The following is a 72089-nucleotide window of genomic DNA, read 5'->3' as shown; positions in this document are numbered from 1 at the left end:
TTACTGCTCGCTTTGTCACTCCTGATGCTGTCTTCAGAACGGCAACTCGAGCAACCCCATCTCCACCGAACAGAAGCTCGATCACTCTGGCGAGGGGCCACTTCATGGGAGGCAAGTTTTCGTCCTTGACCAGAACTAAGTCATCGACAACCAGGCCAGGTTTTGGGGTGCGCCACTTGAAGCGCTGCTGCAGTAATGTTAGGTATTCTTCCTTCCATCGGGACCAAAAGATCTGCTGCAAGTAAGCCACGCGTTGCCATCCATCCAAGCTATTGAAGTTAAGACTGGACACATCCGGCTCGACGAAAGAGGAAGGCGGACCACCATTCAAAAAATGTGCTGGGGTTAATACATCCAGATCAACTGGGTTTTCTGAAATCGAGACTAATGGTCGAGAATTAACAACCGCCGAAATGTGACACATCAGGGTCCGCAACTCCTCAAAGGCTAAAACAGCAGTGCCAACAGCGCGGTAGAAATGATGCTTAGCGGTCTTCACAGCCGCTTCCCAAAGACCGCCAAATTGTGGCGACCTAGGAGGAATGAAACACCAATCAATAGCCTCCGCTAGGCAAAAAGCCAACGTAGCTCTCTGGTGATCACTGCTGAAGAATAGGCGCCTAAGTTCGAGCAGCTCATTACGAGCGCCAACAAAGTTGGTTGCATTATCAGACCAAATCTGCCGCGGCCTTCTTCTAGTGCATATAAATCGTTTGAGGCCATGTAGAAACGATACCGTAGAGATCATTGATTAACTCCAAATGAATAGCCTTCGTGGCGAATCAAATGAAGACACAAACGTAGCATTTTACTGGAGGCTTGCTTCGCGCCTCTGACTTGTAGAAAAACGGCCCGCAAAAATCAATGCCAGTGACTTCGAACGCATGAGATCCATCAATTCGCTCCTTTGGAAGATCCGCCATGATATGCTCCACTACTCGAGGCTTCATTCGAAAACATCTAATACATTTGTTTACCGCCTTCATAACCGTCTTCCTCCCCCCCAATAGGCCAATATTGGGATCGAATTATGCCGAGGTAATGCCCGTGGCCCAGTGTGCAGATTGCGTTCATGAAAGTGAGTAATAATGGCTATAGTGACCGAATGACTCCGTGGTAATATAATTGGATGACGCCCATTAAAACCCAGAGAAGAATTCCCCAGCCGGCCATCCACTCTAAGAAGCCCAAATTAGTCAATGAATAGCGAAAGAGATGCGAGCGAGCTGGAGGAGTGCACTATTCCCTTTGTCTGCAATGATTTGATGTCATCCCATAAATGTGAGCGCTGGACAAGACGAAGCAACAGCAGCGTACCGCCTTGAAGGTCATACACCGTGAGCGTAGGGCGATGGATGCGATTACTAAACTTATAGACGTATCCGAAAATTCTTTGAAGGGCAGCAAAGGAATTGGCAAAATCCTCCGGCGAACCTCAAGCGTTGGCTTTTCAGCAGTGATTGGGGTCGGCCAGTTAGCTTTGGGGCCACAGAGGAATTTTGGTCCATGAGCCCAGAGAGGAAACTCGTTGAGCTCAGCAGGAAAAGCACCTCGGGAGAGAATGTCAGCTGGATTTAAAGAAGTTGGAACATATCGCCAGTCCAATGACTCAGTTAGCTCTTGAATGGCAGCTACTCGGTTCGCTACAAAAATATTAAATCTGGACGGCTCGTCCCGGATCCATGAAAGCGCAACAGCAGAGTCGGTCCAGCAGTAAACCTTTCCCTCAAATGCACTCGTCCCAGCCACTTCTGCGATGAGCCTAGAGAGGAGTTCCGCCCACACAGTTCCAACTTGGGCACAGTGAGTGTGTTCAAGGGGGCTACCCTTGACTTTGAGCAAAGTAATTGAGATCGGCCGTTGCAAACGATGTAGACACAGGCACCATATGCTTCTATGCTGGCATCACAAAATCCATGGATTTCACTCTCAGAGTTTGGAGAACGACTCAGCCGAGGAAATGACGCATGCTTAATCTGACCAAAACTCGTACATATAGCACTCCATTCCGTATTCTGTGACTCAGGAAGGCTTTCATCCCAGGATAACTTCTCCTTGCACAGTTGTTGAAGGAAAATTTTCGATTTTGTTATCACAGGTCCAACCAACCCGAGAGGATCGTAAAATCGCGCTATTGCAGACAGGATAGATCGCCTGCAGGGGCTTGATGTTGACTGTAAGACCGAATAGGAAAACAATAGTTGGTCAGAAAGTGGATCCCAAGCGAGACCTAAGGTTTTTGCAAAACCAGTGCCATCATCAAACTTCAAATAGGACTCCTTATCCTTGTCTGCAACTCCATCCAAAACAGCCGACACATTTGAGCACCACTTTCTAAGCTTAAATTTTCCCTTGGCTAGAAGTTTTGATGCCTGATCCAGAATGATGACGGCCTCTTCCTTGGACTTGGCTCCAGATATCAAATCATCCACATCAAAATCGCGACGAATGACCTCAGCCCCAAGCGGAGACGCTGTATGCTCGTCTGCTGCCAACTGATGATGCTCGCACAGCCAGAAATGATGCTGGCTTCGTGCCATAAGTAACGGTGTCTAGCTTAAACACCCGCAATTGGTCCTGGGGGGAATCCTTCCACAAAATGCATTGCAAATGGCTGTCCTCAGGCTGAACCCTAACACAACGGTACATTTTACAAATGTCTCCTGTGATTGCTACTGGGTGTGAACGAAACCGAAGAAGAATCTGGAACAGCTTAGGCTGAATAACAGGGCCTGCCATAAGAACATCGTTGAGAGAATAGCCTGAGGAACTGGCCGCCGATCCATCAAAAACTACGCGAAGCTTAGTAGTGGAGCTATCTTCCTTTATGACGCAATGATGAGGCAAGAAGTATCGGCACAATCCGATGTCAGCGGCAGAAACTGATGACATATGAATGCTGCATATTGAGCCTTCAAGGCTGACTGACGATTCAACTTTCTCTCTAGGGACAAGAATATTCGATAAGCTTGCTGGTAGGACTCTCCCAAAATATCTAGATTGAACTTGGCAGGCAGCCGAACAGAATAATCACCAGCTGGCAACGAAATGTGCTTCACAGTCTAATTCTTCCTTAGTAGCGCGTATAATTGGCTCGGTGCAGCTTTCCACTTCCCAAAATCGTCTAAGAAGTTCATCTAACCGATCGAAACTATCCTCTCTACTAGCGAGAAGTACATCTCGAGAGGACATTAAAGCCGAGACATTGGAACGGCCATAACCTCCAAAAACAACCCAACCCAGACGCGTCTTTTGAATTAGGGGTAATCCAGGTGGGAGCTTGATTTGGCCAACGCACAACATCTCGAAAAAGAGGCTGGCTCCGATTAAAAGATCCACCCGCTGGGGAGCATAAAACCTTGGGTCAGCTAACTGTATATTTTTGTGTGTTCCAGCTGCCAATGTCGACGTTGAAGCTAGGCTGTCGCTCTGTTATGTTCGGAGCAATCATCGCGGTAATGTTGGCTGAGAACTCGGAAGTTCGGGACTGAATCGTAATATTGACCGAGTGACCGTCCGTCACAAAACTGGAATCTCCTATTCTAGTTACAGATGCTGAGGATTTTATTTTCTTTACTTGAAGCGGATTTGCGAATCGGGACGTTATTAGATGCAGTTGGGAGCCCGAATCGAGTAGAGCTCGACAGGGAACGAAAACCCCAGAACGGTTTTTTACTAAAATGCTAGCCGTTGCTAAGAGCACAATATCATTACTAAACTCCTGTGCAATAAGAGCAGTCGAAGTGGAAGGCATTGCAGAGAGTGAGGCAGAGGGAAGTGCTTCTTGAAGCTGTTCTCCTTCTTGTGAAGGAAAGGAAGGTGAGTTTTCCAGGTGAAGCAGGGTGTGGTGCTTAGATCCGCATGCACGACAACTTCTGGAGTTGCATTGCCGAACTTGATGACCAACCTTAAGACAATTTATGCAAAGACCGAGTCGTTTCGCTTCTTGATGCCTATTTGCAGGAGACAGGATTTTAAAATTTTGACAATAAGAAATGGAATGCCCCGCATCATTGCAGAATATACAAATCCAAGGGTTGGCATTCGAGGCAACCAATGCTGATCTACGCGCATTGGGTATTCTGTTACTTCCCACCTGATTGCCCGGCGCATAGTTTGCCATGGCGAAATCCATAGTCTCCAACGTCCTGCATCGCTGCTCCAGAAATGATGCCATTGACACCCACGTAGGAATTAAATTGACGAGGGCAGGGTCCCCTAAACGCTCTTCCCACTTTGCCCGACTTGCCGGATCCAACTTTTGGAAGAGGACTTGGACGATGATGCATCCTGCGATTTGCTCCGTCGTGCCCAGTCCTTTGAGAGTACGAATATGAGGGTTGAATTTATCGGACAGCTCCCGAAGTATCCAGACGGAATCAGTCTGCACCGCCTTTAGTCCCAGGATCTCAGTAACGTGTGCCTGAAAAACCAAACGTCGATTATCAAATCTATTTTGCAGCAAATCTAAAGCAATTGCGTAGTTGCCATCCGAAATTTCCAATGAGCGAATAGTTTCCAACGCTGCGTCCCTCAGGCATGAGATGCTGCAGCTTTTCTACGTTGGTGAGGTCCGGATGACTGCCCTTTGTCGAGGTTGACGCTGCTGCCGAAAACTCCCGGAGTGATGCCGTGAGCAATGGTTGAGTGCGAAAGAAGCTGTGAGGCGCGCTTTGAAATTTCGGATCGAACCGATGACTTCAGAATTACGAGAATGTCATCAAATTTCTCACTTAAATCACTTTCAATCTCCTCTAAATCCAATTCTTCGAGCTCACTGACCACCTTTTTAAATGATTCTTGAAGCTCATCGATCAACTCCAACCTCACATGAAGACCGGATTCGTCGCATGAAGTTAACGCCGAACTTGATAGCGAATCCACTAAACGCTCCACTCTATTAAATAAAGCCGTTGCCTTGCCCTTTAAAAATATTTTCCTATTTGCATCAGCGGTAACATCTCCAAAAGTTCCCGTAGGCATGGCTACAACAACAGTAGACGAAATGCCCGAAATTCGGCTCTAGCGGGAAGATGAGCGCAAAGCAAACGAGGGAATAACAACCCGTTACTGGCTATGTACGCTTCTATGTAAAGCTGATTTTGCGCCTTATATGTAAATTTCCGCAATCACCAACTGCTATTTAATTATAGCGCTCACTGCATTTAAGGCCTTATGATTGTTGCTCCGCCAATGCACAGCAGCCGCAATAACGAAAAAGTCAATAAATAGACTTATATGATTTGCACTTAGTATTATTTATGCACAAATCACGTCGGGGTCACCAATGTTGAGCTAATAAGCTTTTTTATTAGTTATTGCTAAATTAAAATACGAAGTTCAGGTTGCTTTAGGCTTGTTATTAGCGAGAGAGAGTACAGCAGGCGAGACGAGAATGCATTTAAAGTCGAGATCAGAATTCGTACTACCTATACAAAGGGACAGCCAGCCGAATGATGGGCCCAAGAATACAAGTACACAAACAACGAGAGAGCTAGATAGATAGAGCTACCTTTCGCGATGCAATTAATATAAGAGATCGAACTAAGACGTTAGTTGGCTGCTGCGGCTGCGTGACCCGACATACAGTTTAAGGTTTTTAAAAGGCGGGAGTAGTAAATCTTAAATCCCAACCCTACACAAGCTTTCTCAAAAAGTTCTGCGAATTCCCGCAAGCAACGACTCATCGATAACGATAAAAGTAGCGCCATTGGGAACAATCCAAATAAAATTTCAGTACAAAACTAACATCAAAATAAGAAAATTTTAATTTCCAAACCTGCTACTTCAAAATTATGTTACAGTTTTTATTTATAGGTCACGTTGGGGACTGAATCCTATGAATCACACTGCCTTAGATGTTTCAATGATTGGGGTCGGCCAGTTAGCTTTGGGGCCACAGAGGAATTTTGGTCCATGAGCCCAGAGAGGAAACTCGTTGAGCTCAGCAGGAAAAGCACCTCGGGAGAGAATGTCAGCTGGATTTAAAGAAGTTGGAACATATCGCCAGTCCAATGACTCAGTTAGCTCTTGAATGGCAGCTACTCGGTTCGCTACAAAAATATTAAATCTGGACGGCTCGTCCCGGATCCATGAAAGCGCAACAGCAGAGTCGGTCCAGCAGTAAACCTTTCCCTCAAATGCACTCGTCCCAGCCACTTCTGCGATGAGCCTAGAGAGGAGTTCCGCCCACACAGTTCCAACTTGGGCACAGTGAGTGTGTTCAAGGGGGCTACCCTTGACTTTGAGCAAAGTAATTGAGATCGGCCGTTGCAAACGATGTAGACACAGGCACCATATGCTTCTATGCTGGCATCACAAAATCCATGGATTTCACTCTCAGAGTTTGGAGAACGACTCAGCCGAGGAAATGACGCATGCTTAATCTGACCAAAACTCGTACATATAGCACTCCATTCCGTATTCTGTGACTCAGGAAGGCTTTCATCCCAGGATAACTTCTCCTTGCACAGTTGTTGAAGGAAAATTTTCGATTTTGTTATCACAGGTCCAACCAACCCGAGAGGATCGTAAAATCGCGCTATTGCAGACAGGATAGATCGCCTGCAGGGGCTTGATGTTGACTGTAAGACCGAATAGGAAAACAATAGTTGGTCAGAAAGTGGATCCCAAGCGAGACCTAAGGTTTTTGCAAAACCAGTGCCATCATCAAACTTCAAATAGGACTCCTTATCCTTGTCTGCAACTCCATCCAAAACAGCCGACACATTTGAGCACCACTTTCTAAGCTTAAATTTTCCCTTGGCTAGAAGTTTTGATGCCTGATCCATAATGATGACGGCCTCTTCCTTGGACTTGGCTCCAGATATCAAATCATCCACATCAAAATCGCGACGAATGACCTCAGCCCCAAGCGGAGACGCTGTATGCTCGTCTGCTGCCAACTGATGATGCTCGCACAGCCAGAAATGATGCTGGCTTCGTGCCATAAGTAACGGTGTCTAGCTTAAACACCCGCAATTGGTCCTGGGGGGAATCCTTCCACAAAATGCATTGCAAATGGCTGTCCTCAGGCTGAACCCTAACACAACGGTACATTTTACAAATGTCTCCTGTGATTGCTACTGGGTGTGAACGAAACCGAAGAAGAATCTGGAACAGCTTAGGCTGAATAACAGGGCCTGCCATAAGAACATCGTTGAGAGAATAGCCTGAGGAACTGGCCGCCGATCCATCAAAAACTACGCGAAGCTTAGTAGTGGAGCTATCTTCCTTTATGACGCAATGATGAGGCAAGAAGTATCGGCACAATCCGATGTCAGCGGCAGAAACTGATGACATATGAATGCTGCATATTGAGCCTTCAAGGCTGACTGACGATTCAACTTTCTCTCTAGGGACAAGAATATTCGATAAGCTTGCTGGTAGGACTCTCCCAAAATATCTAGATTGAACTTGGCAGGCAGCCGAACAGAATAATCACCAGCTGGCAACGAAATGTGCTTCACAGTCTAATTCTTCCTTAGTAGCGCGTATAATTGGCTCGGTGCAGCTTTCCACTTCCCAAAATCGTCTAAGAAGTTCATCTAACCGATCGAAACTATCCTCTCTACTAGCGAGAAGTACATCTCGAGAGGACATTAAAGCCGAGACATTGGAACGGCCATAACCTCCAAAAACAACCCAACCCAGACGCGTCTTTTGAATTAGGGGTAATCCAGGTGGGAGCTTGATTTGGCCAACGCACAACATCTCGAAAAAGAGGCTGGCTCCGATTAAAAGATCCACCCGCTGGGGAGCATAAAACCTTGGGTCAGCTAACTGTATATTTTTGGGTGTGTTCCAGCTGCCAATGTCGACGTTGAAGCTAGGCTGTCGCTCTGTTATGTTCGGAGCAATCATCGCGGTAATGTTGGCTGAGAACTCGGAAGTTCGGGACTGAATCGTAATATTGACCGAGTGACCGTCCGTCACAAAACTGGAATCTCCTATTCTAGTTACAGATGCTGAGGATTTTATTTTCTTTACTTGAAGCGGATTTGCGAATCGGGACGTTATTAGATGCAGTTGGGAGCCCGAATCGAGTAGAGCTCGACAGGGAACGAAAACCCCAGAACGGTTTTTTACTAAAATGCTAGCCGTTGCTAAGAGCACAATATCATTACTAAACTCCTGTGCAATAAGAGCAGTCGAAGTGGAAGGCATTGCAGAGAGTGAGGCAGAGGGAAGTGCTTCTTGAAGCTGTTCTCCTTCTTGTGAAGGAAAGGAAGGTGAGTTTTCCAGGTGAAGCAGGGTGTGGTGCTTAGATCCGCATGCACGACAACTTCTGGAGTTGCATTGCCGAACTTGATGACCAACCTTAAGACAATTTATGCAAAGACCGAGTCGTTTCGCTTCTTGATGCCTATTTGCAGGAGACAGGATTTTAAAATTTTGACAATAAGAAATGGAATGCCCCGCATCATTGCAGAATATACAAATCCAAGGGTTGGCATTCGAGGCAACCAATGCTGATCTACGCGCATTGGGTATTCTGTTACTTCCCACCTGATTGCCCGGCGCATAGTTTGCCATGGCGAAATCCATAGTCTCCAACGTCCTGCATCGCTGCTCCAGAAATGATGCCATTGACACCCACGTAGGAATTAAATTGACGAGGGCAGGGTCCCCTAAACGCTCTTCCCACTTTGCCCGACTTGCCGGATCCAACTTTTGGAAGAGGACTTGGACGATGATGCATCCTGCGATTTGCTCCGTCGTGCCCAGTCCTTTGAGAGTACGAATATGAGGGTTGAATTTATCGGACAGCTCCCGAAGTATCCAGACGGAATCAGTCTGCACCGCCTTTAGTCCCAGGATCTCAGTAACGTGTGCCTGAAAAACCAAACGTCGATTATCAAATCTATTTTGCAGCAAATCTAAAGCAATTGCGTAGTTGCCATCCGAAATTTCCAATGAGCGAATAGTTTCCAACGCTGCGTCCCTCAGGCATGAGATGCTGCAGCTTTTCTACGTTGGTGAGGTCCGGATGACTGCCCTTTGGCGAGGTTGACGCTGCTGCCGAAAACTCCCGGAGTGATGCCGTGAGCAATGGTTGAGTGCGAAAGAAGCTGTGAGGCGCGCTTTGAAATTTCGGATCGAACCGATGACTTCAGAATTACGAGAATGTCATCAAATTTCTCACTTAAATCACTTTCAATCTCCTCTAAATCCAATTCTTCGAGCTCACTGAGCACCTTTTTAAATGATTCTTGAAGCTCATCGATCAACTCCAACCTCACATGAAGACCGGATTCGTCGCATGAAGTTAACGCCGAACTTGATAGCGAATCCACTAAACGCTCCACTCTATTAAATAAAGCCGTTGCCTTGCCCTTTAAAAATATTTTCCTATTTGCATCAGCGGTAACATCTCCAAAAGTTCCCGTAGGCATGGCTACAACAACAGTAGACGAAATGCCCGAAATTCGGCTCTAGCGGGAAGATGAGCGCAAAGCAAACGAGGGAATAACAACCCGTTACTGGCTATGTACGCTTCTATGTAAAGCTGATTTTGCGCCTTATATGTAAATTTCCGCAATCACCAACTGCTATTTAATTATAGCGCTCACTGCATTTAAGGCCTTATGATTGTTGCTCCGCCAATGCACAGCAGCCGCAATAACGAAAAAGTCAATAAATAGACTTATATGATTTGCACTTAGTATTATTTATGCACAAATCACGTCGGGGTCACCAATGTTGAGCTAATAAGCTTTTTTATTAGTTATTGCTAAATTAAAATACGAAGTTCAGGTTGCTTTAGGCTTGTTATTAGCGAGAGAGAGTACAGCAGGCGAGACGAGAATGCATTTAAAGTCGAGATCAGAATTCGTACTACCTATACAAAGGGACAGCCAGCCGAATGATGGGCCCAAGAATACAAGTACACAAACAACGAGAGAGCTAGATAGATAGAGCTACCTTTCGCGATGCAATTAATATAAGAGATCGAACTAAGACGTTAGTTGGCTGCTGCGGCTGCGTGACCCGACATACAGTTTAAGGTTTTTAAAAGGCGGGAGTAGTAAATCTTAAATCCCAACCCTACACAAGCTTTCTCAAAAAGTTCTGCGAATTCCCGCAAGCAACGACTCATCGATAACGATAAAAGTAGCGCCATTGGGAACAATCCAAATAAAATTTCAGTACAAAACTAACATCAAAATAAGAAAATTTTAATTTCCAAACCTGCTACTTCAAAATTATGTTACAGTTTTTATTTATAGGTCACGTTGGGGACTGAATCCTATGAATCACACTGCCTTAGATGTTTCAAATCATTTAAATCTTAATTTGAAAATGTTTCGAATCATTTGAATCTTACTTTGAAAATGTTTCTAAACATAAAATGTCTCGAAAACTGTTAGTTCATGCAGCGCTCTATTGCACTGAGCAAGTTACCGAAATTAGCTAAAAACCATTTAAGTTTCTCTCGCTTAGCTCGCTTATAACGGGTTTAAGATTTTAATACCAGTTTTATTTATAATAACTTTTAAGGCGATTGAATATTCAAACTCATGTCTTCAGCAATTATGTAGGCATAAACTTACCGAAATTAGCTAAAAACCATTTGCCCGTGGAACTAAAAATCGAAAACACCCTTTCAATGAAGTGCTCTTATAGCATTACAAATAGAAAAACAAGAAAGGAAGCTAACTTCGGCAAGCCGAAGCTTGTATACCCTTGCAGTTATATTTATTAAATTTAACAAGGAAGAACGCTATAGTCGAGTACCTCGACTATCAGATACCCATTACTCAGCTAAATAGATAAATAATACCACCTACCGGCGGTATACAGATTTAAGCGTTATGGGCGTTAGAGTGGGCGTGGAAAATTTTTTTTTGGACCAATGGATAGGTACTGACGAGACCAATACATTTCAGTTAAATTTGTTTATCTAGCATGAAAATTGTGGGCCTCACAGGCTTTTGCCGTTTGTGGGCGGTAAATTGGGCGTGGCAAACTTTTTTTTTGATCAATCGATAGGTATTGATGAGAACAATACAATCAGAAAACACCGAAGCTATAATTTGTTTCATATTATTTTCCCACCAATTTTCGGATCGTTCCAATGTAATATAGTCGTCCGATTTTGATAAAATTTAACTCGAAATTCAAAACTAATTAAAAAACGATATTTCCAAGCTTAGGAGGTTATATAAAAAACACCAAAGATATTGGGAAAGTTTCAGCCCGATAGCTTTAAAACTGAGAGACTAGTTTGCGTAGAAACGGACAGACAGACGGACATGGCTAGATCGACTCGTCTAGTGATGCTGATCAAGAATATATATACTTTATGGGGTCGGAAACGTCTCCTTCACTGTGTTGCAAACTTCTGGCTGAAATCAATATACCCTCTGCAAGGGTACCGAAATATTACGGTATTTTATATTTAGACGGCCGTACTTCGCGGAATACAGCAACATATACGAGGGTGGTCCGATAAGTACTGAACCTCCAAAAGAAAAACGAAAATTTTGGAAAAGTGTCGATGTATTTCTCAGCATAATCTGCTTTTAGCTCGATACACTTGACCCCGCGATGCTCGAACTTTTTAACCCGTCTGAAAAATACGTTTTCTCGAGGTTTGCAAAATAGGCCTCTGTAGCGGCGACGACCTCCTCATTCGACGCCAATTTCTGTCCAGCGAGTGACATTTTCGATGTAGTCGATGTAGATCACACCTTGTGAATCCCAAAAAACGGTGGCCATCACCTTTCCGGCCGATGGGACAGACTTCGCCTTCTTCGGAGCAGGTTCGCCGGGTGAAGTCCACTGTTTCGACTGTTCCTTGGTCTCTGGTGTGTACCAGTGGATCCATGTTTCGTCGACGGTCACGAAACGACGCAGAAACTCCTTCGGATTGCGCTTAAACAGCGACAAACACAGCTCTGAAGTGGTCTCACGGTTGCGTTTGTTGTCCGGAGTGAGCAAACGCGGCACCCATCGCGCAGACAGTTTTCTGATGCCCAAAATTTCATGTAGGACATGACCCACGCGGTCTTTTGACATGCTTACTGTCTCAGCTATCTCGCGTATCTTCAATCGGCGGTCTGCCAATACGAGATCGTGGATTTTTGTCACGTTATTCTCCGTGGTAGTCGTTTTCGGGGCACCTGGGCGTGGCTCATCAAAAACCGACGTGCGACCACGTTGAAACTCGTTAAACCAATTTTTGACGGCCGCCATCGAAGGAGAAGAGTCACCGTACACAACATCCAAGCGCTCTTTGATTTCGCTGCGCGATTTCCCTTCCAAAAACGAGAATCGAATCACAGACCGATATTGCTCTTTCTCCATTTTTCTAAAATCCACGGACACGTCCGATTCCACACGCAGTCAAAACAAAACTACGAGTCCGATTTCTGAAATTTCGACAGTAGCCGTCTACGAGACGATAGTGACGCCATCGGACGATGAGGCTAAGTACTTATCGGACTGCCCTCGTGCAAGCTAACCAACTATTTTTCTTTATTATTAAATTGCACGCGAGTTACAGTTTCTACATTGGTGTGGTATTTTTTCAAAAAGACAATTTGATTTTAGACAAAAGAAAACGCTGTAGTCGATGGCCTTGACTATTAGATATCCTTTACCCAGCTCAAGGCTGTGCGAGAGGGATGGAGACATGCTAGGAGCAAGTCTGTTTTTTCATTAACACACCTAGCCCATAGCGCCACCTAGCCTTTAGCTGATTTGCTGCATGTGGTGTGCGATCTTGATTGAATTTGCAAAATATTGATTATTATTTGATTATAGCTTTTTATTGACTGGTCCGAATTCAATCATATTTGGTATGCATTATTGATAATAGTATAGATAACAATGGGCGCCAGACGGGTTTTAGTGCTATGGTCGTTTGTGGGAGTTTCTCCCTGCTGCAAGAATCAAAGAATCTGCATGCCAAGTCCCAATGTTGTAGTTTTTATAGTTTCTGATATCTCAACGTTCATACTGACAGACGTTCAGAACGAGCAAAGGGTTTAAAGTGTCCGAACACTTTGTTTTCTTTCCTCGCTTATATGCTCGATCTGAGCTACTTAGAGTTCGAGTTCAAATTTAAAATTTTCACAGCATGTTTTCCAAATAATAAACTGTTTTTCAAAGAAAAAAAAATTGTTTTTAAAAAATGTCGATCTACATGTAATAACCACTTTAAAGACATGGCCATTATAAATATAAATGGTATTTAAAATTTTAGATCGCCCTAATAGGTAAACGCGAGCTAAGCCAGAGAAACCCAAATGGGTTCTAGCTAGTTTCGATGAGTACTTTCCGCACGTAAAGTTCAAAATGCGGTTGCATTTTTTTGTGTTGCACTGTGTTATATAAAACTACATGTTGTCAAATGTAAAAAAAAAGTCATGGCAAGCATTCTATGTGTAGCCATGTTTGGTTTTTAATGATACTATATAGAAGTAGTTTTAAAATTGTGTGATATCATTGCTATACAAATTTCAATGAAACAACCTCGTAATAACACTAAAAAAAAAACGAAATTACAGCGAACAAAGGGCAATAGGTTCCAAAAAAAATAAAAAGTGTTTCTTTTGTAGAAGCTGATCAGAAAAATCAGGGTTATTCAACTTTAACCTCAAATCCCAAAGACATGGAAGATGGTTTTGGTTGGGGACAAAATTAGTGTTAAAGTGTGCTTCAATTAAGGGAACGTTCTCTTTGTTTTGGATCAAAAAATCGATTTTTTTTTTGCAAAAATTGAAAGCCACATATCCGTAGAGTATGTGTGTGAAAGGATTTTTCGATACGATGAATAGTTTGTGAATGAGAGCGTCTCGAATACACCTGCGTCACGCGCGCTGCGTACTTTTAAAAAACTTTAAACGCGTTTTTCTCGAAACCATGTTTTCCAAAAAAATTCCGCGTCCACAGCTTCATCCTGTGAACCGATTGTCTTCATGTAAAATTTTTATGAAAGTATATGCTGTTTTATTGGGCACTAAGCTACTCCGGAAATAAACAATAATTTATTTATAATTTTTCAACGTGGTTTAACTGAAAAAAATGTACGAAAATTGAACTTTAAAATTCGAACATTCATTACGCGGTCAATTTATGGCCGCAATTTGATGCCATTAGGTTAGTGCCTTACAAAAGTATATTAACTTTAACTAATGATAACAATTTTCTATTTGAGTTGACTACAAGAGGCTGCAGGCTCGGAATTTTTGGACGATGTTTGCCGCGCGGAGGCAGACGAAAGCCGCCATTTTGCAGCCGCCATTTTGAATTTCACCATCAAATAAATTTTAAAAAAATCTTGAATAATAAACGAATTCAAAAAGCAAAACCCGAAGTTCGTACGCCTTTTCATTATCCCACAAAAAATTGACGAACTTTGCCTTCATTTCGACCAAAACAAAGAGAACGTTCCCTTAAGGAAAATTACAGAAAACTTCGATACCTGCATGTAACTAAAAAAAAGTACATAAATATTATGGGCGAGTGAAAATGGTTCGTGAAAATTCCAAAAGCTTATATTTTGGGTTCCTGTGTTATATAACTGTATATATATTTATTTCAATTTTGTAAGACTTGATGGGAGAATTCCACTGTAACTTTATAGTCCCACTAAATGGTATCGCACTTATCTTATGCATTGGAAAAAATGAATCTACTTAAAATATCTTGGACATCGAATTGCGTTGGCATCGAAATGCGGATAGTACCAGCAAATGTCCAGGTCGTTAACAAAATTACATGATCCTAGTATCTGGCACGCTTGGTTTCTTAAGAATACATACACTGCTAAAAATGATATATTACACATTTCGAAACAAAGATGGTCAGCGCTGTCGGGAGAATTCTACTGCAGCATAAGAGCATTTAAGTTACGTTGCAGTATTGTATCCTTTACAGAATTAAACACTACATTAGTATTGCGCGTATCTATGGCGGTGGTAAAATGATGGTATATCCTAGTTATGCTGCTACTGCGATGAACGCTCATAAACATTTGTAAAATGAAGTTTTGAACATCCAAAATTGAGTGTGGGTTCCCATTGAACTGTGGATAGTACCAGCGAATGTCAGTCTCAGGATCACAAACTTTCTGTTCCAGTAAGTCTGTTTTGTTCAAAAATAAAATAATTGATATTCCTTTGAATGTGTTGTTATTGACAATAGTATCGAATATATTCTTTGATTCTTCCAGACGATTTGTTTTTCTACAACGATATTTTTTAGCTTTATCCGATGTCTGTTATTTGTAAATAATTTACCTGTCTTCCGCAAGCACTTGATCGAACTCGGAACTAGATACGAGAAATATAATGGACGTTACGGAACTGTCAAAACATCTAGTCCATTTTTGACGCTGAGTCCGTTGTCCACCCACATCGACGAAGACAAATGGAATGTTCTAGTGGTATCGGAATTTTGAGTATGAATATTATTGTTTCATATAATTTCCTTACCTGTACTTTGACGCAAAACTCATAAACCCCTTTGGTAGCCTTCCGGCAATGTAATATGTCTTTATGCGTTGGTACATAATCCGGTGCAGCTAGCCGCTCTATTTCGTCCAGAAAATAGCTAACAGAATCGCTCTGAAAAACATAATGGTACAACTTTTGAACAACACATTACTTTCCACTTACAATTTGAAATTCACGCCTCCTCTCAAAAGCTCTTCTAATTCCGCGATCTTGCCACAGGCGTTGAATTTGCGGCGCATATTCTATAAACCTGGGTGACTCTAATGCATTACAATCCATCAATTTGGCATTGTTAGCATCCTGTTCTCGGCCGTCGCTTCCCCAGGCAATTTCCAGCTTTTCTCGAGCGTCCAGCAGTACTTGCATTCCTTAAATGTTTGTTTGTTAGGCCAAAATAATTTTTGGTCCTTAAAAATGACCACGTACCTCTTATAACATTTTGGTATATCACATTTTGGTATTCGCGTAGCAGTTGATAATCAAAATTAACTCCGTGAATTATACGCATTTGTTTGAGGAAAGTTGACTTGCCAGATTCCCCCGCGCCTAGGAGCAGCAGTTTTACCTAGAACCGAATTTAGTAGTATAAGGATTGTAATCTTTAACAGCTTGGCGTAATTTTAGTCTGATTAACTAAATTCAATCAGCAACATCATCAAGGCTTCGTAAAAAACTTTTGTACACATAAATTATATTATATTTATTTAAAAAATATATACCCTTGTATAATGAATTTTACAGTAGTTTGCAACGTAGTGAAAGTGACGTTTCCGAGTATATGAGTGATTCTTTGTAAAACGTATCGAGATTTTTTTATGGTCTCAAAAGGGTTTCATAGTTTTAACACGATATTATACCATTTATATAGGATTTATAAAAAAAAATCAAATAAATTTATTTGACAGAGCAAAGATATGGCGATGACTTTTTTGTTAAGTTTATGTATAGCTTCAAATTTCATGGAGTAAGAAAAAGTTTTGGCAACCTTTCAGATAAAAAAAAAATTGCATTACAGTTTTAAAGTAACTTATAGCCCAAACTTAAAAAAAAATTCAATTGCGCTTTTCTGCAAATCGGCAATTTTAATTTTTATAAAAAATTAGTATAATGTTTTATACATAACCTTGTTGAACAGTTTATATTAAATAAAAGTCAAAGCAGTCTTTTCTTGTTTTAATTTTTAAATTATGTTGTAACGAACTGTTTTCGACCGTTCTACGCACTACGCGTAGTTCTAGTTTTATTCGTAGCATCCGGCTATACCTTTTTGGAATGCTCTTTTCACGCGCTAGCACGTGTTTGATTGATTGTTGTTTCTTTTTAGTGAGTGAGTTAAAGCTGCGCAAATATGGAGCAATTATTTTGGAGAAAATACGGCATATTTTACAGAACAACAACGATAAAAGCAACAAGCCGACAATAAAATTTGTGCAGTTTATGGACTCGATACAGTTTCCATTTCACCGCACAACGATGGTTTCAACGTTTTTGTTCTGGTATATGGGTGGTCGAAGATGCGCCACGCTCCGCAAGGCCTGTCGGCGAAAACTGCGATAAAATCGCTGAATTGGTCGAAAGAGACCGGCATAGTAGCAGTCATACCATCGGTCAAGGGCTGGGCATAAGCCATCAAACCGTTATAAACCATTTGAAGAAGGTTGGAGTCACTAAGAAGCTCGAACACGAATTGACGCAAAAAAACGTCTTTGACCGTATCGACGCAAGCGAATCGCTTCTAAATCGCAACAAAATCGACCCGTTTTTGAAGCGTATGGTGACAGGCGATGAAAAGTGGGTCACTTACGACAACGTAAGGCGCAAACGGTCGTGATCGAAAGGCGGTGATGCGTCCCGGACGGCCAAGCCTGGATTGACGCCAGGAAAGTTATTCTGTGTGTTTGGTGGGATTGGCAGGAAATCATCCACTATGAGCTGCTCCCCTATGGCCAAACTCTCAATTCGGGCCTGTACTGCCAACCACTGGACCGCTTTAAGGCAGCAGAATGAATTGATCACAGATGGAACAGAGGCCGAATTGTCTTCCATCAGGACAACGCCAGGCCACACACATCTTTGGTGACGCGCCAGAAGCTCCGGGAGCTCGGATGGGAGATTCTTTTGCATCCACCGTATAGTTCGGATCTCGCACCAAGTGATTACCACCTGTTTCTGTCCATGGCGAACGAGCTTGGTAGTCTGAAGTTGGCCACAAGGGAGGCCTGTGAAAATTGGTTCTCCTCGTTGAGAACGCATCATTGAACAAAACGGCGCATATTTGACTTAAATCGCATTGTTGTAACCTATTTTATGAACAATTGAAAATTCAATAAAAATACCGCAGGACTTTATTGACAACCTAATATATTTTTAATCAGAATCACTAGCCAAATCCGTCTGACCGTCTGTCCGTTTCTAAGCAAACTAGTGTCTCAGTTTTAAAGCTACCAGTATGAAACCTTCACAAGTTTTATTTATATTGTAATAAAACCTTGAAACCCAAAAGTCTTTTTTAATTGCAGGTATTATATAAGTTGAAACCAAATTATTTTAATCCAAAAGGATGCACGTGTGTATGGTGTAACTTAAATTGATTTTTTCTTTTCAATTATTCTCACAGTTGGTATTAAAGTTATTAATTTTTCCTTAAAATACCCATTTTGTGTGGGTTGGGAAACTTTGAGCGTGTAAGTTGGCACAGCCGTTTTCCATACAAAACTGCATTAGCCTATAGAAGACGCTTTTGGCAAAGTAGATTTCTTTGAGTTGAGGGGAGTTGTGAGTCTTTAGTTATTAGTTAGTTATTTAAGTTATTATCGTAATTTGGTCAAAATACTTTCAAAAAGGACGGGATACAAGTTAAAACTAAGATATTGATTGAATTATCAAAAACCAATATTTTTAAAAGTATGAACTACTCTTGAGGTAAGAATTATTGTGTCCCAACTTATAACTTTCCATTTCCGGCACTCAAAATAATGTTCTGTTTCCCCAAAAGGAATTTTGTTTGGTTTATTTACTGTTAAGTTTCAGAAGCAAATGACAAAATGGATGGACAAAAAGAAAGTGTTCCAACTCAACGTTTATGATTCAATCGACTAAGACTGCTCAAAGGTGACCATACAGAATTAGTCCAAGCGAAAGGGAGTTAGTACGTGCTAAAATTAAAGAATTAACCGAGTATAAAGTTTTCAGACCTAGTTGATCACCATTTGCTAATCCTACAGCAAGACTTTGTGTTGATTATAGAGAAATAAATAAAAATACAGTAGCTGAGAAGTTTCCATTATCGTTGATATCAGATCAAATAGCCCAAAATTTCACTTCTCTTGACATGGTTAGCGGGTATTACCATATTTTAATGCACCCTGAATCAATGGAATATATTGCTTTTGTTAGTCCTGATGGGCGTTACGAATTTCTTTCGATGCCCTTTGGATTAAAGAACGCACCCTCAGTGTTTCAAAGAGCTGTATTGAAAGCACTTGGCAGTCTTGCTCATTCGTTTGTAATCGGTTATATAGACGGTACATTAAAAGTGTAGTCCTCTAGAACTTTTGATATATATAGTTGGTACATTAAAAGTGTAGTCCTCTAGAACTTTTGATTGGTAAAGATGCGCGTCCAATGGGATTGATGTCCAAATTCCAGAAGAGCTTGATGTAAATTATAAAGAACAAAGTCTGTTGAAACAGAAGAGTGTTTGTGAAGTCATGTGACTGCCGATGGACGAGGCTTTCTTTAGAAATGTGTGAAGCCAAGTGTTGGGCGATGGACGAGCAATAAGGTTGATGCATTCGTGGGCGATGGACAATTTAATTTGTTTGAAGATGTGTGAAGCCAATGTGTTTGGCGATGGATTTAAAAGTTGGCTAATAAAAGTCTAGTTATGTATCTTGAATTACGAATTGATGATTTGAACTCATTAATGTATAAGTTTAAAATGTTTAAATGATCTCTTGCTGGGAAATGTAAATGAAAGAAATGGTTTATAAGAGTTAAAATTACCTACACGTTAAAAATAGCAGTAAAGTTATGTTATGGAATATTACATGAATTTGAGATTATGTGGCTAAGTTTTTTTTTAAGTATTCAATAAAATTATAAAGTTGGAATGAAACTGAGATGTTGATTGTAGACACAAGGAAGTGTATATGTCAACATGGCCGTGTCGGAGAGGAAGTAATGCAGCATCTCGATAGGCATGAGACTTTAAGGTGTGACCATAAGTTGGGCTGGTAGATACTAGTTCTGGTAGAATGGGGACTCAGTTTGCGAACTGAGGCTGTGTGTGGCTTCGTACTCATTGTTAGATCTGGACTATCTCTTTTCCTTCTGGTTTTTACCGTGGCGTGAGATGGTCACGCGTGTGTATCTAAGAGACAATAATGTGCAACAAAGGCAACGAAGAATCGCTGCATCCGCCAGTACGGAACACCAGATACCAAACGATTAATCGACCAGCAATGACGACCTGCATGAAGATGACGTTAATTCTCCAACATATTTATTGATAAAACATTAAGTTTTAAAGTCAAACCAATCCGTTGACTTTCCTCTAGACGCCGAAGCAATCACTTTAAAGGTATTTGCGATTACATCCTATTTATTCGATAATTCAACTTCGTACCATTTAATAAAAATTGGTCTTATCGTTTTAAATTTCAAATTGAAAAATAATTGAAACTCAGGCAGCTTTAGTTGTTTTGACCTAATTATAATTGTCATTTTGAAATCTTTATGATTTTCAAACGTGACTGCTTAGGATAATATCTTATATGTCAGAAGTTGGGAAACCTTAAGGAAAAAGAATGGAAAACAAGAAAGTACAATATAGCATTATATTATATTCAATATTATATTCTCTTTACTGAGGAAGTCCGAGAGAGATGGAGATATGTATACAGAAAATCTGACTGTTCCCAAGAGTTTACACATTATTTGCTTATACCATTTTAATAAATGTTCAGATTTAAACCATTTTGCCTTATAGATTTGGCATTGATAATCAGAACAAAATCACATTTACAATTTTACATAACATAAAAACAAGAAAGGAGCTGAAGTTTGTTTTCCCTTGCAGCTATAATTATAAAATTTAAAAATACAAAAATAAATTCCCAATAGTATAAAATAATGTGTTAAAAAACACCGAAGCTATAATTTGTTCCATATTATTTTCCCACCAATTTTCTCATCGTTTCTATGGCAGTATATGATATAGTCGTCCGATTTTGATAAAATTTAATTCAAAATTCAAAACTAATTAAACAATGTTATTTCCAAGCTTAGAAGGTTATATGATAAAAAATTCCAAAGATATCATTAAAAACAATTTTTTTCCGATTATTTCTATGGGAGCTATAAGATATAGTTGTCCGATCCGGCTGGTTCCGGCTTATATACTACCTGCAAAAAATATAAGACTTTTGGAAAAGTTTCAGCCCGATAGCTTTAAAACTGAGAGACTAGTTTGCGTAGAAACGGACGGACAGACGGACATGGCTAGATCGACTCGTCTAGTCATGCTGATCAGGAATATATATACTTTATGGGGTCGAAAACGTCTCCTTCACTGCGTTGCAAACTTTTGACTGCAATCAGTATACCCTCTGCACGGGTATAAAAATGTTATCAAAAAGCTGATATTTGGTATGTAGCTGTATGTATGTCCTGAGCTTCTTGCGCAGCGCAAGTTGCAGGGTGCCACGTCCACTCTACAGTTTTGATGCTGGAATACAAATTTTAACTAAAATATATTGTTCTCATCAATACCTATCGATTGACCCAAAAAAAAAAGTTTGCAACTCCCACTTTAAAGCCCACAAACTTAAAAAAAATTGTAAATATGAACGTGGATATCTCGGAAACTATCAAAGAAAGAGAATTGGGATCTCAGATTTAGATTCCGTAGCCTTGTACGCAGCGCAAGTTTGTTACGCGAACATGACACATCAAGGACGTTTTATTTAAGCTGTCGCCCATTATTGTGGGACTTTACCCAATACAACAACAGGGCAAATCCGCAGAAGAGTGGAAGTGCTGGAGGAAATTCAAGAGAATCTCAGTAGGAACGGGCATGCCGAATGGGACTTCGCTCCCTACCAGCAGTAATACGATCTCTGACGAGCTCTCCATTGTGAAATCACTGGACTCCACCAAAACCAGCTACTTGGCAGGAGACGCCATTGCCAGCTATTGCCAGCGGAACATCCCCGTTCCCAACCACGCTACCACTTCATCAAGGTCCAATATTCGGTTGCAACGCCCACAGTTTTCATGCTAAACAAAAAATTTAACCGAAATGTATTTGATTCGTCATTGATTGATTTAAAAAAAGTTTGCCTCGCCTACAAACGCCCATAACGCTTTAATCTGTCTGCCGCCCTCATAACCATATGTTGAGATCGCGAGTAGGTTGCGCATTACAATTTCGCTTTGCTGCTTGTATTTCTCATCTCCCTTTTGTTCCCACTAGCTGAGTAACGGGTATCTGATAGTAGGGGCACTCGAATATAGCGATTTTATACCCTTGCAGAGGGCATATGCAGGTAGTATATAAGTCGGAACTAGCCGGATCGGACAACTACATTTAACTACAACTACAATTTAAAAAAAAAATTAACTTTAGTGTTTTTTGACATATTAACTTCTTCTCGTGGGAATATAATTCCTTTAATATTTCAGAATTTCTAATAACATTTTAAAAATATTCCATATGAATAATCAAAAAAATAAAATAGTTTTTTGTTTGAAAAATTATAACTTCGGTGTTTTGTCATATTTTTTTCTTCTCTTAGGGCTATCATTATTTAAGTATTTCAGAATTTTTAATTCAATTTTTTTTCAAATCGGATGTGTATATCATGTTTACCATTAATTAAATATTAGTATAATAATAATACCTTCGTTATTTTCGTTAAAGCATTTGTTTATTACTTCAGAATTAAGAAAAACAAGAAAGGAAGTTAGCTTCGGCAAGCCGAAGCTTGTATACCCTTGCAGCTATAATTATAATTCATATTATTTTCCCACCAATTTTCCGATCGTTCCTATGGCAGCTATATGACATAGTCGTCCGATTTTGATAAAATTAAATTCGAAATTCAGAACTAATTAAAAAATGTTATTTCCAAGCGTATGAGGTTATATGTTATAAAACACCAAACCTATAATTTGTTTCATATTATTTTCCCACCAATTTTACGATCGTTCCTTTGGCAGCTATATGATATAGTCGTCCGATTTTGATAAAATTTAATTCGAAATTCAGAACTAATTAAAAAATGTTATTTCCAAGCGTATGAGGTTATATGTTATAAAACACCAAAGCTATAATTTGTTTCATATTATTTTCCCACCAATTTTTCGAACGTACCTATGGCAGATATATGATATAGTCGTCCGATTTTGATAAACTTAAATTCAAAACTCAGAACTTATTAAAAAAATTTATTTTATGTTAAAAAACACCAAAGAAATAATATTTTAACATTTTTTTCCCGATTATTCCTATTGGAGCTATAAGATATAATGTTCGATCCGGCTGGATCCGACTTACAGGGGTGGTCAAAAGTATTTTCACAAAGCAAATGTTAAATATACTCATAATTTGAACTTACTTCTTGTTAATTTTGGCATTTTTAAACTTTTTTCCTCGACTTGAAAACTTAAAAAAATAATAGTGTTAGCAAAAATAATTTTTCAAAAATCTTTTTATTATTGGACGTTGATGCACTATGGTCAGTACAAACAAGTGGCCCTACGACACCAAGCAAAGCTTGTTACGCGCGGAGCCCATCACCGTTTTGGGCGAGTAAACATAATCGCGGACAAAGAAAAAGACAATGTAACAATAGACAATTAAAAATACAGGTCAATATACGAATAGACAAAATACATCAAGTAAAACTAATTAGTTACTAGGGAGGATAGTATTATTGATTTAAAGATAGGAAGTGAGTCAGTAGTAGATATTAGATGATATAGTCTATTATAATCATTGCAAAGTACTCTAAAAGGTTCATGCATTGCGTAATTAGAGATACAGTTATTTAATACTAAAGGAATATAGTTTCTAGTGAATCTATTTGGCACATTAAAATGCAGGCGACCCAGTAACTCGGGACTCTCTACATCACCATGAATAAGATTTCTAATAAACGTAACACCAAGCATAGTTCTACGGTTAGCTAACGATGGTAAGTTAATTAGAAGTAGTCTACTAGAGTAGGATGGTAGTATTAGGCTTGTATCCCAGTTAAGTCTCCGTAAGGCAAATATTAAGAAGATTTTTTGCACAGACTCAATCCGGTCTATATGCACCCCATATTGGGGACTCCAAACAGGAGCGCAGTACTCAAGAATTGGTCGGACTAATGAAATAAACAAGGTCTTTGTGACATAGGGATCATCGAATTCCTTTGACCACCTTTTGATAAATGCAAGCACGCCCCTGGCTTTATTTACCATAGTAGTAATGTGATCGGAAAATTTAAGTCTAGGATCCATGTAGACTCCAAGGTCGTCAGCATGCGTTATCCTATCTAACGCACAACCACTCAAAGTATACGTTGAGTAGTGGGGGCTGACACGAAAAAAGGTCATTAGTTTACACTTAGAACCATTTAAATTCAATTCATTATCCATGCACCATGTTTGAAATGCATTTAGATCCGATTGTAAAGCTAAACTTTGTGCGGGGTCATTATATTGCAGGCACAACTTAACGTCATCTGCGTACATAAGAACCCGTGACTTCGTTAAGACTAATGGAAGGTCATTTATAAATAATGTAAACAGGAGCGGACCAAGATGACTTCCTTGTGGTACACCGGAAGTAACTCGGATTAGGGATGGCAAAGAGTTTTTAAAAATGACCCTTTGAGTCCTATCATTCAAATAACTTAAAATCCACCTAAGAAAATCACCTGAAAACCCTAAAAGGTCCAATTTCCGGACTAAAATCGGGTGACTTACAGAATCAAACGCCTTACTAAAATCAGTGTAGACCACATCAGTCTGACGATTCTTTCTAAAACCTCCTATAACAAATGAAGTAAACTCCAAAAGGTTGGTTGTCGTTGACCTACGTTTTATAAATCCGTGTTGACAAGAGGAAATAAGGGACCTACAACTGTGTTGTAAATGAGGCGTAATAATGTTCTCAAAGAGCTTCGGTATAGCTGATAGCTTTGAAATACCTCTGTAATTACATGCGTTCAATTTACTCCCTTTTTTATGAAGCGGGATAACAAACGATTCCTTCCATCTGTGTGGGAAATCGGATGTTTCTAAAGACAAAGTAAACAGTTTGTGCAATGGTCTACACAAAGTCTCAGCGCAAAAGAAAGTGAGCTTTTACTTATAACAGGACAACAAATAAAGTTTGATTTAGGAATGACATATGGGTAAGACTGATCTGGAGGACTTGATGTTGAATAGGCGGTTTGAAAAAACTGTGCAAAAAGATCGGCTATGGCTTGATCAGTGCTAGCAGCCGAATTTTCAAATTTAAGTGATGATGGGTAACTAGAAGATTTACGCTTTGTGTTAACAAAATTATAAAACTGTTTTGGATCCAGTGTAAACTTGGTCTTGCAACGAGCTAAATGGTTTTTATAACACTGGGCGTTAAGCACGGTGAAATCAGACCGAGCACTTAAGTATCGGGAAAAGGCAGCTTGTGAACCTGAAGCTCTAAACTTTTTGTAGAGTCTAGACTTTACATTTTTAAGTTGTGCCAGCTCTTTGTTAAACCACGGAGGTTGGTTTGAAATTTTAGGATAATACGTAGGAACGCATGTATCAAAAACTTCGTTTAATATGTTATAAAAAATATTAACCGCTTCATTTATATTAGTACTTAAGTACAGATTGGACCAATCCGAGTAAGCTATAAGGCTATTAATGATTGGAAAGTTCGCTCTACGAAAGCAGGGGATGCGTTTAGCTATTTTTTCAGATACTTCATACACTTTTGTACCCGTGTCAATAGTCAGCTCTAGCGTTGGGTGATAAGGGTCTTCTGGTAAAGTAATTGCAGAGGTTCTAGCTATGCAGACACAATCTGGACTGGAAACAAAGCATAGATCTAGTAATCGTCCTAAGAAATTTAAAACATGATTTACTTGAGACAATGAAATATCAAGCAAACCGCCAAGAAAATCATGCTGCGTTGAAGGTAACAATATATTTGAGGTTTCGACGGTGGACCATGTCGCCCTAGGTATATTAAAGTCACCTAAAACTATTAACTGATCCCTATCTGATAGTTTACTTAAGATAAACTGGATAGCGGACAGATGATTCGCATATGTCGGGAATTCCGATGATCGCGGAATATATGAACATGTTATATATATAGAAATACCCGGAAAGGATAGTTTTATACACAGAAATTCAATGTCATTTATTTCGTCGGACGTTATTACTTCAGACGTTAATTCTGAGTCAACTGCAATTAAAATTCCACCTCCACGTCGGGACGGACGATCAAGCCTGTAAGTTGTGTACTGACTTGGAAAAACTTCGGAACTTAGAACTTCCGGTTTTAACCAGGTTTCAGTAAAAACAATAACATGGGAAGACAAGGAAAAACTATCAGTATACAATTTGGCCAACTTACTTTGTAAACCTCTTGTATTCTGATAAGAAAGCTGAAGAAAAGAATCTAGTTTATTGAGATAGATGAGGATGAAGATGTGGATGGCTCTTTAAGGGGATTTCCAACTTCCTTTGAACGAATTTTCTTTTTTTTAGCTTCGTACTCTTTAACAAAAATGCCAGCAGGCCAAAAATTGGCTGAGCACATAGTTGCAAAATGAGCACAGGGAACACCGATCTTAAAAGATGATACTTCCCTAGCATATGGAAAATTAAATCGTTCAACCTTTAGATCATCAATCTGAACTTTGTTACGGATATAGGCCGTAATGTCCAGCGATGAAAGGTCAGGATTTAGCCGAGAAACAAAAATTTGTTTCCGCTGCGGTACACAGGTGACTGTTTTAGGTACCACGCATGTGACAGGTTTTGGTACTACGGCATTTACGGCTGCACTACCAGTTTCATTCGGTACTCCGGACGTTAAGTCAACATGCGGCGTTGGAATTATTAAAGTATTGTTTATAGCAGATTTTTCGGGCGTCTCATGCGGCCAAATCTCGCGTCCTTTGCATTCGGAAACCGAATCTTTTTTAGTTTTCGATCTCAGTACCATTTGTGCGGCGGCTGAGATCGACTGCTGTGCTGCAGACCCCGGATCGCCAGAGAGAGTTACACTAGCGGCTACCGTGGGTTGTCTATCGACCGCGATCTTTTTACGCTTAGGAGAATCGGGCTCAGATAGCATACGGCTAGTGAGCTGCGACTCAAGCGCCACAAGCAGATCCGTATTTTTACGGCTGTTCCGGATTAATTCCGTAACAGTGCTTTTTGTAAGCCGCCTTATAGAGAGTGCCTGGGTTTCATAAGCAATGCATTCATCACAGTAGTAGCGCAAGCCACTTCTCATGTCGATTGCATCGCGTACCAGGCCCGAATAGCCAAGGCATTTTGCATGAAAAATATTCTCACACGAATGGCACGGAATGCTCTGTTGTCCAGCCGAAATTAACGACTTGCATTTCTTTAAATTGCAGACAGCCATTATCGCGACATTCCGAACCACAGTGCCAAGAGAATAAAGCTACGCAAGTAAAAGAGAGAGTTAGAGAGCGGGAGAGAATGAGCGGGAGTAAGTAAGCTGGGGGAGCGTAAGTTTAAACAAAGTTATAAGCGGGAGTGCTGGAGAGCGGGTAACTACCGTTTAGACACTTACCGCTCCAATTAGAAAAAATCAATAACAACAAACACTGCACAGAGATTAGACGTGCAAACTAATTTTGTTAATTTAAACACAAAACAATCACTATGCACTCGCGAAGCGAACGGATGTTGTTAGGGACATAAAAAGTTATATAGACGTATGAAAATATGAATTAAACCCCGATGGTTTATGGACAAAAAGAACCAAAATTCGGAGCGCAAGACAAAAACACGACCGTTCACTGAAAGACTTTTGATTAAATTTTATACATGGTTATATTTTTTATGATTTTTTGATTTTGGTGTGGAAATTAGAAATGTTTTAAATGTTCATAGTTTATATAGCAAAGATAAAAGCAAGTCAAGTGTATGTTTATAAAACAATCTACTTACGAAATTTCCGCTGGCGAATCTGCGAGCGACTTTGCTGGACTACTCTATATATAAAACAAGGAAGAACGCTATAGTCGAGTACGTCGACTATCAGATAACCGTTACTCAGCTAAATGGAAATATGCAAGCAGCAAAGCTAGATTAAAATGCGCCACCTGCCGGCGGTAGACAGATTTATGCGTTATGGGCGTTAGAGTGGGTGTGGCAAATCAATAGGTATTGACGAGACCAATACATTTCAGTTAAAATTTTTTATCCAGCATGAAAATTGTGGGCGTCACAGGTTTGGGCGGTTTGTGGGCGTTGAAAACTTTTGGCAAACTTTTTTTTAGGTCAATCGATAGGTATTGATGAAAACAATACATATCAGTTAAAATTTTTATTCTAGCATCAAAACTGTAGGAGCCACAGTATTGGGCGGTTTGTGGACGTTGGAGTGGGCGTGGCACTCTGCTGAAACAAACTTGCGCTGCTTAAGAAGCTCAGGAATCTGCACGCCAAATCTCAATATCCTAGCTCTTATAGTTTCTGAGATCTCAGCGTTCATCCGGACAGACAGACGGACAGACTGACACGCGGACAGACGGACATGGCTAGATCGACTCGGCTAGTGATCCTGATCAAGAATATATATACTTTATGGTGTCGGAAACGCTTCCTTCTGCCTGTTACATACTTTCCGACGAACGGCTTTATCATATTGCTGCCATAGAAACTATAAGTAATATGTGCGAGACTAGTGCACACGCACTTGATTGCGCCTCGGCAAACTTGGCCAGCCAAGACTTTACATATGTTTTTATGAATACAAATAATAATGTAAAAAGTGTAGTTAATTTAATTTGAAGTGAAGGCAAATATTGGCAAACATACGCATACCTTCGAAGTTGCGACTGGTAATGACGCTACAGTACAGGTCATGATTTTAGATTCGATTAAATAAATACATCTACATTAAACATAAACGTATCAGTATCAGTCAGTCATGCCCTTTAAAACAGGCTCCGTACTTTAAACCATATTACTAGTGCGACTTTGTTTCGCCTTAGTTCATGGGTGGGTGTTGTTGGGTTTGGAAATTTGTTTGGAGCAAATAAGTTGAATTTTATCGAATCAATGTTAAGTCAACGAGGAAAATAAAAGCGAAAAATCATTCCAAACGAAAATTGGACGAATATCGTGCTTCCTAGATTGCTTAGTTGGTTTATATACCATATTTTAGACACAACGGTTTCCATAAAAACATTTCACACTATGGCAATGGCATAACTACAATGTCAAGGTGAACGTGATCAAATCTACCGCTTGACACCACTTTTCTGATGAGAGGTGGTTGTGTGCATGGATCTTAGAACGCTGGCAAGGTAGACAAACTCTGCACCATTTGAGGACATCTTCTGGACATCCTCTACATGCTGCAGCAGTGCAACCCTCATCTTTCCACAAAGGACTGGAAAGTCGTTAAGGTGGAGCAACACGAGGGTGACATAAACAATGCGCTTCTGGTGCTGAACAAAGATTCAGTTGCCCAAATAGAGGTTGCTCGCGGGGTGCTGAATGACGGCTTCAGTTGTAGGCGCCTGTTGATCCGGATGACGGGTACTCCACTGATACGTCACTGAGCAGAGTAATGCGAGTGCGGCGATAGACGACATCGATGAGGGCGACATCACGGTGGCACAGGGCTCTACTCCGGACGTCACTGCGACTGCTGCAGATAAACCTCCACCACAGCAAAGCAGCGTCTGCTGACCTGTTAGGCCTAGAAGTACAGTCTGGCTCCAATAGACTGCTTTCGGCCGACATGGCCATTAGGGTAGGGTAGTATAAAATGAACGCTCTCAAATCACAAGATTATAGGAACAACATAATCACTTGATACACCTCCGCCAGTCAACTTCGCAAACCAAAGGCAAACTAACTGGCTCTTGGGGTATGAAAAAACCACCTGGTGGAGCCAACAGCTATCGATTCTCAGAACCAGCTGCAGAGCCCTGTTTAACAGAGCGAGAGCGAGGACACAAAGTAGCCAAACTACAAACGGGAACTAGCTTACAAAAAAGCCATAAGAGCAAAGTGAATTGCGTGGCAGACCTTCTGCTCAGATTTAGAGTTGGCAGTTGCACAATTATCAGCCTTATGGAAAAGCCTCTCAGACCACGGCAATGGGGTTCAAATCAATAAGTCTGACATCATTCTCTCTTCACAAATAAGTTTAAAATCGCACAACTTAACCTTAAGTAAAGAACTGCAATATCTCTTTTAGTGATCACGATAGATACTTAGGGTTGGTATAAGACATGCGCCTAAAATAGACTTTGAACAGCTAAGAAAGTAAAAAGAAAGCGACCATCGCCCTTTACTCAATTGCAAGTGGATTGGGATAGGCAATACCTCCACGAATCGTTAATGTATCTCGGCACCACGGATCTCTGTACAACATTTGTGTACAAATGGGTCTTGGATGGAATGGGAGCAATGCCGACCGGGTTCTACGAACGCAATCTGATTCTATACCGACGGCTCTAAATTAGAAGGGCACGTTGTCAAAGGCGCGTATTCCAAGCAATTAAAGATCAGGAAGTCTTTTAGATTTCCGAACCGCTAGCGTCTTCCTAGCGGAGGCCTACGCTATAATAAAAGCACTCACCTGTCTGAGCTACATATACGTCCAGAAATAAACACTTTAATATCTTTAGTGATAGCAAAGCGGCTATCAATTCGATTTACTCGACAAACAAAAACTCTCAAACAATAGCGAATTGTCGCAAATCTCTTCACGAGTTGGCTAGGCAGTTTACTATCGGCCGGCCATGACGTACCTTTCATGTGTAGTCATTCATACACATGAAAGGTACGTCATTTAGCTAAACTTTGATCATCGGTGAAACTTTACAAGGCCGTTTATTATCGCCGACGTACCACAGCACATTATTGAGGCTGGCTTTTTGTGGAAAGTCTGGTTCGATGCATATAGTGTCAAATAACCAGCGTTCTTGGCATCACGGATACCACAGATCCTGAATCAGCGAATGTTATATGTGCGGAAGCGAATGTGATATGTGAGATCGGTGACGTGTAGGCGCTGCTCCTGAGGAACAGCAGGATGAGCTGCAGGCTCGCTGGTTACATACGTGCTACCGACGACTATGCGTGTTAGGCGACTGCTTCTTTAGCTTAACGACGAGAAGCGGGAGCGTGGTGGGCGGCACCTTTGGGCGTAATCTCAAAATCGCTCGTGATAGAAACAGGCCCGAGGTTGTTTCCAGGTTGTACGTGGTTACGCGGAGACGTTTGACATCTTTTTGCAGTACGTCAAACTTTTGAAACAGCGAACGCAAGTTATCGTTGATGTTTTTGCAAGGGTCTTCGGCGGAAGCTGCACAAACAGATGGGTTCGTAGTAGTCGTACTAATCGTGCTGATGGCAAAAGTAGCGTCGTGGCTTACTGCTTCGAGCATCTTGTCTGCGATCTTAGCGACCTTATCCAAATCGGCTTGATCCCAGGCTGTAAGGGTAAGGCGAGTTGATGCCGGCATCTCTGCCAGAAAAAGAGTGAGAATAATGTTCTCGCTGACCGGGTCCTGCTAGACGTCGCATGTTGGCCAGGATCTTTTAAACTGGACGCACCTCCACCCTGCAGAAGTCGGCGCAGTTTGGATTCTGGAGATTCCGCAAATTTTTATAGGAAGCGATTTTGTATGCTACGTAGTTGCTTTCGTTGGGTGGTACTATGACATTAATCACCTTTTCTGTTATGTATCCGTGTTAATTATTTCTCTTCGTATACAACGTTTTATAGCCATTCGGTTGGCTGATCAACGTTAAATAAATAAATATGTTAAAATGACTAAATCATGGCATAGTTGAGTTTTGGTATATAAAAATGTTGGCAAGTGGACTGTCGTACGTGTGCATGTACGAGTAGTCTCATCCCGGTTAGCAGGGATGTTTGTTAAAAGTGCCTCAGGGCAATCAGCATTGGAATCCGACATGTTGTATGGAAAACCGGCTGAATCGCTTTCTTCGTCGAAATATGAGCGTCAAATAAAGTTTATAATGTTCTCACTTGACGGGGTCACCACTATGGCGAAGTATATTTGCTATTAAAGTTTATTGAGACTAAGAAATACAAATATGGTTAATGTTATTAAAACACTTGTGTCGTTCGCTGATTCTCGCCGAAGTCGCGTGGAGGGTTGCCACCCATTTTTACACAGTGAGTTTGGCAAGTTTCTGTTGGCGCTGCTACAATATGTGGTTGCCACACAGACCCCGCAACAGTGTCACCTAGCGTCAATTCCTTTATTTGCTTATACCTTTTTAATAGATAGTCCGATTTGAACTATTTTTGGCATGGTATCCCACTTACAAAACTTTACAAAATCTTTAAAAATGTGGGTGCTAGACAGGTTTTAGCGTTATGAGAGGGCGTGGCACTCCAATGAAACAATCTTACGCTGCGCATTCTTGCTCTTAAAGTTTCCGGAATCCCAGCATTCATACGGACAGACAGACGGACATAACTAGAGCGATTCGGCTAGCGATCTTCAACAAGAATGTATATACTTTATAGGGTCGAAAACCATTTCTTCTACCTGATACATTATTTCCGATTGATCTTATATATCCTTTTTGTCTACGAGAGTAGCGACCGACTTTGGCGTCACTAGACTCCAAAATCTTTTCTTGGGGATATTGTTGGGGATATTGTTGTAAGTTTCCGGAATCCCAGCGTTCATACGGACAGACAGACGGACATAACTAAACGAAAACGATTTCTTCTACCTGATACATTATTTCCGATTGACCTTATATATCCTTTTACTCTACGAGAGTAACAACCGATTTTGACGTCACTAGACTCCAAAATCTTTTTTTGGGGGTATTGTTGTGTTACTCGCCCAAAAAAATTTCAAGAGCTGTTTTTTATATCGGTTTTGCATTAAAAACATTGTTTAATAACATTTATGCAAAGATTTTCTGTGTTTTAGTTCTGAAGCCTATAAGGTCCATTACCCCATTTAGACTCTATCTGATTTGCTTTTTTTTATAATCGTGGTAAAGCTTCCAAAATAAATGAATTTTGTATTGGGTAAAATATAGGAACAGGCCCATATCATTATAATAGTTCCACTAGTATTGTTTTATGCAAATGTGAATTGGAATTTTTAATTTTCGTATGTGAATTTGAAGGCATTTTTATTCAAACCTAAAAAAGTTTCAGCCGCCAGAACATAAAATTTATGTTGCTCTTATTGTGGGCCTTATTTAAGACCCGTTCTACAAATCCACCCATGCTTTGCAGTCTAGGAAGATTTTTTGATCGTCAGGTGCAAACTTTTTGATTATGTACTTTTCATGTACCCACAAATATTAAAAATTGAATCGGGACCTACTTTCTTTACTGCACCTGAACTCTTTGCAGTTATGGGGTCATTGCGGCTTTTCTACTTTGTCTTAATCTTTTGGGTTCTTGTTTTAGGTCACTACTAGTTATTACTTTTAAGAACTCGACGATTCAAAGTAACATCTTTTGCATTGTATTCAGAAATTAGCTTTTTGTGCTAGGAACACTATTTTATTAATTATTTTACCAAATAACTTAATTGTAATTATTCCTTATACAGCAAACCAATAGAACAACAAAAAGCTCTGAACAACTAAAGTTTTAATGCAGGTACAGTTAATGGAGCTATTTTTGTTGCCGCAGTTTTGCGACAGATATTGTAAAATATGGCCATTTTACAGCACACAGAAAAACTGCCTACACAATGGTGCTATTTTTTTTGCCGCAACTGTATAAATGTATATAATGGGAACCTATCGGTGCTCATATTAAGGCCAAAAAATTACATCGAACATTACGGTGATTAAGAATTTGTTAAAAAGTTTCTGCTTGTGCTAGACAAGACACTATTTGTTTTGTGAAAGATTGGCGAGAAACTTTGATCCAAAGTAAAGATGTAAGTGTATTTTTTTGGTTTAACATATTCCATGTAATCCAAATCAACTATTTAAGGGAAACGACCATTTACTCATGGGTTAAACATGTCATATCACGCGAGGGTCAGTCTTTTTATAACTGTAGGCTATTTTTGTGGTGTTTGCGTGGCCACAGCCTTTACAGTTATTAAGGAGATTTCTTTCCGTATAGCACTCATCAAAACAGTTCATTAATTTCCCGCTCTCTGATGATCTTTAAGAAAATGTTGAGATTTATAGGATATCCAAGTTCCCAATGGTCTTCTGCTCTGGAACCAGTTTTACGAGAATTGTCTTTTGCTCATAGTATAATTTTTCCACGAAATTTCTTTTCCGCAGAAATTGTTTTAATATTTTTTAAAATTTTGTTTAAGCTATCAGCTGATATTATGACTGCTTTATGGTAATTTTCGTTAATTTTTCCATACATTTTTGACAATTAGCTAGCTCTTCTATTGTGGGGTTGCAACCTAGTCGCAACGTGTTATATCTTTCACTCGGAGTTATAAATGACGAACGAAAAAAAGAAAACCGAACTGCCGCCTAATAAAATGTATTTTAAAATAATACTTTGCAGGACAGACGAGAAAACGGCACTGAATGTTAAAATACTACTGAACAAGACTGCGTTAAAATTGTGTAGTTACCTTAAAAAGGCCATTGGCTATACAATTTATAAATTAAAGTATCGGGGTGCCACAGAAATCGCAGATCGCTCATTCAGTGTAAGTTTCTTATGCGCATGTATGTATGTACATTTTACACGATATACCGCTGAACTGATTTCAGTAGCATTCCTGTACACCCCTGCACGAAATAACTTTTGGGCCAATATAACATATTGTGATTAGGGGCCGTCCATAAACCACGTGGACAGTTTTGGGGGGATGGGGGGTTCGTCAAAAGTCCACGATTTTCCACGAGGGGGGGAGGGGGGTTTGAGGTAAATGTCCACGTGGACATAGTAAAAATTTAATTTTAACCTTTATGTTATTTATTCCACTTTTAAATTTACTATTAAACTTCTATGTACACTCATGGACAATATAATAGGTGTGCTTTTTTTTCATTTTTAACTTTTTATTTCTAATTCTTATCATCTCTAATCTCAACAAAACAAACTTTTTTTAAAACTTATGTTAATTGTCTTTAAACAAAAAGTAGCAAAGGTTTCACAAACCTTTTCATAAACAACTAAATTAAATATTTCCTTAAATCCTCAAATTTTGGCTGGACACAAGATAAATGTTTAAATTAAATCAATATTTCACTATGTTTGATCTCTTTTTATATTAAACTAAGTATCGGGCAGCTAATAGCCGGTATATCCGCCATTATTTTGCAGGACTTTCTCCATTCGTCTTGGCATGGAGGATATAAGCTTGCGACATGTGCCAATTGGAATATTGTACCATGCTCTTTGGACAATATCCCAAAGTTGACTTTTATTTTGACATAAAGTCTTTCCCACGTCTCTTTTGAGTTCACCCCAGAGATTTTTGATGGGATTAAGGTCCGGGGATTGACTTGGCCACTCAAGAACATCCACATTTTGCTCTCGGAACCAATCCTTTACTACTCCAGAGGCGTGCTTCGGGTCATTATCCTGCTGGAACTTCCATAAAAGTGGCATATCATACTCGGATTATGGTAGCATCATCGTCTCCAATATATCTTTGTAAACAAATCTGACCATTATTCCGTCAATGCGATGAATCGGACCAACACAATACCATGAAAAGCGGCCCCATACCATTAGGCTACCACCTCCATGTTTCACAGTCTTATATGTGTATTTAGGATCAAATTCTTTGCCAATCGGACGACGAACATTCCTTTTGGCATCATTTCCAAATAAATTTATTTTGGTTTCATTACTCCAGAGGATATTACGTCATTTTTTCTCACCCTCTGGTCCGCACCAGGTTCTACGATCTAATGAAAATTTTTTACTCATCTGTAAATTTTCCGACCGAAGCAAAGGAACCCTGCGAGCAATCCTACCTGGTAGGTTTGCTATTGCCAATCGTCGCCTAACGGTCCGTGATGACACAATATTCCCAATTTCATTGGCAATCGTCCTGGAAGACTTGAACGGGATTGGTTCCGAGAGCAAAATGTGGATGTTCTTGAGTGGCCAAGTCAATCCCCGGACCTTAATCCCATCAAAAATCTCTGGGGTGAACTCAAAAGAGAGGTGGGAAAGACTTTATGTCAAAATAAAAGTCAACTTTGGGATATTGTCCAAAGAGCATGGTACAATATTCCAATTGGCACATGTCGCAAGCTAATATCCTCCATGCCAAGACGAATGGAGAAAGTCCTGCAAAATAATGGCGGATATACCGGCTATTAGCTGCCAGATACTTAGTTTAATATAAAAAAAGACCAAACATAGTGAAATATTGATTTAATTTAAACATTTATCTTTGTACACCTATTATTGTGTCCAGCCAAAATTTGAGGATTTAAGGAAATATTTAATTTAGTTGTTTATGATAGGGTTTGTGAAACCTTTGCTACTTTTTGTTTAAAGACAATTAATATAAGTTTTGAAAAAAGTTTGTTTTGTTGAGATTGGAGATGATAAGAATTAGAAATAAAAAGTTAAAAATGAAAAAAAAACACACCTATTATATTGTCCATGAGTGTATTTATTTACCATTTTTAAAAATCTCTAGATATCATTTTTAATATTTTTAATCATTTTTAATAAGAAAAAAAAATGTTCAATGAAAAAGTTCTCGTGGACAAAATGGGAAGGGGGGGGGGGGGGGGGGGGGGGGTTAGTTAAAAATCCACGATTGTCCACGAGGGGGGAGGGGGGTTAAAAAAGTGCTGAAAATTTGTCCACGTGGTTTATGGACGGCCCCTTACTCTCCCTTCGTGATTTATATGAAGCTGTCACAATGATACTGTTACTGTCATCCCAAAGCAATATCTTCCTAAATGTCTTACACTGATGGGAACCTTTTAGTATCCTTTTACATAAGCTGGCATCTTGTTTTAAGTTTTTAAAGAATCTTATGATCCGTGTAAATAGGGGGCTTAAAATCACATATAATAAAGATAACTTAAATAACGTAAAGTCCGATCGGGTTAATATAAATTTCTGTGTTACACAAACTAAGAACTAACTAAAACTAATCGTAAAGTTAAAAGAGGATTAAACTATTTGTTACAATGGTATAAGGGCAGTATTATCGTATGCGTATTAAACTTAAAGTTAGTTTTAATAAGTATTAAAATGCAGTGTTTAAACTCAGTTTTGTTTAGCAAGCAGACGAAAAAAATCTTAGTTTAAAAACTATTTAAGGCAAAAAAAAAGATTTTGAACCTGGGAAAGGTTTTCCCGTTAACCTTCTGGCTTACCTGTCGTCGAAATGTGTGCTTCTCCTTCTTCAGAAATCTATCAATCTCTTTCGACTTGTATCGTTGCTCCAATTCCTCAGGCGTACTTCTTAGCCTTACCAGATAAGTGAGAAAGTTACCGAAACATTGAAAGCAAGCAAAGCGCGAGGTCTGAAGGCGACTGCCCTGGAGTCGCAGATGCTCCGCTCTGTCCGAAATTAACCCTCCAGTAGATGTGGTCGCTTGTGCTTGTCCCGTTGCCGCTCCCAACTGCGGATAATGCTCTTCCATAAGATGGGCTAGAGTACTACTGAGCGTGTTACTGTCGATGCTTGTATTGGGGATGCTTCCGGGCTTTAACTTGGTTAGAGTAATGCCAGACATCACTGTCTAGCCACGCCTGATGTTCAAACTTTCTATACACATACACCAATGCGTCAAACTCTCGCACACTGACGGAACTAACTGCAGTTGTAGACCTTTTCGTTGTTTATTACCCAACGCATGTAGTCGTAAAATATCATGATCAGAAGATTTATCTCAGTAAATTACTAATTTGGTGGTAATGTTGCCATCTCCAAGCCGCTGCCGGATTATTAGCACTTATTAGTCTGTGTGCATGGCATCTCAAGCATAAAATTAACACTGCAGAGTTAAATAGTTTATGAATACTTCAAACTACTGCTAATGGGAAGATATAAGTGATAATAAATAATATATAAGTGGTGGCATTTTTCAGGCTTTTTGTTAGCAAATAATTCGCAGAAATCAAAGTGTCGATTTTGTATTGGCTAGTGATGGCAACTGCGGTATAAATCATTCAAATATTACTGTTTTGTATAAAGGCTGTTCAGAATGCAGCGCATATGCATCACCGATCGTTAAAAGCAATGGGTCCTTATCAACCGATTCAACGCTGTATGGACTTCGCATTGTTTCACATCTAAAGCCTAGTACTCACATCGACGAAAATAGCGAGCTAACCATAGGAGTGAGCGAGAGGCAGATAAGCGGCTAACGCTTTTCGTCGGGTCTGTTGTTCAGCGCAGTACTCAGATGAGCTAAGGAAATACCAGAAAAAATACCAGATTTCGAGAGTGAATTTTCGATGAACGCCGTTAGCCGCGGTCCAAAGAATAAGAAATTTAATCTTTGGAGGTATTTGTGCAGAAGTGGTGGGGAATTTAAAAATGAAAAATGGAAGAAAAACACCAAAAACGGCTAAAGGAGGTCAGTGCAGATGAAAAAGGACGCCTAATCCAAGCTGTTGCCAATTATTGTGGGACTTGACCGACAGGAAGCAAAACCACAACGGGGCAAATCCGCAGAATAGTTCAAGTGCTGGGGGAGATCTACTAGAGAACTCCAGTGGGAAGGAACATGGGACATCGCTCGATCTCCGACGAGCTGTCCGCTAAAGCGGAGATGGTGGAGAAGCATACGTGGGACGAGAAGGAAGCCTTAAACTTCTAATTTACATAAATTCAAACATTCGTTTAACATTTCATTTATTTTTATTATCATTTCTTTGTGCACCAGCAGACTCTTCTTTTTTATATTGCTCCAATTGATTTGTTTTCCGTTTGGCAACTAGCCCAGCTGCTTGACAGTAAGATCATGCGGCATGCATTGCGGGTAAGCTTTGAAACTTCGGTCACTCTTCAAAGAATACGATTTTTCGACTAGTGAAACTCTGTGCCGATCTAAGTACTAGGCTTAATAATTTTAAGCCAGCTGTTTCCGGACGAAAAAATACCCTTCAGTTCCAATAAAAAAGTTTCACTTGTGAATCACCTTGTGAATCCCGCGGGACATGTCCTCTTGCACAAGTGAAGAACAAGTGACGCTCCATATAGAAAATTGTATGGGATGTCCGCATTTTCACAAGTGAAAATTCAAATGAAAATTTTTCGAAGTCCCACGGGATATCACTTGTTCCTTATACTCATTTTTCGTATGGCCTGTCACGTGCCGGTGACACGTCCCAAGTGAAATCACTTGTGAAAATCAAATTTTTTCCATGAGTTTTCACTTATGAAATCACTTGCAAGTGACACGTCCCAAGTGAAATCACTTGTGAAAATCAGAATTTTTCCCATGAGTTTTTACTTATAGAATTTAAAATACATAAATTTGTATATACTTTTAAATATATTTTAATTAAATAATGTTATTTAGGTTTTCTGTTAAAGGACAATTATTGTTAGTAAGCCTAATTTTATGTTACGTTAATTTGCTTTTTACATTGGTCATCGCCTTCCTTAAACCTTTGTCCGGGTCCTCCGAGTCCTTGGCCAACGCTCCTGATAAAAAATTATGGTCATATGCTTAAAAAATTCGTTTTATTTGTTCATTTGCATATCTACCTTTTAGAGCTGTGTTTCACCCTTTGCAGGATTTTTATTGGCGCAAAACATTTCATCATCCACTTTCGGCTAACGGAACCCATTGAATACCTTAATACTTTAAACTAAGATCAAGGCACAACATCTTCAACTTAATGTAACACTTACCTGACTTTATTATTTTCACTTAAAAAAACGAAAGAAGTAAATCCTGCTGCGCACAATTTAAATGGCTTGCTTTCCTTTCAATAACTCAAACAGAATGAACCAAGTATTCCTCTCACCCCTTTACATGATTTCTTTTAATTTCTCTTCGCTGTTAACGCGTGCCACTGCACCTATACCCTTTCTAAAGCGAAAAATATCCGACTACATAATTTTTACTTTTTTGAGTAAAAAATACAAAATGAATTCTTTAAAAATGGTACTATTAAAATGTTTTAAATAAATTTTAACTTCTATAACTTAGTTAAAAAATTATATTGTAATATTAATGTATAATACGTAAGCATAATATTAAAAGTAAATTCAATTTATTTAATTTTACTATAATCAAATAATGTACTTTTATAAAACAATATTAGTTGTTTTTTTTCGATACACAATAATGCTCCTAAAATATTAGGGCATTCACATGTCGCTGCGCAACGAAAATTTTTCCGCCGAAACATTAGTCGCTAGCCGGACATAACGGAGAGACTCAAAAGAAATAACGGACCTGCCGAAATTTGTCTCTGAGAGCGCCGAGTGTAGGCAGATTATAAGACAAAGAAAGAGAGGGAAGCTCTGAATATCTGCCTCTATTTGTTGCACGATCGTTTTCGTAGGCAGTCTTCTACACTGCGCCGACTTCTCTGCTGACGTCAACAGCGGCACATCGTTTTAGGCACAAAAAAAAAACATAAAAGCTTTTTGCCTTGAGCCATGTCACCGCGTCCCTACTGCAGAACTGAAGGGTACATACCATTGCATACTATTGAAGAATACGATGAGCTCTACCTTAATATCATATTCACACAGAGAGGGTTTCCGCTCAACGACCAAAATACGCTTCGGCGACTTTCTTTCATAAGAAATTCACGCTCTAGAAAGGGACGGAAAAAGGTTGCTATAACTCGATGAATCGAAAATTCTGACCGCACACGTTTTTTTTCAACTGCAAGAGCGCCGTTTCTAGAAACATTTTGTTGGTGCAGGCCCTAGGAGCCTTCCAACGGTTGGAACTCAGCAATTTATCTCATCTTGAAAATAAATATTGCCATGGTTTTTTTTAAGAAATGGGCAACCTCTAGCTTATGTCCTTCATGGCATGACCTGGCACCTGTTGCACTAAAGCGTACATTATTTATCTTAAGAAAAAGGCATTTGAAGGCGCGTCAACCTTCCAAAATTTTTGCTTAAATGGGGAAGGTGTTATAAATGCCTAAAAGTGTCCAAAGGGTTCAAGCTTGTGATAATTATTGGGGCGTCAATAATGGCCCAATATAGTCCCTATTTAATTATCACTACGCTTGCCAGAATTTAAATTTAATTATTGATTAATTTGCTAATCTTAATAAAACAGTAATGTGGCGCTGATAACATTCCACATGCTAGCGTTTAAATTGTATTCAGTTTTCCGTTGTTATCCATTTTTTTCGGAGCGACTGAATTTGCACGTCTACCTTTGCATACGGTTTGCTTATGTCAAACAGCTTTTCGCTTCAGCGATTGTCTATGTGAACAATAATCCGCTTAAAATTGCTACATCGATTTCAAGCGGCTGTGTCCTCTTTTTTTTATAGCCTCTTTAATATTAACCGTCTCTTTTTGGCTCATGTACTTCTGTGGAATGATATTTTTTAAAGTAAATAATTATCTTTGTTGCTCAAGCAAAGTGGTACTTTTTTTAGTAATTTGAAATCGAAAAAAATACTGGATTAAATCATGTGACCAAACACTTGCATATATCGACTTAGTCCTTTTTACTTAAATTTAATTTGGATGGATCATTATTTGCATACAGCATTATTTTTCTGGGGTGCTGAATAGGGATACAATGTTTAAAGCTTCCTTTTCGTCTCGCGGATGCTTCGCCATTTTCTCCATGCCATGTACGGTCCAGCTCTGGTTCCCAATATTCCAACATGGGCCTTGAGAGAATGGGTGCCAGGAAGTCGTTCAGCACCATGGCAATGGCCTGTAATGGCTCGTCCAGCTATGCGGATGGACTTTATTTCATCCTCCCTATAGAAGCCAACGCTTCTTCCAGCACCGCTTTAGCTGTCTGATAGCTGGTGGTGGTGGAGTCCAGATTCTCCCCAAAGCAGAGCTCGTCGGAGATCGTATTACTGGTAGCCACATATCCGTAGAGTATGTGTGTGAAAGGATTTTTCGATACGATGAATAGTTTGTGAATGAGAGCGTCTCGAATACACCTGCGTCACGCGCGCTGCGGGACGCTACGGTGCTGATTCATGGCGCGGTGAGAAATGGCTTTCTATTCACCGAAACACGAATGAGGGTCGGTATTATCGTGTATTAGTGGTACATAGAAATGTATTTAGATGGCAGCACCTACAAGAAATAGCAGATGTTCCGAAAAATCTCTAACTTGCAACTGTAAATCGCCGAGTTCGCTCACGTTTGTTGTTTTTCTGTCGCGAAATATTTGTCACTAATTTCGTACGAAATGCCGAAAACAAAGGGGTCACTTTCGCGGGTTCGCAAAAGGAAATTCCAAGGGAATCAATTTTCGGGGGAAGCAAGTGCGGATCATGTCAGTTCGTCGGCGAAAAAACTAAAAGACATGGGCTTTGACGATATCGAAATCGACGCAAGCACTAGTTACGTTATTTGCAACTTCTTAATGGTTTTCAACGCGTTGAGTGAATTCCTGGTGTGCAAATCTTGTTCTGGTGCAGTGAAGTTTGGACGCACGGCAGGACCTGGTGTTGGATTCAAACTTATTGTAGATTGTTCGTGTGAAAAGCGCCAAATTTTATCGTCTCCGATGTCGCAAAACGTTTACGAGATCAACCGACGACTTTTATTCGCTTTTCGCGTTTTCGGGTGCGGATTGCAAACTGTAAAAACGTTTTGCTCTTTACTTGACATAAAACACTCGTTCAGTAACAGTCAGTATTATAACTTCCTGGACAATTTGAACGCCGCTTCGAAGGTCGTCTTTGACATCGTCCGGAGGAAAGCCGCGAAAGAAGAAATCGGAGCTAACTCCGCAGCTGGGAACGAGCCGACGCACCTGTCTGTTTCTGGGGACGGATCTTGGAAAAAGCGGGGATTTTCTTCGTTATTTGGTCTCGTTTCCCTTATCGGCAAGTACTCTGGCAAGATTTTGGACGTGATTGTAAAATCATCTTATTGCCAAGCTTGCTACAATTGGGCATCGAAAATAGGTACCCCGGAGTATGAAGATCATGTTGACGATTGTGCGGCGAATCACAGTGAAAGTGCGGGCAAAATGGAGGTGGACGGGGTGCGCGAAATGTTTGAAAACTCGGAAAGCCTTCTGGGGGTAAAATATAAATATTATATTGGCGACGGAGATACGAAAACCTTCAAGGCTCTGGCTGACATGAACCCATACGATGATTGCCCAGTGGCGAAGAAAGAGTGCGTAGGTCATGTCCAAAAGCGCATGGGAAGTCGTCTCCGCAAGCTGAAGAAGGACACAAAGGGGCTTGGGGGGAAGGGGGCTGGAAAACTAACCGATAAACTCATCACAGAATTGACCCTTTTTTACGGGTTGGCGATAAGAGGCAACGCGGATTCATCGTCGCGTATGAAGGATGCAATCTGGGCAACTTATTATCATAAGTGTTCCACCGACGACCAACCTCAACATCATTTGTGCCCCGAAGGAAGTGAGAGCTGGTGCAATTGGCAAGTCGCTAAGGCGGAAGGAAAGCTCGAGACCTTCAAACATAAACCTCCGCTCGCAGAAATTGTTGCTGACGCCATCAAGCCGATCTACGAGGCTCTGTCCAACCCGGACCTGGAACGTTGTGTTGGAGCAAACACACAAAATTCCAATGAGTCGTTTAATGCTATAGTTTGGAGAATGGCGCCAAAGCATTTGCATTGTGGGAGCCACGTGATTGAAATTTGTACCTACATCGCAGCCTGAATTTTTAATGAGGGACGATCAGCTTTGCTGAAGATAATGAACGTCATGGAAATCAGTGTTGGGCAGGAGGCCAGCCGATACTCCCACAAATAATAATTCTTGACGCCGAACGTCAAATTTCATCCACTGTTAGAGAAGCCCGCCTCGCAAATCGTCTGCAGGAAAAGCAGAACCAGAAGCAGTTCGAACTTGAAGAAGGAATCCTCTATGGCCCAGGGATATGCGACTAAAATCCTGATGTAAGTAAAATGCAGCAATATTCTTTTTTTTTGCAGCAATAAACTTTTTTTTCGAGTTTTCGCCAACGCCGAACGTTGATTTTCGGTAAAATCAACGTTCGGCTTTTGCGAAAACTCGAAAAAAAAGTTTTCGTCACAAATTTCCGGAAAAAAAGTTTTTTAAGTCCACTGTACTGTATTTGTGATCTTTTATTAAAAAAGTAATGATTAATACGCGTCCACTAACCACGAAAACTAAAGAAACAGACGTTTTCATGTAAATTAGAAAATGCAAATTTTTTTAAATCCGCCATATTGGGTCCGCCATTTTGAATTTTGACATTTTGACTTCAAATTCGTGTTCAGCGACCCTGAAAACCTATAAGATCGAATGGTGGCCGTAATAACTAATCAAACAAAAAAGTTATTCTAAGTCATACTTTTAAAAAACTTTAAACGCGTTTTTCTCGAAACCATGTTTTTCAAAAAAATTCCTCGTCCACAGCTTCACCCTGTGAACCGATATGCTTCATGTAAAATTTTTATGAAAGTATATGCTTTTTATTGGTCACTAAGCTACTCCGGAAATAAACAATAATTTATTTATAATTTTTCAACGTGGTTTAACTGAAAAAAAATGTACGGAAATCGAACTTTAAAATTCGAACATTCATTACGCGGTCAATTTATGGCCGCAATTTGATGCCATTAGGTTAGTGCCTTACAAAAGTATATTAACTTTAACTAATGATAACAATTTTCTATTTCAGTTGACTACAAGAGGCTGCAGGCTCGGAATTTTTGGACGATGTTTGCCGCGCGGAGGCAGACGAAAGCCGCCATTTTGCAGCCGCCATTTTGAATTTCACCATCAAATTACTTTTAAAAAATCTTCAATAATAAACGAATTCAAAAAGCAAAACCCGAAGTTCGTACGCCTTTTCATTATCCCACAAAAAATTGACGAACTTTGCCTTCATTTCGACCAAAACAAAGAGAACGTTCCCTTAAGAACAGCGCTAAAAAGCAGACCCGACGACGAAGAGTTGGCTGGTGCACAAAGAAATTAAAACTAAAAGCTTCCTTCTCGTCCCAAGGATACTTCGCCTTCTTTCCCGCCCCATCTGCAGTCTAGTTCCGAATCCAAAGTCGGATTGGGAACGGGGTTGTTCCGCTGATGCTGCATGAAGTCGCCCAGCATCCTGGCAATAGTAATGGCTCCTCCAGCTGGCCCTTTGCGGGCACCCTTTTTTCCTCCTTCCTATAAAAGTCAGCGCGTTCTCCATCTCCGCTTAGGGGCCAAGTAGCTGGTGACGGTGGAGTCCTGTGGTTCCCCAATGAAGAGCTCGTCGGCGATCGTTCTTGTGGTTCTGCTAAAAAGATACTTCTACGTATTAAAATTCTTTTTGCCAGAACCACTTTCGTTGCGGGGACACGCGCAGCAGGATGTCTATGTAGCGAGCGAAGTCCCACTCGGCATCTTCCATATCACTGGGATTCTCTAGTGGATCTCCTCCAGCACTTCAACTGTTCTGCGGACTTGCCCTGCTATGAAGTTGATCGCTGTAGGTGAAGTTCCACAATGATGGGCAACAGCTTGGGTTAGGCGTCCTATTTCATCTGGACTGACCTTCTTTAGGCGTTTTTGAGGTTTTCTTTCCATTTTTATACCCTTGCAGTGGGTAATTTGATTTCAGTCAGAAGGAGACGTTTCCGCCCACATTCTTGATCAGCATCACATGACGAGTCGGTCTAGCCATGTCCGCCTGTCCGTCCGTTTCTACGCAAACTAGTCTCTTAGTTTTAAAGCTATCGGGCTGAAACCTTCCCAAAAGTCCTCTTTCTTTTGCAGGTAGAATATAAGTCGGAACCAGCCGGATCGGACAACTATATCTTATAGCTCCCATAGGAATAATCGGAAAAAAACACAAAATATTATATCTTTGGTTTTTTTAACTTATAACATCATACGCTTAGAAATAACATTTTTTAATTAGTTCTGATTTTTGATTTTAATTTTATCAAAATCGGACGACTATATTATAAAGCTGCCATAGGAACGATCGGAAAGTTGGTGGGAAAATAATATGAAACAAAACATAACTTCGGTGTTTTTTGACACATTATCTTATACTATTGGGAATAACATTTTTTGTATTTTTTAGAATTTCGAATTAAATTTAATTAAAATCGGACGACTCTAACATATAGGTGTCAAAGAAACGGTCAGAGAAATAATGAAATAATTATTATACCCTTTTATTTATTATACCCTTGCAGACGGTATTATGATTTCAGTCAGAAGTTTGCAACGCAGTGAAGGAGACGTTTCCGACACAGTAAGGTATACATATTCTTGACCAGCATTACTAGACGAGTCAATCTAGCCATGTCCGTCTGTCTGCCTGTCCTTTAAGTTAACATCCTTTCTTGTTTTAACATATAATCACCTACGCTTGGAAATAACAGTTTTTTATTAGTTCTCAATTTCGAATTTAATTTTTTCAAAATCGGACGACTTGGGAATAAAATTTTTTGTATTTTTAAGAATTTTGAATTAAATTTAAAAACAAGAAAGGAAGTTAATTTCGGCAAGCCGAAGTTTTTATACCCTTGCAGTTATAATTATTAAATTTAAAAATACAAGAAATGATATTCCCAATAGAATAAGATAATATGTCAAAAAACACCGAAGCTATAATTTGTTTCATATTATTTTCCCACCAATTTTCCAATCGTTCCTATGCCAGCTATCACTGTGGACGGCAGTACACTTAGTGGCGAAGCGCGCAAGAGAGCGTGCGAAGACAACTACTATATATAGCCGCAGAATTGAAAATCTGCAATTATGGTCCGATCATAACGAGAGAGATACACCAATCGAAAGGTATCGCACTAACTAAGAAGATTGCATACCAAGACTTTCGAAATATAGATTTGTTTGGGAGAAAAAGCGGTGAAAGCGTAAAAGTAAAAATTTAGAGAATTGGAGCTGCTGGATACGGTGGGGATAAAAGCCCCAAGCTGTTTAGCTAGTTTTATTTTTACTGAGAATACGCGTCGAATGACACCTCATTTGTTGAAATCCGATGTTCCAAGATTTTCTTCTTCTTCCCAAAATGAAAATGTTTGTCCCTTTGTTTGTGGGTTTGTATGCATCCCATCTTATTTTTAGGGTTTTGGAAACCCTATGGGTGTATAAAGTAGCTTGAAATAGAAAACGTTTGTTCTACGACTTTTGGAAAAACCCGCTAGTTTAGCGGAAAATCAAAAATAAAAGCCAGATGCTTATAGTAGCTAAACAACTAATGCTACAGAACAGTGCTATATATCTCGGAAAAGATAATTTAATTTGCTAAAAACTCTTTATATAGTAAAATTGTATGAATATAATAGATTAAGTGTTACGATAAAAAGTTATTTTTTAAAACCACTTTTTGACTACTTTCTCAAAATTGAGTCGAACGATTTCTTTTTAAATTTTATATCATGTAGCTCTTAAAATTCCTCAACTTTAGTGCAACTGGTTTCAGCTCCGTATACGTAATATTTCATACTTACTGGAATAATCATGAAAAAAAAACAATTTGATGAAAAATATTCTTATTAGATTTTTTCAAACGGAAAACCTGTTATGGTTTTAGGGTCCTTTACTTGCATGAAGCTTATCGAAATGGGAAACTTGATCTATTTATTCTACCACTTTAAAAAAAAAACCCCGCTAGTTTAGCGGGAAATGTAAGAAACGACAGATTTCTCTTCGAATCTGAAACTGTACAACCCTTTAGATTCCAAACTTGTGCTATTAAAATAGGTAATTGAAGCGATAAAACTTGTTATTAAAAAGTTTAATATTCATATTATATGTTTCATTCTTGATAAAATGTGAGTGTAAACAACCCATACCTTATTAGAATAAAGTTAAGCCGAAGTGGAACATGAAAGTGTGTGTTTGGTTTTTCAATAGCCAAGCCATATGGGGACGACTCCTAGTTATGGTATTGGGGTACTTAAACTCTTGTGCAAGAAAAACTTCTGATATCAAACAAAAACACCTCTTAACGAGGTAAAAAGTAGTGGCGAAAGCGCTCTTAACAAAAATTTCTGATATCAACAATTGTGACGAAAAATGATATTACATTCGATAAAATAAATAAACTATATTAAATTTATGTATTCGGCACGCTACAGCAGAAAATTTACGTGTAGGTAAATAAATATTTACTGTTGCGGGCCGAAATCATAAATTTAATATAGTTTATTTATTTTACCGAATGTAATATCATTTTTCGTCACAATTGTTGATATCAGAAATTTTTGTTAAGAGCGCTTTCGCCACTACTTTTTACCTCGTTAAGAGGTGTTTTTGTTTGATATGATATATTCGTCCTATTTTGATAAAATTAAATTTAGAATTAATTAAAAAATGTTATTTCCAAGCGTAGGAGGTTATATGTTAAGAAACACCGAAGCTATTGTTAAGTGTTAAACAACAAAAGAATACACAAATTACGAATTTAACAAAGCTGTTTACATTAAGACAGATAACGATAGGCACAAAATCGATACACGACTATTGACGACTCGTGAGTTCAGGGAGTCGGGCAGCTGAGTCCAATCATGGAACTGGTTCCTTAAACCGGATAACTCCCAAGTGAACCGAAGTTTAAGTCCGAAAAATTTGAGTGGTTTTTGGCGAAGAGTGAAACAAGCAAAATAAGTGGCCACAGACGGTTCTGTTGGCAAAAGAACAATATCAAAAGATGTGAAGTTCTTACCCAGTGAGTGATAAAAAAAAAACTTCTTGATGTGAGTGGAGTTAAAATTTAAATATTTATAGAATGTTCCGTAAGGGATAAGCCAGGATCGGGAAGATAGATTTATATAAGTTTAGACGAAGACCAGCCACCAGGAGATCAAAATTTTCAGCAAAAAAATTGGCCACTCATCCCGGGTGGCCACAGGTTTTTATTCGCTCTTAAATTTATATTTGCCAACGAAAATTAAAAAGTTGTCTCTGAAAACTGCGAGCGGCAAAAAAAAAATCAGTAAGCGGAAACTTAAAATAAAAACGAGACTGATAATATATTTAATTATGTAACCCGCCCAAACTAATTTATTCCAACTTATATCTATTCAAATTATTATTAATTTAAATTGTTTATTTATTGTTACTTATTTATCTATTTATACATATAAATGTTTTCCATGTGAAAGTTCGGTACCATAGGTAGGCTTATTAAATGTTAGAATTTAAGAGAAAGTTGTGAAATATATGGTGATAGCGAAATGAATTCGTGTTAGTAGAAATTCGTGTTGGGGGGTTAGATGGTTTAGGCGAGGTAGTACGACCCACAAAGCAGAATTGGCAGATTTGTCCAAAAAAAAATGTTGAAGGATACAGTCATGGTTGGGTGGGATTCCAGGACCGCGATTAGAGCTGTGTGTCCAGTCCAGATGTTCGAAAATCCGTCGTGAAGATTGCTGTTGTCCAAATTTGAATTTCCGTTTTGATTTTGTTGTGTCTGCTGCGTGGACAATATTTTTTTATTGTTTCCCTCCCTGGGACATTCGATGACTAGCCGGCATCTACACTGCGCGAAAATCAGGACACGACAAATGGCACCCAATGAAAATATAAGAAAATTAATGAAATGGAAGCAATAAAAGTTAAATATGCAAACTTAACGTAAAAGGTAAACACTCACCAGGGAAAGTGGCAATAGAAAACGACATAGGAAACTAGCTGTTTGGACCGTGTGCAGGCGAAAAAGGTCGAACCCATCGTAGCCACAGTGAGTAAAATTCCGTAAGGTCCTTTCTGCTGAGCACAATCCTTGCTGAGAAAGTGAAGACCGACTAGAAGTGGACCCATGACCGAGTAAATACGGGACATGCGAAGCCAGGCTAGGAAGCTCATCAGTAGCTAAAATAAAAAGAAAACAATTATCTTTTTAATATGTTGTCTGTGGTAAAGAACATTTTTAATAACTCATCTAAATTTGTTGTCTGTGTTTGGAGTTGGTGTGGTCCATGTACACTGTGCATAAAGTGTGACTTCGACACCCAGCAAATTTCAAGTAGAGGCTGAAAGATGAAGAGTAAATTAAGTTAGTAAAATCGTTTAAATAATTATAAAAAAGTGACACAAACGGATTAGGAACTGAAGGAAAGCAGAGAGAAGTTAGTGGGTAATATAAATAGAAACGGCTCATCCCCCCATATTAGAAAAAGTTGAAGAAAAAGGAAAAAACAAATATAAATAAGAAAAGAATTAGGACATGCCAAATAGTGATAGGGATAGAGTTCAAATCGGAAGAAAATTGAGGAGAAGTTTGGAGTTCATTCGGAATAGGGGACCAGCAAGTATGACTCCGGAAAACGCAGCTTGGCAGGCATCTACGCAGGTTCATCAGGCTCAAATAAAACAAGTTGGACAGGGCCAAATACCCTCTTCGGGGACGCATATACAGCCACCGAATCATATGCAGCAAATCCGAATCAGATGCCACCATTCGATCCGAGGATGCTCCAGCAGCCTCCGCCAATCATACTGCCGGGAGTACGTCACCATTTGGAATTCCCGCCGCCAACATCTGGGGCGCTGTCCGAGAAGCAGGAGATGAATCGTCACGCATCAAAAGGGTATCGGCAAACCGCCTGGTCGACGGAGCAGGAACCAAGAAGGTGGAATGGGTCTCACACGACGCCGCCAGAACATGCTCCTGGAAACGGTGGGACACAGCACAACTTCAATCCAGGACAGGATCAGCGTCGGTCAAGCGGGGCAGCAGGCGACTTAGCGTTTAAAGTCGGCCAGCTGCGGAAGTGGGGGCTAAGTTTCGATGGAAGTCCCAGAAGCATGCCCGTGTCCGAATTTGTATTCCGCCTCGAACATTTCCAAAGGTCGTATCAGGTGCCGTGGAAGGAGGTCCTAAGAGAGTTTCATGTATTAGTGGAAGGACAAGCCAAGGAATGGTACTGGATGTACGTCAGGTCGACGGAGAAGCAAGAATGGACTTACCTGAGGTTCGCACTACAACAGCAGTTTCGGAGTCACCGATCCAACTTCGAGCGAGAGTATGAGCTGCGAGAACGGAAGCAGAAGCCAGGAGAAGCCATCAGGTGCACATCCAGACCATGCTAGCGCTCCGATCTCGACTAGAGATGCCGTTTTTCGACTTCGACCTCATAAAGGTGATAAAGATGAATATTAGGGATCAGATTTCGAGAATTATATACCCGATATAGATCACAAACCTGGATCAACTCCGACATGAATGCCACAATGCGGAGAGAATATTGGCGACTCGATGGACCCGACATCCATGCAACCTCGAAACTCACCGGGGATATAAGGATCGTCCGAGGATAGATGAGCTTTGTCCGGAATCAGTCGGGGAAGAGAGTTTACCTGGAGAACATGAAGAAGTGGAAGCATAAGCTAGACACTGGAAGAACAACAGGGAACGACAGCCACATACATGCTGGAATTGTGGAACCGTGGGACATCCATTCAACGCGTGTGAATCGGAGGTGTTAAAGGTATTCTGCTTCAAGTGTAAACTACCCGGTGTAAGGACTCCAGGATGTACTCGATGCCAAACGGGAAACGGTGGGAGGAGCTTGGGCGAGAACGAGGAACCACGCTCCAATCCGTTTGCCACGAACAAGTGAAAGCCTCGAAACATTGCATGCCTAATGGTAAGGATAGCTGTAAGGAGAATAAAATTAGTAAGTGTTCGTACCCAAAGGTACTCAACATGACCACACCCAACAAATCAAGCAGTAGCCAAGTTGGGCACAGTACCAAGCGCTCAGTAGCACCCACTGCATATGAGAATTGCTGATCAGCATATTATATGTCTCACTAACTCACCGACTCAACGGCACACTGACCCCCCAATGCAGTCAGCACATTTTGCAGTGTCAGCCAACTACGCAAAGTCGACTACGCAAACTGCTACCATAATCACAATTCCCTGACCTACTTTAGAATATAGTCTACTTTACTAATCATTACACTAAACTTCCGTGGTCCAAGTAGTATATAAACATGTACCAAATGAAGAATAAATCAGCTATCAACGCATCTCATAACTCCGCGGTTCTACTTCCTACCTCTGGGAATAGGGCTCGTAATTACACTATCTCAACTTGCAGCTAACCACGTTAGCTCACCCTCAGCGCAGCTCCAGCATCGCCTGTGGTCCGGCATCGCAGTAACCATCGTTACCATTGCCGCGACGCGATCGTCCTGTCATCAAAGCGTCCCCGTGCCAGCGACAAGTGCTCATTACCCCCTTGTCCCGCGGTGTGACCCGGAGGTGTCTACTTCGGTTAGGCACAAACATTGGTGACCCCGACGTGATCCTTTAACAACAAAGGATCACACTCAAGCAACCCCCTTCCCACTAAAGGACTCACAGCTTTATCCAGCTTCACAGGATCCGCTTCTTCTTCCAGCGTCACAGGAACTTCAGCTTAATCCAGCTTCACAGGATACGCTTCGTCTTCCAGCGTCACAGGAACTTCAGCTTAATCCAGCTTCACAGGATACGCTTCTTCTTCCAGCGTCACAGGAACTTCAGCTTTATTCCAGCTTCACAGGATTCGCTTCTTCTTCCAGCGTCACAGGAACTTCAGCTTCATCCAGCTTCACAGGATTCGCTTCTTCCTTCAGCGTCACAGGAACTTCAGCTTTATTCCAGCTTCACAGGATTCGCTTCTTCTTCCAGCGTCACAGGAACTTCAGCTTCATCCAGCTTCACAGGATACGCTTCTTCTTCCAGCGTCACAGGAACTTCAGCTTCATCCAGCTTCACAGGATACTCAGCTTCATCCAGCTTCACAGGATACTCAGCTTCATCCAGCTTCACAAGATTCTTTGTTTCCAAGACACACAATATGTCTACTTCATTCATTGAGGAAACAAGTCACACAAGAACCGATTTACACAATCGATTACTAGACACCCAAAACGAGCTGCAAGGGAAAATCCAACAGCTCATTAAGAATTATGGCAAGGATTCTGCCGACCGACGCCACCGAGACGGCTATTATTCCGGTAAGCTAAATCAGTTAAACGATCTCTGGCAGCAGTTTTGCGACCTAGATGAAGAAGTCCAGCAAGCAGCATTACCCACTGGAAGTGAGTACTCTTCACGATTAGTAGCACTTAAGGTGCTGGTCGAAAAATATCAGAATAACTTTCTGGACAACATGCCGACTGGAAGCGGGCTTCCAAAGGCCCCGAGACGAACGTCGGCCAACATCAAGATCACAACAAGAGATCAAGTCAAAGGAGATTCCGCAATTGACACGGTGATCCGACAGTTGCAGAGAAGATGCAACGAATTGGAGTCATCATTAACATTAGCCTCGAACGCCCCAACCGTTACCCCAGCCCTACAAAGGCACCTGAATCTGCATTGGGCGTTACTGAGGCAGGCCCACGACGAATTGGACAGCACACCTGGGGCCGCAGCCCTGGCAGAAGCAGAGCTAACTCAATTCCACACATTACCTGCTTCGGGAAAACGACGCGCCAATGAGCCTAAACTTGGCACTTCCGCCAATTAGCATTCCGGAGTTCAACGGCGAGTATCTAGACTGGCCACGGTTCCATGATCTCTTTGTGGAATCGGTACATAATAAACCATATTCGGCCAGTCAAAAACTACATATTCTACAGAGTTCGCTTCGTGGTGAAGCGAGAAACGTCTTGACAGACACGGCCTTCTCACAGGGTGGCTATGACGACACCTGGTTGCGTTTAAAGGCCAGGTACCAGAACGGAAAAATACTAGTACTCGCCGCCATAGCAAAAATGGTTGACTATAAGCCTATAGACGGCTGTTCGCGCCAACTAAGGGCCTTACATGACACTATCAAAAACTCAATGAGTACTCTTAAAAACCTCGATGTGAGCACAAAATCCTGGGATCCACTCCTGTGTTTTATTATCAGAAGAAAACTAGACCAGCAGTCTGTAGCTGCTCTGGAAAATTCAGCGGATTCACCAACGGAAATTCCAACGTTAAGGTGTGTACTAACGTTTATTGAACCTACAGCAACACTACGCCATCAGTCAGTTCACAACGAAGAGAGCTGTAAGATTTGTCACCTAGGACCACATAATCTTAGAGCATGTAGCCGTTTCCAGGAAATGGACCCCAAAACACGGCGCCAAGCCATTATTCAAATAGGAGCATGCACAAATTGTTTGTCTACAGCTCATATGGTTGAAAACTGTGGATCACCGACCAATTGTCGAGTCTGCCAGCAACGGCATCATTCACTAACCATTGCAGGCTACGACAACGTAGGAGAATATACTCTGCTCGCGACCGCGAAGGTTTCATTACAAGGGCCCAACGGTCAATTACAAACATGTCGCGCTGTAATAGATGGTGGATCACAGGTGAATCTTATCTCAAGGAGAATGGCAGATCTGCTATCTCTTAAGGAAAGGTCACCGATTAAAATATTTGGAATCGGAGGAAAAATATCAACAGCAATTAGATCAACACTAAAGCTCTCATCAGTTACATCAGGGTTTAAAAGACTAATAGAGGTATTTATTATGCCCACAGTCATTACAGACCAACCGTCAGTATCGATTGATACCGATCTTAATATTCCCGGGGGACTGCCATTAGCAGATCCTGACTTTCGGCAACTTGGACCCATTGACCTAACCTTAGGGGCTGAGGTGTATTCTCGTGTAATAACCGGTGAACTTCTTGAACTACGACCAAATAAACCTTTGGCACAAGGCACTAGGCTTGGTTATGTAATCACAGGTTATCTCAATAAAGAAACCTCATCTGATACGGAAATCAACCCTATTCTGGTAGAAGGCAGAGGTGATTTTGCAGGACCGAACGCTGCTTATGAGCCAACAAAAGATAAAAATCCGATGAATATAGGACCGACTTCTCATCAATTTAAAACCTACAAGAAGACTGACTTTGGTTCAACATTTCTAAACCTAACCAAGAAATATCTTAGTTTTGTTGCAGAATGTCCACATACCATAGACGCGCCAAATGATCAAGTGCTACGAGGGCACAATTTCAGTCCCCACGGTAATGTCAATTTTATCGCAAAGGGGAGTGTTAAGCAGCATCAAGAAGATGTGAAGGACCTGAATCATAAACGTGAACCGCAGTTGAAGGAAATATCCACCTTGGTCAATGATTTGTTAGGTGCTTCCTATACAATTCGGTCAAGGGCTGACCGACATCACGGCTTAATTGAGGGTACCCCTCAATGGGGGGGAAAATGTTCGTACCCAAAGGTACTCAACATGACCACACCCAACAAATCAAGCAGTAGCCAAGTTGGGCACAGTACCAAGCGCTCATTAGCACCCACTGCATATGAGAATTGCTGATCAGCATATTATATGTCTCACTAACTCACCGACTCAACGGCACACTGACCCCCCAATGCAGTCAGCACATTTTGCAGTGTCAGCCAACTACGCAAACTGCTACCATAATCATAATTCCCTGACCTACTTTAGAATATAGTCTACTTTACTAATCATTACACTAAACTTCCGTGATCCAAGTAGTATATAAACATGTACCAAATGAAGAATAAATCAGTTATCAACGCATCTCATAACTCCGCGGTTCTACTTCCTACCTCTGGGAATAGGCATCGTAATTACACTATCTCAACTAGCAGCTAACCACGTTAGCTCACCCTCAGCGCAGCTCCAGCATCGCCTGTGGTCCGGCATCGCAGTAACCATCGTTACCATTGCCGCGACGCGATCGTCCTGCCATCAAAGCTTCCCCGTGCCAGCGACAAGTGCTCATTACCCCCTTGTCCCGCGGTGTGACCCGGAAGTGTCTACTTCGGTTAGGCACAAAAAGTAAGATTCTCATAAATATAAATAAACCAGTACATACCATTAAATGGTCGAAACGTGAACCTATAGCAGTCCGAGAAGCACACTACCAAAAGGTCAGGAACCGAATATTTGGGAAACATCATCCAGACCGGAATACTTCGCCATAGGAGAGGTCAGCAGCGGAAGGCAGAAAGAAGGATGATTTGTTCGGCCATCAGAGCTGCGGTGGAAGGCGACAATAGACCATTCGCACAAGTCAAGATAGAAGACCTGGAGGTCGTGGGTCTCTTGGATTCCGGGGCATCAGTAAGCTTGCTTGGGGAAGGTTGCCTAGAAACAGTGGAAAGGTTAGGACTATGATTAGAGAGGTCACAATCGATAATGAAATCAGCAGGAGGAACGCAGCATCGAGTAGTGGGGAAGATTCAACCCAACATATCGTATAATGGGTTAACACATCGATTGCCGATACTTCTTTGTCCTTCCTTGAAGCAAAAATTGTACCTTGGTATAGATTTCTAGAGGAAATTCGATTTGGCACCAGAGGTGGTGGGTGTAGAATCCTTAAACCAGGTGGAATCCGAATTTATGGCCAAAGGAGAACCGATAGAGGCACATATCCTATCCCCCGAACAGACTGAGCAGCTGGAAGAAGCGAAAGGACGTTGTCTGACATACGAAAGTCAAGGATTAGGACTTACCAAGGTAGAAGAACACTAGATCCAGTAAGTTGAAGGAGCCGTACCCGTAAAGGAGAGATTCTTTGCAGTTTCTCCGGCGAAACAACAACTGCTGTTCGCAGAAGTTGATGAAATGCTACGGTTAGGAGTAATCGAATTAAGTGAAAGTCCCTGGAACAACCGAACGACGCTGGTACAGAAACCTGGAAAAAATAGGCTGTGCTTAGACGCAAGGAAACTGAACACACTGACAGTGAAGGATGCTTACCCATTACGACGATTTTCGTCAGAAGCACCGATTTAAAACATGCGTTCTGGCAAGTGGAACTCGATGAGAAAAGTCGTCCCATGACCGCTATCACAATACCTGGAAGGCCACTTTATCAGTTTCGACAAATGCCATTCGACTTATGTAATTCGGATCAAAAGTTGTGTAGGGTAATGGATAAGCTAATCCCACATATTCTTCGCAGCCGCGTCTTTGCTTACTTACTTACTGATGATATTTCGGCTAAAGAGCTAGTGGGGTGGCTCTGAGGGCGCCGAGCTGAAGGCCACCGAACGGGTCGCAGGTTGCGGATAGCGAGCGCCCTGGTTCTCCAGGGTAGCTACGAATAAGCGTGGAAGTTGGACACGGCCCGGTTACCACCAAGCCCCCAACACGAAGCGCAAATAAGTAGCCCCGGACAGTTAGCCGGTATCTGCGCCGTAGCAGTACCGACGTCGCGCTTGTGCTGCCGCCTCCGACAAATAGCTCACACACACCCCTACCCACACGCTCTGTACCTACCTCTTCCCTACCCACACAACTCATCTCACCCCGGGCTGGACTAAGGTGTCACTCGTACCGTGCCGAGAATCAATCTGGCTGGGAGCCCGAGTCATCAAATAACTCAGTCTCAAACGGTGAGCTCAGGCAAGTGGCGACCGCCTGTTCTAATTCAGCCTTACCCGGGTACGGCGGATCTCTGCCCGGGTGGACCTGTCCTTTCTCCGCAGCTCGTGGGAATTAACATGGAGAACTCAACATATATAAAACTAAAAGACTGCACAAGACAAGAGCCCGACACTCTTATAAAGTCGGAAGTCGTAACCAACGACGAAAGAAAGAGCAAAATCACGGCTCTGACTACCCCAGTCCACGTGACGTCCACCCCTGCCAAGGCCAGCGAACAACGCAGCCGGCTAAGCCCAACTCGCCATAGCGACAAGCCCAAGCCTCCCACCAGCGTAGGTGTGGCTAACCAGCCACTCCAACCTGAGGGTAGCGCTAAGGCCGGTCTCGTGGTGAGTACCAGGGCAAAGGAGTTTAAGAGGGTACCACCTAACCAGACAGGACCTCTTGAAAGAAGGAAGGCTTCTAGGATCCTCAAACGGCTGGCCACCAATCCGATACGGGAGGATCAGACATCGAAATTGGATTACCAAAAAATCCAAGAGGACATAGCCTGGGCAAAGGCAATTATCCCAGACTTCGACATCGCTATGACCACCAGCCACAGCAACAAGCGAGAGAGGTCGATGGAGTCAGCTCAACCAGCGAGCAAGAAGGCTAAGGTAACCAACCGCGGCACATGGTCGAGATCCTTTGCGGAAGTGGTAAAGGATCGGAAGATCATTGGTGTCATCGACCAGAGCGTTGAAGGCGGTAGGATCCCACGAAACCAATGGGGTCTGGTTAGACGGGCCCTTGCATTAGTGGCCTTGAAAGTGCTGGACGAAAACCCAGGCCCGCCACCCGATTGCACAGATGCAGGGTGGTACCAGGGCAATGTAAAGTTGATCGCCTGCGAAGACGAGAGATCGGCAGCACTCTACAAGGCTGCAATTACCAAAGTCGGCGAGGTCTACCCCGGGGCCAAGCTGGCAGTTTGTGAGGCTGCAGACATCCCGTCTCGACCGAGAGCGAGGGTGTGGCTGCCGTCGGAACCATCGGAACCAGAGGCTATACTCAGCCTACTGACCAGGTTCAACCCAAAACTTCCAACAGACGGTTGGAAGGTGGTCAAGGTGGAGAAAACCGAGCGAGTCACCATGAGCGTGGTTATCCTCCTGAAGTAGGCCTGCTTGGAACCCCTCGCAGCCCAACAACACAGAGTGAACTACGGGTTCGATAAGGTGCAGCTACGCATATATGACACCGATAAGTTGGCGGCAGACAACCTGGCTGCCTGCGCGTCGTACGAACCCCGAGCGACGACGAACCAGATCACGAAGAGGCCACCCTCACCGGCTACGTGTCAACCGACTCGGAGCTGACAGAGAGCCTGAAGCAGCTGTGCACCCAGGACACAACCCGACCAGGGCGCTCTGTTCTCCAGGACATAGCGGAGGAAGCGGAGGGTACGCAGCCCGAACCCAGTCCCAAAGATGGTGCAGTTTCTGCAAATTAATCTGCACCACAGCAAGGCAGCATCCGCTGCCCTCCTCACCCGCCTGGCAACAGGCAACATAGACGTAGTCGTCATTCAAGAGCCATGGATTGTTGGTAACAACATCTGTGGCTTATCAACCCCCCTATACAAGCTTTTTTACACCAAGGACAAGGGTAAAACCAGAACCTGCATTCTTACAAAGTCACACTTTAACACATTTCTTATTCCACAGTTTAGCGAAGGCGACCTTACCACGGTCAGACTGGAGCTAAACGAACACACCCATCACACCATAGCATCATTCTATCTGGCTCACGACTACGAAGGGCCACTACCAAACACCACTACACAAGAACTCATACGCACTCACTCATCTAAGGAACTCATCCTGGGTGGGGACGCTAACTCACACCACACACAATGGGGAAGTACAAACACCAACGAAAGGGGTGAGTTACTCTACGACTATCTCCTTCAATCAAATCTATTCATCTGCAACAAAGGTAATGACTCAACTTTCATCACTAGAAATAGGAGGGAAGTACTAGACATTACTCTAATATCTGATCCCTTACTTAACCAGCTAGACGCGTGGAAGGTGGAGATCGAACACTCATTCTCGGACCACCGATACATAGAATTTAAATAAGTCTAGAACATCCTCCCGCCGAGAACATAACTAATCTAAGATTAACCAACTGGGGATACTATAAAAATCTCCTCAACAGGAACCTACCCGCTCCTCCGACACACATACGCAACCGTCAAGAATTAGATAGCCTAGTTAACACTTTTACTGATATCTGCGGTGAGGCCTTAAAAAGGGCTTGCCCAAGTAGAACAGTCAAAACAAAGCACAAACCCCCATGGTGGAACCCAACCCTAGCGAACCTTAAAAGAGAGTGTAGAACTTACTTCAATAAAGCTAAATACAACAATAGCGAATCCTCCTGGAATTTATATCATACAAAACTAATCCTATACAATAAGGAAATTAGAATATCAAAACGAAGAGCCTGGGCTAACTTCTGCCTTAGTATAGAATCTACTGCGGAGGCATCCAGACTCAGAAAAATTCTTGCTAAAGCTCCAGCGACCATTGGCTATCTTAAAACCAATGCAACTACTGTTAGACACCCACTTCCCTAAGAACACCCATGTAGTGGAGGACCTCCACATAGAGGAGAATTTAGACGACCAGAGTATTGACAACATTTCAAACCCTGGCCGCATTCAGTGGGCTGTCAACTTTTTCAAGCCCTTCAAATCACCTGGCCCAGATGGGTTCTTTCCGGCCCAGTTACAACGGACACTAGATATGTCCCTTCCCTGGCTGACAGCCATCTTCCACGGCTGCCTTGCTCTAAACCATATTCCAACAAGGTGGCTGGACGTTAAGGTAATTTTTATACCGAAAGCCGGCAAGCCCTCCCACACCAACCCAAAGGACTTCCGCCCGATCAGTCTCTCCTCCTTCTTGTTGAAGACCCTGGAAAGGCTAATCGACACCCATATCAGACTAACCGTCGACCATAGCCTACTCTCTGACGCACAGCATGCGTACCGTAAGGGTAGGTCAACAGATACCGCCCTCCACTCTCTAGTGTACAGTATAGAACGAGGCTTCCGCAATAAGGAATACTCTCTTGCAGCGTTTCTAGACATAGAAGGCGCCTTTAACAACGTCACCCCAACGGCGATTACTTATGCTCTGACTGAACTGGGCATTGAGCGGCCCATAGTGGGACTCATACACACCATGCTAACCAGCAGGGTAGTGCACTCCACTATGGGACCGGCCCACTCGACCAGGAACGTCAGTAGAGGAACCCCACAAGGGGGCGTACTGTCACCTCTTCTATGGGTTTTAGTGGTCAACAAACTGCTTTCACTCCTAGAAGAGGCGGGCACAAAAGTGGTAGCCTACGCGGATGACGTGGTTATCCTACTGCAGGGTAAATTCCCGCAAACCCTTTGCAATCTAATGGAGACAGCCCTATCCACCCTCTCCCGGTGGACAGCTGGCTGTGGACTGGGAGTTAACCCGGAAAAAACCGAACTAGTTCTCTTTACAAGGAAGTACAAGGTACCAATTCTAGTTCCCCCAAAACTACAACAATCGCGCCTAACCTTTAGCAACCAAGCAATGTACCTAGGTGTCATTCTTGACAAAAAGCTCCTCTGGACTGATAACATCCTAGATCGCACACGCAAAGCGGCCATAGCCCTCTTCGCTTGTAAAAAAAACAATAGGGAGGAAGTGGGGTTTCTCCCCCATGATAGTTCACTGGCTATATACTGCAATAGTCAGGCCCATTCTACTCTACGGAAACATCGTTTGGTGGCCTTCTCTAGATAAAAACTGTAACCTCCTGATCCTTCACAAGATCCAAAGAAGCGCAGAGCTCTGCATCAGTGGGGCGCTGCGCACTACCGCCACTGAGGCACTAAATACAATTCTCGATCTCCAACCCCTGGACCTACTTGCCAAAAGCTGGGCATCAGCCACAGCGCTGAGGCTCCGTGAAGCAGCGGCATGGATAACAGGCTCCACGGGTCACTCCAATATCCTATCAAAGCATTCACCCCTACCACGTTATACAGGCTACGTCCCACCCATAGTCGACTTCGAAAGAAGATACAAAATTTATATACCCACCCGTTCAGACTGGGACAACCTCCCACATCAATTCGTAAACGCCGTCAACATATACACTGACGGCTACAAGCTTAACTCCCAAACAGGTGGGGGAGTCTTTTCCCCCGAACTAGACTTAAAAGTCTCTTTCCGCCTACCAGACCACTGTAGTGTTTTCCAAGCGGAAGTGATTGCAATTCAGGAAGCCACTACCCACCTGAACACGTCTGTACATCAAGACATAGATATCTTCATCTTCTCGGATAGTCAAGCTGCCCTCAGGGCCCTCGACTCCTACACAACGAGCTCAAAAACAATCTCTGAATGCCGCCAATCTCTTAACGAGATGGCCACTCATCTGAGTATCAACCTCATCTGGGTGCCTGGACACCGCAACATTGAGGGCAACTGCATAGCAGACGAGCTAGCAAGACAGGGGACAACCGCCGATATCCTTCGCGATAAGGACACGGTAGGGATGCCCATGGCTACCTGCAAGCTCCATCTCAGGCAGAGATTGTATACTCTTTCCAACAACCGTTGGAACTCAATCTCAACATGCCACAATTCCAGACTCACATGGCCAAACTACAACACGAAAAGAACAAAAACTCTCCTACAATGTAGCAGGGAGAACATCTCCACTCTCCTAAATGCCCTCACGGGCCACTGTCTTATAGGGACTCATGCGATAAGGCTGGGTCTAAGTAACCACGACTTCTGCCGCAGCTGCAAACAGATAGACGAAGAGGAGAGCATCGAACACCTCCTATGCTTCTGCCCAGCGCATAACCTAAAGCGCTTTCAAACCCTAGGTAGCTACACACTTCCGAACCTTGCGGCCATTCAGGGCGTAAGCATTCAAAAACTAGTATGTTTCTTGAGAAAAACAGAATACTTCGCGAAAGCAGATAACCCATGAGCTAGGGAAACGGATCTTTTCAGAGATCATGTGGTATCACAAGGGGCCCATTGTGGCCTAAGTGAGGGGACTAATATTTAGTCTCCAACCACTCCTACCTAACCTAACCTAACCTACTGATGATATCCAAGACTTTCGAACAACACTGCATGTTGCTGAAAGAAGTGGCAGAGTGTTTAAATAAAGCAAATTTGACGATCGGCATACAGAAGTGAAAATTTTGTTTTAAATACTTGCGGTATTTGGGATTCATCATCGGTGATGGGGCCTTGCGGCAGATCCGAAGAAAGTTATGGCGATTATGAAGATTGAAGTACCCAAAAATACGCGACAACTTTGCAGCTACTTAGGAACCGCAGGCTGGTATTGCAGATTTATCCAAAATTTCTCCGGTGTAAGTGCGCCGCTCACAGACTGCCTGAAAAATAAAACGAAATTTACGTGGACGGAGGAAGCAACTACGCCATTTGAAACACTGAAGAAAGCACTTACCTGTGCGCCGGTATAAGCTCATCCAGATTTTGGGAAACACTTTTGGATACAGTGTGAGGCCAGCCATGTAGGAATTGGGGCAGTGTTATACCAGCAAGACGTAGAAGGATCGGACCGACCAATAGCATTCTTTTCGGCGAAGCTGAGAGGAGCACAACTCAATTACAGCGTAACGGAAAAAGAGTGCCTCGCAGCCTTAAAAGCCATGGAAAGATTCCGTCCCTATGTGGGGTTGATGCCGTTTTCTATAGTTACCGATCATGCAAGCCTGCAATGGCTTATGACGCTCAAGGATTTGAACGGGAGGCTGGCGCGGTTGTCGTTTGCATTACAGGCATTCGACTTCAACATAGAGCATCGAAAAACAAAAGACAACATCGTGACCGACATGCTATCTCGGCCGAATGAAGCCGCCGAAGTAAAGATCTTCGATTTTGAGACAACGGAATTTGAGAGTCCTAAATACCTGGAAAAACTACAGTTGATTGAAGAGCATGGAAGAGATAAGTTTCCGGACTTACGTGTGAAAGAAGGACTTATTTTCATGAAGACACACTTCAATAGGGAGGAAAGTGATGAATTTGAATGGAAACTGTGGATTCCGGAAGCACTGACGACGACTCTAATCCAGCAAGCCCACAGCGGCGACATGGCAATGCATGGGGGTACGGCAAAGACCTTAGCGAGACTTCAGCGTATGTATTACTGGCCCAAGATGGTAGTTCAAGTCCGAGACTTTGTAGCAGCATGCGAAAAAAGCAAGGAGAGCAAACACACAACGCAGATAAAGCGACCAGTGATGGGGAAGGAGGTACGGACAGATCGACAAATTCAAAAGATGTACGTGAACTTCCTAGGAAAGTATCCGCGGCCTCGCCGAGGAGATACCATGTTTTTTATCGCGTTGGATCACTTAACCAAGTTTGTGTGGCTAAAAGCGATGCCAAGGGCCTCATCGACAGCTGTAATCCGATTCCTGCAAAGAAGGAATATTCACCCAATTCGGAGTTCCGGAAACAATCCACGCGGACAACGGAAGATACTTTATCTCCAAGGAAACCGAGAATGCTGCAAGAATATGGGATTACGCATATGAAGACAGGGAGATACGCACCACAATCCAATGCTTCGGAGAGAGTAAACCAATCCGTGTTAGCAGCAATTCGAGTGAACATCCAGGACGACCACACGCGATGGGATGAACACTGAGCGGACATACAAGCGGCGCTGAGGTCATCCATCCATAACAGCACCGGAGCTTGGCCGTACTTTGCCATGTTCAGTCAGCACATGTTTACGAATGGGAAAGATTACTCGCTGGCTCGCAAATTGAATGCTCTGAATGAAGTTGAGATAGCCCAATTGCCCAGATCTGAACGACAACAGCTATACAGAGAGAAAGTAAAAGAAAGGATACATCAGGCCTACGAGAAAGCAGCGAAGCGTTACAACGTACAGCCCCGAGAGATTCGATACTCACCGGGACAAGAAATCTACAAGAGAAACTTTGTAATAAGTGATTTCAGCAAGAATAGGAATTCGTCCTGCCATCAAAGCGCCCCCGTGCCAGCGACAAGTGCCCATTACCCCCTTGTCCCGCGGTGTGACCCGGAAGTGTCTACTTCCGTTAGGCACAAACAGTAAGATTCTCATAAATATAAATAAACCAGTACATACCATTAAATGGTCGAAACGTGAACCTATAGCAGTCCGAGAAGCACACTACCAAAAGGTCAGGAACCGAATATTTGGGAAACATCATCCAGACCGGAATATTTCGCCAAAAATGGCCAGAACCCATTGGAGAAGTCAGCAGTGGAAGGCAGAAAGAAGGATGATTTGTTCGGCCATCAGAGCTGCGGTGGAAGGCGACAATAGATCATTCGCACAAGTCAAGATAGAAGACCTGGAGGTCGTGGGTCTCTTGGATTCCGGGGCATCAGTAAGCTTGCTTGGGGAAGGTTGCCTAGAAACAGTGGAAAGGTTAGGACTATGATTAGAGAGGTCACAATCGATAATGAAATCAGCAGGAGGAACGCAGCATCGAGTAGTGCGGAAGATTCAACCCAACATATCGTATAATGGGTTAACACATCGATTGCCGATACTCCTTTGTCCTTCCTTGAAGCAAAAATTGTACCTTGGTATAGATTTCTAGAGGAAATTCGATTTGGCACCAGAGGTGGTGGGTGTAGAATCCTTAAACCAGGTGGAATCCGAATTTATGGCCAAAGGAGAACCGATAGAGGCACATATCCTATCCCCCGAACAGACTGAGCAGCTGGAAGAAGCGAAAGGACGTTGTCTGACATACGAAAGTCAAGGATTAGGACTTACCAAGGTAGAAGAACACTCGATCCAGTAAGTTGAAGGAGCCGTACCCGTAAAGGAGAGATTCTTTGCAGTTTCCCCGCGAAACAACAACTGCTTTTCGCAGAAGTTGATGAAATGCTACGGTTAGGAGTAATCGAATTAAGTGAAAGTCCCTGGAACAACCGAACGACGCTGGTACAGAAACCTGGAAAAAATAGGCTGTGCTTAGACGCAAGGAAACTGAACACACTGACAGTGAAGGATGCTTACCCATTACGACGATTTTCGTCAGCAGCACCGATTTAAAACATGCGTTCTGGCAAGTGGAACTCGATGAGAAAAGTCGTCCCATGACCGCTATCACAATACCTGGAAGGCCACTTTATCAGTTTCGACAGATGCCATTCGACTTATGTAATTCGGATCAAAGGTTGTGTAGGGTAATGGATAAGCTAATCCCACATATTCTTCGCAGCCGCGTCTTTGCTTACTTACTTACTGATGATATCCAAGACTTTCGAACAACACTGCATTTTGCTGAAAGAAGTGGCAGAAAGTTTAAATAAAGCAAATTTGACGATCGGCATACAGAAGTCAAAATTTTGTTTTAAATACTTGCGGTATTTGGGATTCATCATCGGTGATGGGGCCTTGCGGCAGATCCGAAGAAAGTTATGGCGATTATGAAGATTGAAGTACCCAAAAATACGCGACAACTTCGCAGCTTCTTAGGAACCTCAGGCTGGTATTGCACATTTTTCCAAAATTTCTCCGGTGTAAGTGCGCCACTCACAGACTGCCTGAAAAATAAAACGAAATTTACGTGGACGGAGGAAGCAACTACGCCATTTGAAACACTGAAGAAAGCACTTACCTGTGCGCCGGTATTAGCTCATCCAGATTTTGGGAAACACTTTTGGATACAGTGTGAGGCCAGCCATGTAGGAATTGGGGCAGTGTTATACCAGCAAGACGTAGAAGGATCGGACCGACCACTAGCATTCTTTTCGGCGAAGCTGAGAGGAGCACAACTCAATTACAGCGTAACGGAGAAAGAGTGCCTCGCAGCCTTAAAAGCCATGGAAAGATTCCGTCCCTATGTGGGGTTGATGCCGTTTACTATAGTTACCGATCATGCAAGCCTGCAATGGCTTATGACGCTCAAGGATTTGAACGGGAGGCTGGCGCGGTGGTCGTTTGCATTACAGGCATTCGACTTCAACATAGAGCATCGAAAAACGAAAGACAACATCGTGACCGACATGCTATCTCGGCCGAATGAAGCCGCCGAAGTAAAGATCTTCGATTTTGAGACAACGGAATTTGAGAGTCTGTGAGGATGCGTGAAACACACCCTCCACATTTCGCCATTTCTATTCTTTCTGCCACGAAAGCATACAATTGGAGATTACGCCACGAAGGCAATTTACTTATATAAGTTCAAACTAGAAGCTAAGCTTATCCGATTTAAATATTGCGCGCACCAGGGCTGGAAAACCACCCAGTGTTGGTCGACCGAGGGCCAATAGCTGATAGTGCCGATAGCGATAGGCGGGAGGTTCGATAAGAAACTGTGTTGGGAAACGAAGAAACCCGGCCAGCCGGGCTTACATGCGGCCGCAAGGGCGGAAGCTCGGTCTCTTTCTCGAATGGCAGCCAAGGCGAGCAGACCTAGGAGCGGACTTCAACCCGGAGTGGTACAGCGGCACGAGCGTCGGCACGCCGGATCCAAGCAGTAAGTGGGACAATAGGAGACAATAGCGATCAGACTGAGTGCGAGTAGGGGTAGCAGTAGTAGTACTAGCAAATAATAAAGACAAGAGAGAGTGAAGAAGTATGTGTCCGTGTGAATTGGTGCATTTTTCGGGAACCCACATGCAGTGATTTGTGCCGGTCGGGAAACGTGTTGCGCCAGAGCTGCTTACTCAGTGCAAACGACCACCCGATCGCCCACAAGGAGCATAGGAAAGGATCGCCTCTGGCCACCCTCTCCTGGGAACCCCGCCCCAATTACGGTTTAGGTAGGCGCGAGCCACGTGCAGTGATTCGTGCCGGTCGGGAATCGTGTTGCGCCAGAGCTGCTTACTCAGTGCAAACGACCACCCGATCGCCCACAAGGAGCATAGGAAAGGATCGCCTCTGGCCACCCTCTCCTGGGAACCCCGCCCCAATTACGGTTTAGGTAGGCGCGAGCCACGTGCAGTGATTTGTGCCGGTCGGGAATCGTGTTGCGCCAGAGCTGCTTACTCAGTGCAAACGACCACCCGATCGCCCACAAGGAGCATAGGAAAGGATCGCCTCTGGCCACCCTCTCCTGGGAACCCCGCCCCAAATACGATTTAGGTAGTCGCGAGCCACGTGCAGTAATCTGTGCCGGTCGGGAATCGTGTTGCGCCAGAGAAGCTTACTCAGTGCAAACGACCACTCGACCGACCACAGGGAGCACAGGGAAGGGTCGCCTCCGGCCATCCTCCCCTCGGATCCCTACTCCCTTACCCCAGTAGCTTGTGAGTCGCACATCCAGGGGGAACGGCCACGCTGTCCAGTTTTGTTGGTATTTTCTCAGGGATCGGCTACGCCGCTCGTTTTCGTTAGTATTTTCGCCGGGAGCAGCCCCGCCCTCCACTATAACTTTCGGGTGCCGTGTTGCGTTAGAGCTGCTTACTCGGTGCAACGCGGATACTCTGGCCTCCTTTCCCTACAACTCCCCGCGGCAACTCCCCGTCCAGTTTCGTCCCAACACTTTTCTACAAATTTAACTGTAGAGGACCCTGGCCGGACTGAGTTTTATCCCAGCCCATGAAAAAGGTCCTTACAGTTTGGCGCCCGAACAGGGACGGATAAGGACGACTAGATATCCTTCAGGAGAGTTGGGTTTTTACCACCAACCGCATGGCCTAAAGACCCATGTCCAGTAGACGAGATTTAGAGAAAGATAGAAGACCGCAGGAATAGTTAGAGTAGGGGATCCCGTAACGCTGCGCCCGCCAATGCCAACCCACTCCCGGAGCGCCACATAGCCACGTGGTCTCCCACGAAGCCGTCAAGCGCATACCGCGCCCCGAGCAGCGCCAACAGAGCGGCCCAGCAGCGCCCAACAAGCGTCCAGCGATCGGCGTCAGTGCACCACCAGCGGCACCCACCCACGTGCCCACCAGGTGCCCACAGAGCGCCACCAGCAGCGCCGACAGCGCCGGACACGTGGTCACCAGCCACACAACGAGCGTCACCAGGAGCGCGCAACGAGCGGCCCCGCGCCCTCCGCAGCGTTCAGCGCCCATCGGGCGGCGTCATTTGCACCACCAGCAGCACCCACCGAGTGCCTACCGAGTGCCCACCGAGCGCCAGCAGTAGCGCCCACAGCAGCGCCCATCAGCAGCGCCCAGCCGCGCCCTCAGCAGCGCCAACCGCGCCGGATACGTGGTCACTAGCCACCAGGAGCGCCCAACGATCAGCGCCGCCGCTCACCAGCCGCACTCACCGAGCGCCAACGGGAGCGCTAGCCGCAACCACATCGGTCAGCCAGTGCCGCACGTCAGCAGCACCTGCCGTGCGCCCAGCGCCCAGTCACGCCACTAGGAGCGCTCACCAAGTGATCCCCAGCAGAGCCATCGGCAGCGCCACCGCGCGTATGCCCAGTGTCTCGGGAAAGAAAACGTCAGAGGACGCAGAATCAAAGCCAGATCCGGCAGCTGCCGGACTGGAAGAGGACAGGTTTTTCACCGCATCCGGGGGTGATTCCACGACCGCAAACGTGGGGGTCAGGTGGATAGCCTACCGCCGGAAGGACGAGCTGCAGGCTCTGCTAAAAGAGTTTGGACTTGACCCGAACGGCCAAGTAGACGAACTACGACCACGATTGGCATCCTTCATCGGAGGAGGAGACCACAGCCCGGCTCTACGAGAGCGCTTTGCCGCACTGGAGGCAATATACCCGGAAGCACCCACCCAGAGGACGTCCACCAGTCGGGCCACCTCACCGATGCCCGGAATTGAGGATCACACGCTTCCCGTGCCCTGCTTAGGGAACTTACGGAAAAGCCCGGGACGGGAGATACCGGCCGCCAACCCAGCCGCCCATCTTCCGCACAGCCCTATATCTGCGGCAGTGTTCGCCGAGAAACTGCGAGGATGGGGCGTACTGTTTGACGGACAGTCAGACCCCGTTCATTTTATAGAACGCATCGAGGAAGGTGCCACTACCTACAATGTGAGAACGAGTGACATACCGAGGGCCGTCATTGGACTTCTCTCAGGCCGCGCCGAAGGCTGGTACCGGGCATACCAAATGCACACCGAGCCATGGGAAACTTTCCGGAGAGAGTTTCTGGAGTTATTCTTGCCTCCACGGTACTACCAGAGCCTAGAAGATGCCATCCGGACCAGGCAACAACAAGTGGGCGAGCCCTTCAAAATATACGTAGTGGAATTACGCCTGATGATGCAACGCGCCAAGTACTCACTAGGCCAGGAGCTCGAGCGGATCTACGAGAATTTGATGCCGGAGTACCAGCTTTTCATACGGCGACATGAGTTCTCCTCACTAGAGGGGCTTACCCAACTGGCAACTGCGTTCGAAATCGCACGGGATCGAGACCCCGTTCGACATGCAGCCCTAATTCCAACCGCAAGCTGGAATTCCGGCAGGGAGAGCAGCGGAAGACCCACACCTCGACTCCAGAACTTTCTCGCTCCAACGCCCTCTGGACCCAGGAGGCCGGCGATATCCAACGGGATGATCGCCCAGGAAGCGGAACCACCGGTTGACGTCGGCCGAGCTTGTCACCGCTGCGGGGAAATTGGACACTTCACACGAGAATGCCGAAACCCACCGCTGATGTACTGCTGGGACTGTGGGAAACGAAGCATCCGTACCATCGACTGCTGCCGCCGGACGGAAAACGGCCAGGGTCGCCGCCCACGTCGGGAGCCCGCGGTGACCCACTCGGTGCTCCCCCATCACTAGATTCCCCACTCCGCCTGGCGGGGGGGCGAATTGTTGCCAATGTTACCATCGAGGGACAACCTTTCTCGGCAACAATTGACACAGGAGCCTCGCGAAGCTTTGTCAGCGAAGCGATCGCCAAGCGCTTAGACTCAGGAAGAAACAGCAGAGAAGTCCGCTCCCGCATCTCTCTGGCGGATGGATCCCAGAAAGAGGTGACCAAGGCCCTCCGGGCGCAAGTCGGCTTAAACGACCGACAGATCGGGCTGACGCTACTAGTCCTGCCAACGATCCTGGATGAAGTGATTTTGGGCATCGACTTTCTTTGCGCCATCAGCGCAACTCTAATCTGCGGGCAAGTCTGCTTGCAACTAGCCACACCTGCCACCCGGAGGGTAGAACCAACCCCAGATACGCGGGCGACTCCTACGGCCGCAACCGCGCAATCCCCAAGCACACCCGGTACGCGGCAATCATCGCAAGCCACCGAGGGGGGGACCAAAACAGTTCCAAAGCCTGCTCCGAGGACTCACATAAAGCCAAACGCGCCAGTGCGGAAGACAAGTCCTGACCCCTCGGGACCCCCGTTGTCAAGGAACCCGTCAGGCGACATCGCGGGAACCTGCATCACCACGGATAACGGGTACGGCCTACAACCGCAGGCGGACGCCGCCACGGCAAAGGAGAAGAACCCGTTTCGACGCCCCTCCACGAGCGCCCTGTTGGCCACCACAACGGTGGAAACTCACACGCGCAAACCAGCCACCTCACCTGGGCCTGGGGAACCGCAACGGAAAATCGGTGTACATCGGCTGCCAGCCCAGTCGGACGCAGCCAGCGCACGGAAGCACAACCCGTTCCGGAGCCACTGTCCCCACGGACACCTGGCCACTGTAGCGGAGGACCCAACCAGGCTACAGGTGACCGAAGAACCTCACGCCGAAGAAACCGCCCACTTTCTGCAGGAGGAGCTACAGCTTTTCGACGAGCTAAGCGGGCCAACGGAGATCGCCGAGCATACCATCACTCTCCGGGAGAATAAGCCACTAAAGCAGCGGTATTATCCAAAGAACCCCGCCATGCAGAGCATAATCAATCAGCAGTTGGACGAGCTATGACGAGACGACCGAATCGAGCCCTCCCGTAGCCCGCACAGTGCCCCGCTGGTGCTCGTGCGGAAGAAGACAGGGGATATGCGGATGTGCGTCGACTATCGACAACTCAACGCACATTCCATACCCGATGCGTACCCACTCCCACGAATCAACCACATATTGGAGCGGCTACGGAACGCCCGGTTCATCTCAACGCTGGATCTTAAGAATGGATACTGGCAGATCCCTATGGCGGAAGGAAGCCGCGAATGCACGGCTTTTACCGTCCTTGGGCGTGGACTCTTCCACTGGAAAGTCATGCCCTTTGGACTGCATTCTGCCCCAGCAACGTTCCAGCGAGCCCTTGACAGCGTCATCGGGCCGGATATGGAACCCCACGCCTTTGCCTACTTGGATGACATCATCGTCATCGGGGCGACGTGGGAGGAACATGCCAGGAATCTCAGGGAAGTCTTCCGACGACTGCGGGAAGCAAAGTTTCGGCTGAATCAAGGCAAGTGCAAGTTTTTCCAGAAAAAGCTGGTATACTTAGGCCACTTGATCAGCGAAGAAGGCATAAGGACGGACCCAGATAAGATAGCTGCTATCCAGGGACTACGCCCGCCAACCAACGTCAAGGAACTCCGTCGCCATTTGGGCATCGCATCTTGGTATCGACGCTTCGTCCAGGATTTCGCCTCCATCGTTCAGCCCATGTCCCGACTCCTCAGGAAGGGGGTCAAGTGGAGCTGGGAGGAGCCCCAACAGCAGGCATTCGAGACACTCAAAGCCAGACTAACGGCCGCACCGGTACTGGCCTGCCCAAATTTTGAATACAAGTTCCAGCTTCAGACGGATGCAAGTGATACAGGACTTGGAGCAGTCCTCACTCAGAGCATCGATGGAGAGGAGAAGGTCATCGCCTACGTAAGTCGACGCCTCGAGCGAGCCGAGGAAAACTACTCCACTACCGAAAAGGAGTGCCTCGCCATAGTTTGGGCCACGCGGAAGCTACGCTGCTACTTGGAGGGCTACCAGTTTGACGTGATTACGGATCACCTCGCTCTCAAGTGGTTG

At 43.1% G+C, this 72089-nt stretch overlaps 1 protein-coding gene and 2 long non-coding RNA genes across 7 annotated transcripts; 1 reads left to right on the top strand and 2 right to left on the bottom strand.

The window, feature by feature from the left end:
- Positions 1-14502: 14502 nt before the first annotated feature.
- Positions 14503-37810, bottom strand: cta (Guanine nucleotide-binding protein subunit alpha cta). Its single transcript, XM_070998483.1, has 6 exons — positions 37020-37810; positions 15891-16029; positions 15627-15832; positions 15444-15575; positions 15249-15388; positions 14503-15194 (listed from the first exon to the last, which is right to left on the bottom strand). Exons 1-6 carry the CDS (start codon positions 37380-37382, stop codon positions 14834-14836), a joined length of 1341 nt encoding a protein of 446 aa, XP_070854584.1. The 5' UTR covers positions 37383-37810; the 3' UTR covers positions 14503-14833.
- A 1320-nt stretch (positions 37811-39130) lies between these two features.
- LOC139354253 (uncharacterized) lies at positions 39131-40412 on the bottom strand. 4 transcript variants are annotated; one of them, XR_011605399.1, is made up of 4 exons: positions 40062-40371; positions 39512-39712; positions 39365-39454; positions 39131-39301 (listed from the first exon to the last, which is right to left on the bottom strand). It is a non-coding gene; the product is annotated as an uncharacterized lncRNA (long non-coding RNA). The 4 variants fall into 4 exon arrangements; XR_011605400.1 differs by having other exon boundaries at positions 39512-39692; XR_011605398.1 differs by having other exon boundaries at positions 39365-39461; positions 39512-40412.
- Positions 40413-41409: 997 nt separating this feature from the next.
- Positions 41410-44615, top strand: LOC108005992 (uncharacterized). Of its 2 annotated transcripts, XR_011605401.1 has the most exons (3): positions 41492-43708; positions 44193-44399; positions 44458-44615. It is a non-coding gene; the product is annotated as an uncharacterized lncRNA (long non-coding RNA). The 2 variants fall into 2 exon arrangements; XR_010655340.2 differs by lacking the exon at positions 44193-44399 and having other exon boundaries at positions 41410-43708.
- Positions 44616-72089: the final 27474 nt, after the last annotated feature.

This window comes from Drosophila suzukii (genome assembly GCF_043229965.1).
Source record: "Drosophila suzukii chromosome 2 unlocalized genomic scaffold, CBGP_Dsuzu_IsoJpt1.0 scf_2c, whole genome shotgun sequence".
Lineage (NCBI taxonomy): Eukaryota > Metazoa > Arthropoda > Insecta > Diptera > Drosophilidae > Drosophila > Drosophila suzukii.
Note: the sequence above shows the minus strand (reverse complement) of the source record. Positions and strands in the feature narration are given on the sequence as shown.

Bases quoted from the DNA above. Each gene is read 5' to 3' on its own strand.
- cta (XM_070998483.1), bottom strand. From the start codon at position 37,382: ATGTCTGGCATTACTCTAACCAAGTTAAAGCCCGGAAGCATCCCCAAT. The intron at 16,030-37,019 runs GTAAGCCAGAAG...ATTCGGTTCTAG, and splicing joins AGCACACATTTCGACGACAG to GTAAAACTGCTGCTCCTAGG. The intron at 15,576-15,626 runs GTAAGTGGAAAG...TATGTTTTTCAG, and splicing joins GGAGGCGTGAATTTCAAATT to AGCGATTCTGTTAGCTATTT.